The sequence below is a fragment of the Cygnus atratus genome, chromosome 7 (assembly GCF_013377495.2).
Source record: "Cygnus atratus isolate AKBS03 ecotype Queensland, Australia chromosome 7, CAtr_DNAZoo_HiC_assembly, whole genome shotgun sequence".
Classification (NCBI taxonomy): domain Eukaryota; kingdom Metazoa; phylum Chordata; class Aves; order Anseriformes; family Anatidae; genus Cygnus; species Cygnus atratus.
The window spans coordinates 1,889,521-1,961,609 of record NC_066368.1 but is presented as its reverse complement, the minus strand read 5'-3'; positions in this window follow the sequence as shown (position 1 = coordinate 1,961,609).

The window sequence follows — 72,089 nt, the reverse complement described above, 5'->3', positions numbered from 1 at the left end:
TAACCATAAACGTGCTATGTAGCTGATGGCTCAGGTAAACCATCCACCTCCAGCAACAGAGGTTTTCCTGGAGTAAATTGCAACAAAAGGTTTACTAAATTTAGGTCTTGAACACTTTTTCATTTTATGCAACACCATCAATAGGAGAAATATAATTGAGCTAAAAACAGTGGCAAATGTGTTTGTTTTGTTTACATTTCTTTGTCTCTAATGGAGCTATTTCATGGTAATGTGCTATGTTTCCTAGCATATTGCCACGGGCATTTAGTCTGATCTCTAAAGAGAAGATGAACTACTGTATAAGGGCATACTTCTTCAGTATTCAAACCTAACATTCAAATTAGATTGAAGTAGTACGGTGAGTACCAAATGGAGAAAGCTGAAAGGTCAGGGCACTTTCTTCCTTTGAATGGACTAAATCTTGATTTAAAATAAACCCACAGCAATTGTGGTAGTGCAATAAAATATTTTGCATGCCATTATACACACCATTAGTCCTACCCCAAATTATATCTGAGATTTTTAATAAGTGCTACCTTTGCTACCAAAATTAATTGCTATGAATCAGAGAAAATATTATATCAAGACATTCAAAAATGATGCAATAAATTTTAATTCCAAAATCTACAATACTAATTAATTCAGTTTTAGGAGCTTTTCAATAAGCAAAGCAGGTTAAATTTATATGATTTACAAACAGTGTTTACATTCATAGAGGGACAACTAATTGCTGCACGGCTTGACATCATTACAGAAAAATGCTGGGGGATGCAGACAGTTTAATTAGGGGTGGCTTTAGGTTCACAATATGACTGGTATCATAGTGCTTTGCTAATGTGCTTATATAGGATGATCATACAGTAGCACGATTATGGTTTTTTCTTTCTGTACGCTTTGTCTTTACAACAGAAAATACGATAATTTTGCATAGAGGCAAGCTGACACTATATATATTTCTCTCTCAATTTTATTCACTTGCTTTACTGACCATAAAGAAATGTTTCTTAACCTAACAAAATGCATACTCAATTGCAGATACATCTACTTTGCTGATATCTGAGCAAAATGCATATGAATGGTGTGCTCAATCTCTCCCAAATTCTCCTATTTAATGTTAAATGCCATAGGCTCCCACTGAAACTAACGAGGACTCAGCACTCCACAAACAGAGCTCATTGCTTATTGTTTGACTGGATCAAACCCTGTATGAAACACACACACACATCTAATGTGCTCTCACCTTTTTTTTTTTTTTTTTTTTTTTTTTGAGGAAAGAAGGAAACCACCTTGCAGGGAGCACCTGAACATCAGCAGACTTTCAAAAATATTCAATTAACGATATCAGTAGGAAAACGTCTTACAGGCAGCAAAGTCTGTGCATCTGCTAAGGGTTAGAGTAGAGGCAGCTGTTACCATTCAGCCTCATTGGTACTTTGCTCTTGATGTGGTAGGGGCAGATCAGCTGAGCATCCTCCTAATTTATTTTTTGTTTTTAAGGAAAAATTATGCTGAAATATTATCATCCTCTAATTATGAAGTATCTCCATCGCGTATTTGTACACTCATTTATCCATTGCTGGACAGGGGAATATAGCATGACTCCCCTGGAGCATGAGGGTAATGCAGTGCAGAATCCTGCTTCTCCCACTGTCCAGACTGGGACATATCCCTTTGGAAGATGATTGTTCACCCTTTCCAATGTCAGCACAGATGTTTGCTTTAGCTTTTGAATTTATTTTTTTTTTGAGTATCTTCACTCAAAATGGAGTAAAACCACCTTTGAAAACTATTTACAAGGCTAGAATTATATCAGAAACTAGTTTTGTGTAGGAAAAAAATGAAGCAAACAAATAAGGAAAATTACCTTTAAATTGAAAGTGCACAAGTACCTTAGACAAGAAGACCAGTGTCCCCACTGGAATGTGGCTGGGAGGGAGGCAGCGGACCCACCTCTGTGCTGAGTGCCACGGGATCTATGCAAGCCCCAAGGGGCGGGCCAGGGACCATGTCCCCAGCAGGGGACCCCAAGCCCTGCTAGCACGGTGCCTCTGTGGTGGCTGCACATGGCTGCAGGAGACAGGAATCAACAGCCTTCTCTGTACTTGGTTCCAAAATATCCAAAATATTCAAGACATGTCCCATCCAAGCAGGGATGAGATTACTTCCCCCAGGACACCTCCCCCCCCTCCATTTTTTTTTTTTTTTGATACCCACCATAGCTCCAAACTAACTATTTTCATGGTCTCTCATGTTAATGCTGACTCCAGATCCTGTGAACAACAGCTTCTCCCCAAGGAGCAGCATTTCTTGGTCTAACATCAGCAATGCCAGGCATAAGCTGACTGTGAGGTAGAGGATAGATATTGCCTTTATTCACCCATTCTGCATTCAGTCTTTATTTTATTTTATTTATTTTATTTTATTTTATTTTATTGTATTTACTTTATTTTATTTTATTTTATTTTATTTATTTTATTTTATTTTACAAACAAAGTCACCGGAAGAGTTATACAAGGAGCCTGAAAACTTTATATTTCCATTCTGTGGCATAAATTTATGTTTTAGACATGTGGAAAAAGCTTAACCTTTGAAGAAGGTATTGAGATCTGTACACATGCCACCAGACAGTGTCAGAAAGTTTTCTTCACTAGTTAGAAATTTAAATAATTTTCTGGCAATCCACTTTTTGATGCATAATTCCAAGTTACAACAACTGGCAATGGTAAAGTTGTTATAGACTATTATCTGAATTATTTTTTATACACCTATCGCTGTAGCATCTGGATTCAATACAAAGATTAAAGGTAGCAATGCATTAATTGAACTGTCTGTTGTGGAAAATGCAAAGTCTTACCATCCCCACCACACCCCAGCCAACCCGACTGCAGCTACAACATACAACAACCAGGGGCATGGACAAAGCCGAGATCCCTTGTACCTCATGCATGAGTTGAGCACACTTGGAATTCCCTTCCAGCCCAAACCGTTCTATGATTCTGTGAATCAGGTACCAAATAAAAGGTGTTTGAGGCATGAGGACCCTATGAGGCCTCTTCTTTGGAGCAGCCTACCTCCAAGTGTGCATTTCTGTTTGAGCTAGGAAGCTGCAGAGATGGTGAATGCATGACAAGATACAGCTGGGATCATGTTCAGAAAACCAGGACTACAAATATTTTCCACCATTCAGTAGCATGGAGTGGTGGGCAACCTAGCAACAGTTAAAAGAGGTACATTTTGTTCCTCTTTGTACATAGCTATTTATTGATTTCACATCCTACACCTTAAGAAAGTGCTGAGATCATTATGTGTCTTTTAATAGATTTTGACTCCGGAGACAAACAAGTTGAGAGCTGTCATCATCATGATGCCTGCTGTCATTGTGCCATCTTCTTAACCTAACGTAAGGAAATTCATATTTAGTGAACGAGGAAATTACTTTGGGTATGTATCATTCAAATCCTTAAGGATTATTGGCTAATTAGGAGCACAGTAATGTAAATTTGCCTTGTGTCAGGTTTTCAGGAACAGTAAAATAACATAATTAAGCAGTGAACAAAGTAGATCATTTAAGCTCCTCTTCACTGACAAATGTATATGATGTCTAAATATACCATGGGCTTCCAATGCTGGTAACTAATGAGAACTGACTGTACTTGCTGGAAAGTCTAAACCAATGGTTTAAAAGAATAATCGAGTATCTTAGTCCAGAGTAAATAGCTCAAAACTCATACATGGGGCGGCTAAGGAGAAGGTGGGTGATGTTCTCAGACCTCTCTGGCTCACGGGCGCACGTGCAGTGTGAGGCAGCACAGGCCTTCCTCCTCAGTTTAACTAGCAACCCAGGAATATGTGGGGCTGCAGCAAAGCCAGATGGAAATGCAGCACGAAACCATGCAAGCTGTTAGCATATGCAACTTCATATGTGTTTTGGGCCTTTATAACCTCATTCTTCTTATTTTCTGGTTTGTTTCTCCCCTGTTTGCTGGGTGGCGGCCTTGCACACTACACTCTATCCAGGCTGCTCAGTGCATGACCCTTGTTTTAGACCTCATTCTGCCCCAAATCGGTACATGCATGGTTCTGGGTTACACTGGGAGAGTGGCACAAAGTGGGGGGTGAAATGGCACAAATCGGTGGCAGACACCTGCAGAGGACCTCACCTCTCGGTGAGTTCAAAACTGAACACAAATGACACAGCCAAATTCTCCACATCCCCTCCATGGCAAGATTAGTGTTGGTTTTTTTTGTTTGTTTGTTTTGTTTTGTTTGTTTGTTTGTTTGTTTGTTTTGAACTGCAGGTGTTTTGGTGTAACTTCAGCATGGCAGCAGAGGATGGGTGGGTACCTGATGGTGGGAACATTTTCAGTGCTCCACCCAGAGGCATGTGCTGAACTTGTCCTCCCAGGTCTTGGAGCTGATTAGCCCTGTGCTGACCAGAGGTGAAATTAAAGATGGTGTGTCCATTCCCAAATGAGAGAGGGACAGCGGATCTCCTCTGGAAGCCTACAAACAAGAAGGGTTGCCTTCTGCTCTCCACCACCTAATATATTTCTCATGTTCTTAGACGTGAACGCATGTGTTGCATCTTGCTCAGTGTTTTGGATAGCTGTGTCCTGCAGACAGCTGCTGCACAACAAGTAGCTGAAGTGCTGGTGGAAAAACACCTCTGGAGGTTTCCCCTCAGTGGCAGCAGTTCACATGCGGAGCTTTCCTTCTTTCTCATACCAACACCTACATTTCTTAATTCTGCAAATTACCATGATTACAACATCCTGCTCACCCATAGCATGGACCAGTCATCTCCCATGTCTAATTCATTGTGAATTTTTTCATGATATGAAAATTGAGAATAATCTTCATACTCCAGAAAGCCATCGTTTTCAGAGCTCCATCTTGTGGCAAGGAAAACTGGCCAAGAGCAAACTGTGACAAGGTGGCAGAACAACAATACACCTTTTGCTACTCAACACCAGAGTCAGAAGTATTGTAGAAGATAAGGAACAGATGATTACCCTTGCAGCAGACGTTAAAAAAGACTGCAGAATTGCTGACGTGGTTCAAGGCACACTTTGCTAACACTGTTGTCCTAGTTCATTCCGATGGGCACCAACACACCTCCAAGAAAAGTCTAAATCTTAAATATTGTACCTCTGCTAACTTCAGAAAACTCTTACAATTAAAAGTATTTAAACTTACTATTCTTCAGATTGCAAAGGCATACAATTTACTTTTGGTTTCTATACCAGAGTTTGCAATTACGTTGAATAAGTCATTTACAACCGTCTTCTAATCAACGAGATAATACATAGAATAAAAGTGTTTCAGAGTAATTAAATCTTTTTTTCTGCCATTAACCAAAAAAAGGTTATTTTGCATGCTCTTTGTGCTGAAATGTAACAGCACATATATAGGGCTTTGTTATCAGTTTAAAAATTGAAACCTCTGTGCATCTTTTTTTTCCTTCTGGATTCAAGTTAAGTAAAATTGCCTTTCATGAGAAATGCTTGCAAATTATCAAAGACTTCTTTTTAAACTAGCTGAGAGACTACAGTAGCAAATGTTTTTCTTGCAAAGTAATTGGAATTTCTATCTAAATTATTCTTGGACAAATTAAAAGTGCCAAATATAAGCCATTTTTTATTGGTAAGAATTTCATTATATTTTGTAATAAAGGAAAACTAAAAAACATGCCACAAAATCCTTGGAAAAGTGGAAAGTATTTTAGGAAAAAGATGGAGGGCTCCCAGCCTCCTAGGATGCTGATTAAAAACTGCATTCAATGAGGTCATTAGGAAAAAAAAAAATGTCAAGTAAGCAGACAAAAAATTACTTTACAGACTTATCAGTGTATCATAGAATGAATTCTTTCTTCTTTTAGAGTTGATGGACATATCACCACAGACTATGACTATTGAAATTTTACACACTCTGGCTTTTAAATATTAATTTTCATGAAAAAAAAAAAAATGTAGCTAAAGCCTCCACCCTTGTTCCTGCATCCTAATTCAAGCAGAGAAAAGTGTAGTTGTCACCCCAAAATGAAGTCATTTTTAGCCCTCTGTGTCTAATCGCAGAGAGTGCCAGTAAAATAAATCAGCAAGGAGTAAAAGTAAAATTTGCAATAACCCGATACTACTGCCTCATCCTCCCACATCTCAGGACATAAAACTTACTGTCAGAAGAACTCACAGCATGAGAATTAATCAAGGAACTCTTAAAATACTCCAAGCACCTTCCTTCTGATGACTAATTTGCCTTTCCTATTGCAAACTACTAATTTTTTATCTCAATCGATATGTACAAATATACCTCCCCATCAATCACCGGGGGCAAGGACAAGCTTCCACTATTTATGTAATACTGACTGCAATATGAAACAAAAATTGACCACAGCTAACTCGGGGTTGGCTGCGGCAGGGAACAGGGAGCAAATGGAGGGCAGTGGAGGCGTTGGGGACCTGGGGGCTCGGGGAGGAGCAGGGAGCTGCTGGGAGCAGAAAGCTTCAACGGGCAGCATACAGCAAACAGAGGTGCAGGAAATCTGGGAGGTGGTAGAGATATGGAAAGAGCCAAAAAAATCTCCTAGAAATGACCAAAAACCAGCTGATGTCCAAGAGAAAGAAGTTACGAATGAGCAGGAAAAGAGGGGTGATAGAAAAATTTCCAAAATGTAAGAAAAATGCCCAGAATTGCTCTGTGGAGTGGGAAGAATCTGAAAGAAGAAAATGTACTGCTCAGATTAAACCTCAGTGACCGCAGCAGAATCCGGAAGGGAATATAAAAATATGAGAGATTTTCTCAATCCAGCTGGACACCTTAAAGATCAAGGCGAACCAAGGAGGAAACCCATGGACATATTTGAAGATGGACTGAAAGCAGGTTCAGCATTCACATGCAATGTGCACATGAGGATGCACACATCCAACCCACACGCATCTGACACATCTGCAGACAGCTAGCAGACATTTCCAAAATTTGAAGGCATGCAAAATATGTGTAAAGCTCATGTAGTGTTAGAGAAACCCTTTGCTTTGGTTGCCTCCAGGTCTGCTCACATCTGCTTTTAGGAACATGTAAAACTGCTTTTTAGTATATGGTTTGGTTTAAAACATGCACATCTTGGTTTATAAACTGCATGTGGACATTCCTACACAGTACACACAAAACCTCTGTGTTCTTATTGTGGTTGTGTTACTTCAAGGATGTGGAAGATAAATTCAAACACTGTTTCGTGTTAAATGGCTGCAAAGGAAACATACTGGAAAAAGGCAGAAGTGGTCAGTAAGTCTCAGGCTCCACTCCCTTGACACTGTCCCCAGAGGAAGCTTTTTCACTGGAAAGATAAGCAGAGCAAACAAGCACGAGTATTTCTAGTCCAACAGCACTTCTGCAGGGGCACCCTGCTTGGTTCTTCCACTTTCCACCCAGAAAACTCGCTTTGCTCAGGCCAGTCCTTCCCTGGAGCATGAAGATTTGCCCCCGCCTTGCTTACCAAGAAACAAAGTCATAGTAGCTATGGAGTCCAATATTTCAGGAAATTAAGCCCAGCAGAGAAAGAAATCAGAGAAGAAAATGGCAGCATGGACCACCAAAAACACATCTTATGAATTCCCGGTCACAGACATGGAGCAGAAAGATTTTGAAGTTTGGTTCTGCAATTTCTTCAGTGGTAGGGAGAATCCATATTTTAGCGACAAAAATAGACCAAGGTCATGATCACTAACCTAAAACCACTTTGGGTATAAGTTCCTCCACTCGTCATTCCAAGTCAACATACATCCTGCACAAAGCAAAGCAGCAGACAGAGAAGGACAGTTGATAGCCCAGAATAAGGAGATACAGGTGGCATGGATCTGCTCTGGCAAAGTGATTTGGATGTGCTTAGTTTTGAAGACAAAGTTAGGCTCATGGACTTCAGTAGGACTGCACATATGAGAGTCACATTATTAAGGTTATAGATGTGCTTAATTACCTTGATGAAATATGGTTCAATTTGTTAATTTAAGTGAGCGAAGTAGTAAATCATGTTAAACATTATGGCACCGTGGTACTGCTTCTGAGCAAACTTGATTTTATATAAAATGAAAAATTTAATTTCAGAGTGGAGGACTCTTACTCTCCCCCTTCTCTGACACTTCCACACATTTTTCTCCTCTGCAAAAAGCACATACAGCACAATAGAAAAATAATTAAAGACTTTTAAGGGGATAAACATTAACCCCAGTGAGACAGGACAGAGACATACTTGTATAGATCTACGCTAGTTTCAAAAACAGAAAACCTACACTAGTTTCAAAAACAGAAAATGCATTTCCCTAAACCTTCTGTTGCTCATCAATTCAGTTCATTAAACCCCAGCTAAGAATTTAGCATCAGTGATGAGTTTTCACGTTATTAAAAAAGCAACAACAATAACAACACATAACCAAGAAAACCCTCCCACTGCATCTCTTTGCCTCTCTATCACAAAAATGCCCAAGAGATTCTAAATTTGACTCCTGGTAATACTAGTCAGATCGGTTTTATTAATTAAGACAAGAAACTTATTGGAATTTACCTTGAAAGACCACACAAGGTACATTATTAGAATAATCTCCTTATAAAGAACAGAACCAAAAAAGAGAGAAGTGTAATGCAATTGAAGGTCTGTAGTGTTAGAGTAGGTTATTACACCCTGTACCGCTAACCTACAGACACCTCTAGCAAAACAAAGCACCCCTGCCTTGTCTTCTCAAGTTGAGGAATTTAATCAATGGAATTTAAAAAAAAAAAAAAGTGTAAATCCTCTAAAATTAATGGCAACGTAAAAAATGCTTCCATATTAAAATTATGTGAGTGATTATCATATGTTTCAGAAAAAAAAAGAAAAAAAACTCATTTCAGATCAGGTTGTACCTGAAAATACTGCCAGGAAAAGAGACAAGTAGCACTGTAACAGAACAACTGACGCTGTGGCCAAAAAGATTGTTGGATTAATTTATATTCGCAGTGCATCTTTTAAATTCTTTGTCAAATATATGAAGGGAACCTACAGCATTTAAAATAAACTAAGCAAAGAAAGGTGAAAACTGCTCAGAGAAAGCAATGCTCCAGCTTTTGTTGACACAGCTCCTGTGAATGCCCTTGTTTCTCTTTGTTTGGAGGCTGCACAGTGCACGAGCCCCTCGCCCCTCGCTGGAGTACGTCCTACCTGGTCGGAATACGCTCACTACCCTGAGCAGAAGGGGGACATATGGCAGGAAAGGAGTGCCTTTGGTCTAGAGGGTATTGCACAGCAGTTCAGGACAGTTTATATTTGAAATAAGCCTGGCTGGAATTTGCAGGCGGCTGTTTCTTGCTGTAACTCTCAATGTGCTGTAAATTTTGTTGTTACATCTGCTGTATTGTCCTCTCTTGCTGAGTGCTCTGACAACAAACACAAACCTAAATCAGCTCTTGGAAAAAACAAAGCTGAACCAGCATAACATTTAGAAAAGATGAGGAAGACCTACAAATTGAAGCATTGCCCACTTATTTAATACCCCGGTGAAAACCTGGTCACTTTTTAAATGCTCGGAAGGAGTAAAATTATTTTCAAAGGGAAATGTGCTACTTTGGAAAGTAGTACCTCGACTCAGTCTGAGCCGTAAGTGCCCTGCTCAAATTCTCATTCATGTACACAATATCAGACAGCATTGTGTCTTAAGATTATTAGGCTGTGTTGAATATTAATTTCACTCTGTGCTTACAAAATGACTAACTCAATCAGTGAATTTATTGGAGACATATTTAAGAAGGGGTATTTATGGATTAGGCACAGATTTTAGAAATGAAATGGGAGACAATCTAACAAATCTATCAGGAATAAGATCAACAACTTAAAGTTTAAACCAATCATCTTGAGTATATATTTGAACTTGGATATGCAGATGTGGTGCACAAGTCCCAATGGTTCAGCAATACACTCAAAGGATCAACAGCCCTATAGACAGCTAAATTACTCGGAAAGCCAGGGAATTTATCAAACATGAATTTCAAAGTGGATTCTAGCCTGCAGGAAAAAATGGAAGTGCCCATTAATGTACATACAAAATAAATGTTGTCTGCAAGCTCATTCAACTATTTATTTTTGACACAGAACTGGCTAAAGATTTTTAATTTACATAAAAAGGTACAAAGACTGTAACCCCTTTGATGGAAGAGATGGGAATAAATATCACGCAAAAAGTGTTTTTGTTTGTTTTTTAAAGATGCACTAACAACCTCACAGGTACAGCACAAAGGAATCATTTACGCTCCTTCACATCTATTAGTGCATTATTTATAACTAACTCCAATTTGAGAATGTTAGCATTAAATATGTTTCTCACATGTAGAGGAAATTCTTACAAACTGATCATATATTATGGATGAAAATTGTAACAGCTACACTGAAACTAGTTAAAGCAGACGTGTTTGAATTGAATGAACACTGAAGTATGCTCTAGCCCTTGCTAAGTTATGTGCTGCCTAGCTCCTAACCTAAGTACCTATTTTACTGACCAAAACAAACAACAACAGCAAAAAGTTAAATTCATGTATTGTTGACAGATCATTTATCAAAAAAAAAAAATGTTTTTAATAATGAAATATTTCACAGTCAAGATTCAAATAATAATAATAATAATAAAATTGAATCAGGCTTTCCAGAACCAAGACCTTGCTTTGACTATATTAAAGAAGGGGCTGAGCATCATTTAAATCAGAATATATTACACAAATTATATATTATAAATATGGATTTTTTTAAATAGAATATATATTTCATCCCGAAAGAAAATAATCTTAATCCTCCTATCAATTTTAAGATGTGGCCTATTGCCCAACATAAACTTGGCAAAATTGGCCTTCAGAAGAACATGTCCCTCTTTCAAGAGAAACTCGTTAACCATGTTGTTATTCATGGGATTTTTACCTTCAGTTTTGTGACTTCGGTAGTTTTTTGAAGTCTCAGACTACTTGAACCACGTTGCTATATCTATCTCTGAACTTTTACTAACGTTTAAATTAAGCTCTTAACACTCATAGCATCAGAAATAAAGATCACAAAAGCCTTAATATTTTTCAGAATCAGAAAACAGATTAAGATGTGCTTACCACTGTTAATAGTATCAGATTTCACTCCTCATTTTTGAAGATTTCTGACTCACAATATTGTGTTTCATAAGACTTGAATGGCCCATTAGCATTTTTATCCAAATCAAAAATACTCCTTCCATTCAAAATCCATTCAACTGGCAAAAAGCCACCTGAAGACTCTGTCATTGCATTCACTATCGCAACAGTCACGCATACACGTTAATAAAGAGAAATGTAAGACTTCATGAAACAGTATTTCAGCATTACTAAGCATTACTAAGCTGTTGAAATACTCCATTAGTATTAACAATTTGGCAATAATGCAAATAGTGTTGCATTTTAAAGCATGCCTGGGCAGCGCGATGGGTCAAGATATGGGAAACTCAAGGTAGAGGGGAGTGGAGGCAGAGAGACCATGTCAGCACAACCCCTCGTCTGAAAACTGAGACTTGTAGCACTAACTGCAGATGAAGTCATGCATAAGGAACAATTTGTCTTTTTCAGTTCAAAATTTAAACACTAATTCCAATTCTGCAACATGTGCATCACTAAATGAATGACAGCCCCATTCTCCAACTGCATTGAAACTGAGCAAAAGTAGAACCAAGGAGTAAATTATAGCAGCAATACCACAAAACAACCTGCATGTGAAAGCCCATATAGTGTGTGCAGACCACTGCAAGACTTTACAAACTGCAACCACCTTCATGCAAGGGAGATCATATCTGATTAAAAAAAAAAAAAAAAAAGGGAATCTCATGATTTATTCAATTTCCTTGTAAACAAGAGCATGTCTGCTTGCATGTTAAAGTTTTCACCATATTCAAATATATTTGTATATAGGACCTAAGACTGAGAAAAAATGTGTTACTTTATAATGCACCACACGTAATAAATATTTGTTTAACAAAGCCTGCATGAACTTCACGCACTAATCAAAACTGAACGTGGCATGATTTGTATGATTAACTCAAAAGTCATGTACCAAATGATAAATAAACTAATACTAACACTGTGTGTTCATTAATAATGCAAGTTATTGATAGTTCACAAACACAACTGATACAATTAATTGAAGGATCATATTTTTAAAATATTCTTCATTAGAGTTTCAGGGTTACATTCTTTCAAGACCCAAACTAACAAAAAGACCGTTCCAAAAGCTCTTCAGATTTGGGCCGATCACTTCTCTTCATGAGGATCATGATGTGCTTGTAGAACTTGGATATTCATGTCCAGAAAAAAACAGTCCATATACTTAAAACCAGTATGTTTTTTACCTAAGAAACATTGCAGAATCAAACTGAAAAACAATATCAATATTGTCCTTAGCATGACTTAGCACAGCTAACATTGGTCCTTACCACTATATATATTTTCTCCCCTTAAATAAAATAAATAAAATAATAAAATGAAATGAAATGAAATAAAATAAATAAAATAAAATAAAATAAAATAAAATAAAATAATAAAAATACATCTCTGGCATGCAGAGGGGCCAGAAGCAGTATGGCATTTCTGCCCACCAGTGCCCACCAAGGGGCCACAGACATGGACCGGGCTAGCTAGAGGAGCAGCCATGTAGCAGGGTGAAGGCTGGCTGGTGTTTAGGAAGGGGCTTCTGTTTTTATCATCAACAGCCAATAGTTATCCAGTTAGGAGAATTAATAACCCCGCAAACTTCTCTGAGACTGGATGGTAAACCTGTATCAATAGTGAACTGGGCCAGACTGCGAGGAGTGGCAAATTCTGTATTGTTTCCCCAGGCCTTGGAGGTGACCGCTGTTTCTGGTTGAGGACAGTCTCTGGGTTTTCCCTAGAAATATTCATTGATATATTTTAAATGAAAGCTTGTCTACCCACTGAAGTATGACTTGTTAAATAGTGTCAATAAACAATTTTGAAAAAAAAATAATTGTTTTTAAGCCAAACCCTCTGGTTATTCTGTTAGCCAAGCACATAGCTGGCTATGAGAGCTTGTGTGCAACCCATCATGAACCAGCGCCTGTGTGCTTGCAAGAAAAGTGTCAGCAAATCACGACTACAAATTCAAACATTCAGCATTCATTCTCCACAAAAGACACTGAATGTTTTCTTTGAGCTTTTTTTTTTCAATCAATACTCCTGACAATAAACTCTTTCATTAGAACATTGTTAGAAAAGAGAAAGAATATATATATATATTATAAAGAGAGAAAGCATGTTGCCAAAACAAATGAGTTTTAAAATCTGAGCAAATACCAATGGAAAGAGCTTTTGTGTCAGATGCCACCCAAGTTTTTATCTGTACACAGTTGGTATGTGCAGTTATATACATATTCATGGTATTTTCCACATACTCTGCATTTAACGCATTAGCTGTATGAAAGTTATCATACCCATCAGTATCCAGAATAGAGGCAGAAACACAAGAAAATGACATCCTTACTACACCATATTTTATGCCTTGTTTTTATTTCCTTTACTTGCCTTTCAGTGTAAACAGTAGATGTTGTTATAAGAGGTCAGTTTTATATGCTGGTGCACCACTGAACTGTTTAGGTTTAAAATGACACTACTGTTTAAGACCCAGTAATTTTCAGAACATATGATTTACTGCTCTGGCACTCTATAAGCCTCATTTCATACCTCCAAGAATGAACTAGTCAAACTGTTAAATAAACATGAAGTATAAGGCTTGTTTTCTTTCCAAAAGTGCAAGCACTGTATTACTCTAATGATTAAATATTGTTTAAATATACAACTGAGTGACTAGTTTCACAGTTGATTCTTTCCCTGTGCTTCATTTTATGTATTAATTATTTTGTGTTCAGACAAAGGCTTTAATTAAGAAGCACAAAGAGTTTCTGAAGAGTGAAGAAGTAATGGTTTTATCTGCATTAAACTGATTATCAACAGTTATGTTTCTGAAGAAAACAAAATACAAGAAAAAAGAAAGGAGTCAGGGAGAAAAAAAAAAATCTTAACTGGAAAAAAAAGTTGTTCAAGGGAACAGAGCACTAAACTAAGACCCATTATCCAACATATTTTCAAAAGCAATTTTAAGCAGATTAACAAAAGCTTTTACTGTAAACTACCAGATCACTGAATTCAGAGAGAGGTCCATGTCATAACAGCAATCTCTCACAGACATTTGCACAATCTGCAAAAAGAAAGCCCCAAGGAGGAAATGTGCCCAGGTGACACCTTCAGAGAAGCCCATCCTCTGGTGGACAGGTTTGAGGTTTGTGGTTGCCATGTTTATAAACACAGGTTTTGAGTAAATACATATTCTTTATGGCCAAGTCAAGTCGGGGGAAACGGAAACAAAGAAAAAGGCTGCTGACATGTCAAACAAGGTATCTTTTATTTTAAGGAGAATAAAGCATGTTGACTCTGGGTTTTGTCATTGCAGGCTTGATATCAAACTTAGTCAAGTTTGTTGGAAGTCATTCCACTGCCTATGAAGCACTTGGCATCATGGAGGGTTTCTGGAAATTAAAATTATGTATGTAAAGTCATAATACATTACAGAGCGATGTTAACAGTGACTTAAATTCCCTCATCTACAACCTGTTCCCAGATGCTTATGAATTTGCCAAACTTCATCTATCAGGCTGAAAACCTCCCTTCTGGACCTTGCCATAGTCAGGCTGAATTTTCCGAGGGTTTTGCTGAGCGGGGACGTCCCAGCCAGGCACGTGCATAGCACCAGTGATCTCCCTCTGCAGCCCAGCAGCCTCCAAACCAGGAGGATGATGAAGCTGTTCAATTGAAAAGTTTCCAGAGCAGAAAGTAGGACTTGAAATTTGGCAGAAATTTTGCCTTTCTGTCAGTAATTTGAATTTGGGCAAACTTACAAGGAAACGGTCAGGGTGGGGGGGAGGAGAAGCAGGGTTTAGTTTATTGGTAGCTCCTGCTGAGCACCTTTGTAAGCTTTAGGCCTGATGAAAGCTTTGTGTTGCAGACTGAGTGCAAGTTATTGTTGGCCTGCACCGTATTTGTGCAAGATGGGCATGCAAATACGGTACACAGGACTGAGCGTGTGATATAACATCTGCACAGGCAGGGCTGCAGCATTCACAGAGGTTCATCTTCATTAGTTTTCTTTGCAGCCTTAAACCAGACCCTTAACATCATTTGAATGTAGGCCTTTTCTGCAGTTGAGCACAGCTATACCTTTGCTATCCGTCACTTCCTCCAGTTCTGACACGACTGAAGATAGAAGATCTGCAGGGAAATGTAGAAGCAAGATCCATAAGACACTGGCTTACAGTTCATGAGAATTTGCAATTTAAGTATATAATGACTGAAAAAGATGTAGATGCGTTGTGAAATGCATCTTTTATCCAATCCATCCACAGGCTGCTTAATTAAAGCCACTAATATTCTGCAGAAAAGTGTGAAACAATCACCAAGTGGGTGCTTCTGAAAGTTAGTTAATGCTATTTGCACCCCACGCTATTCTCCAACCATTGAAAATAAATAAATATGTGAATAAATACATAAATAGAAAAATAGATAAGAAAAAGCGGAGATTTTTCTTTTTTCAGTAGCAAGTAATGGTGCGCCCGCAGCCCACAGCCCAGCCCGGAGAGCTCAGGCACAGGTTTTGGGGCTGAAACCTCCCTTTTATAAAACCCTGGGCTGTCAGCCTGAGGTGGTGGGATCTACATAGGTACAAAACACCTTTCCACATAAAAGTGCAGACAATTATGCGCAAGAAAAAAATAAAAAAATCAGATTAATAAGTTATTCGCTGTTCTCCATGATGTTGAAATTTCTCTATAAAATCACCAAGAAAAAATCAAAACAGTATTCACATCAAATCTTCCTTGTTTTTCTGGAAGGAGCATCTGAAAAATATATAGGAGAAAACTGCACCATAGGATGTAGAGTGATAGAAACATTATCGTGTGCTGGAAAAATATTGGAGGGAAGTTTTAAGTGCCCTACCTGATACAATAAAAATACCAATACAGTATGTCCTAAACTTTGTATTCTTCATTTAACAAAAGACACTGCCACAGATAAATATCAGAACAGATTTGTTAATGCTGCACTATTGGCAGCTAAAAACGGATCACTGTAGACTGGAAGACTGAAAAACTGCCAGCTGGTAATAAATGGATGGCTCAGCCTAAGGATTTACTGCCAATGAGGGGAAAAAGGAGAGCTATGTGAACAGAAATAAACTGAAAGAATTGAAGAAAACACAAAATTTCTTGCAGGCTTCCTTCAAAATACAAATTGGTTGGCAACAGGCAGGGAAAGAAGGAGGAACTCCTAATCACCTGAAGGTAATCACTGGGCTCCTCTGCCCCTGACCCCACAAACCCTAGTAGGAAAGATTTCCCAAATAGCAATAATAATTTTAAAATATTTTTTTCATATATTTATTTGTCTTGTGTGTGTCTGGTCCTTGCCACAACCATTCTGTCATACTCCTCCAACTCGGTGAGATGCCTACACCCTTGTTCCAGGCACGGGGCTGGGGTCTCCTCCTCGCCCCCCAGATTGTGCTGTGCTTGGCTGTGTTTGGGTTTAAGGGCTTCTGTAACTCCTCAGAAGGCTCCAGGTTTTTGTTGGCACTGAATGAGTCCCTTGGGATGCCCTGAGGTCCTCCCATTGCACGACAGCATCTTTTAAAAGGGGTTGAGATGCTATGTAAAGCAAGTCTGCTGGTCTTGTCTTAGCTGTTCTTGCCATTTCATGGCTCATTACTTTGTAATATAAATATTAAGGTTTGTATATAAACATATTGAATATGCATGTATACACATATGCATATGCATATACACATACACATATTAAGTAAATATACAGAAAGTGTGCTTGCACAAATATATGTCTGCATATGCAACACAGACATGCTAATTAGCAATCATTAATAAATGTATGCACGTACGTACGTATACATGGCACTGCCCCTCCCGGCATGCTGGGTCAAGTGCATGTGGGAATGGATGTTCCCAAAAAGATGGAAACTCAGACCAAAACCCCGGCTATGTCTGGAGCAAGCCTCCAAGAGCACGTTCTATAGACAAGGGTTACACTGCTGCAACAGATTCATGCAGGACACATAAAAATGACAGCGGTCTGTTTTTTCACCCATTCAGTGTAAATAAGGAAGATATTTTTTCATTTTTTTCATGCGGCAGCGTGGGACAAGGGCACTGAGGCTGGTGGGGAAGCTCTGCCATTGCCTTGCTGGCACCATGCTTTGCTCACGCGGCTCTGCCGGGCACAGTGAGGGGTTTGTCCCCAGCCAGGATGCCACTCAATGCTGTTCCTATTGCAAGATAGATTTGTGACATAAAAATACATGCCAACAGTATTTTTAATTATTATTTACAGAAATAATATCTGCAGCCCTGGGCCTGATTCTCAGCCCAAGGGCTGTGATTGGTACACAGGGCTGTGACTGTTTTTTTGATCAACAGGGGCATAAAATTGACACAAGGCATCTTATTTTCCTAGAGCCTTAACTAGTCCTAACAGGTACCCAAATTTCCATGGGGTACTTTGTTGATCTTGGAGTTTTAACACTTTCAAGGCATGGCAGATAGCTGTCTGTTAAAGTTAAAGAAAAAAAATGAATTAAAGTCCCACCGAAGAGGACCAGGCTGTATGGGGAAAAAAAAAAAAATCAAAAGGAAGAAAAAGTTACCCAGCAAACGGAAAGATATGAACTTGATAATTACTTGGAACCAAATTAATATCAGGATGGCTGCCATTATTCTCAGAGGACGGCCATTTCATCTATTGTGCAGGTGTGCTCTCCAAGAGTGGATCACGCTGATGAAAGACTGCAAGAATTTCAATGACACCTTGGGGGATCTTATGAATAAAATATCAAAAATGGACATCTCCTTTGTATAGGAAGATTTTAATGCAAAAATCGTAACAAGTTTATAAGGTATGCCAAGAAAATAAGGAAGGTTTATTCTACCTTTAGCTGAAGACAGACAGATATTGCCAAGTCCAAGTTTTTCACAAGCATGACAGACTTTTCTTTTAAAAGTCTGTATTACCTCTGTGCTGAACCTCCTCATTCCAGCTGGACTTTTATCTAAACAGATTGACTACACACTCATAAACCAACACAGATAAGTGACCCTTTCTCCTCCAAGGCCTGAAAATCAGAAAACTTGCATGAGCAGATTTGGGTGCGGTATCAACAAAATCTCTACTTTTTCACTGGGCACACACAGAAAAAGGCAACAAAGAGTAAAGCAAATCAAAAGTGGATTTAATTATATTTAAGGAGTAATAGCCTTGTTATCAAGGAAAGATAATGCAGGGATCAAGAGGAACAAACTGAGAAAAATCTACAGCCAGGTGAAACTAAAACCACCAACCTGCCCAAGTTAGACCTTTACCATGCCCTACATTTCATCTGTATGTTGTGGCAAGCTTGTTGCAACACACCTCACTTTGGAAATGCTGAAGTTTTGGGGCACCGAGGGCCTTCAGACACCCCACCATTTCCAGTCAGTGAACAAAGGTAAAATGATGGGATGTGCCAGTGGGTGCAGAACGTGTCCCATTGGAGAGGAAGGTGAGCAGATGCTGTCTGGGACAAGAGGAAGACAACTTCAGTGATTTTTTTTTTTTGGGGGGGGGGGGGAAGCACGGCCAGGATGGAGAGGATGGTTCAGGGCAGGACGTCAGCATGGTAAGGAGGGGTGCTTATTCACACAGGGCAACACTGTGTGAAGCCATGTGGCAGTGAAAACTCTGCCCCACTGAAATGACTGGAGATGTTTACCTATAAATTTAAAAGAGCCCTGATGCGCGATTCCCATCACATCTGTGAATTTATCATCTGCCACCACTCTCGAAGCACTGTGAGCTGGAGGTGCAAGAAAAGGGGAAGGAAGGGAGAGTTGGGGTGAGAGCGGAGGAACTCCTGCTGCAGCACGGCATGACATGGCATGGCACGGCCAGCAGGACACGCAGCCAGAGTCAGTGGTGGAAGGGAGCAACTGGAAGCAAGCACAGAGTGTATGGCTCTCAGAAATCGCATGGCAGGTGCCTGGGATGGGGGCAAGGAACAGGTGAGCTGGATAAGGGCATCCCTGGTGGGGATGAGGAGAGAAGAGGAAAAAAAGCAAGTGCTGGGAGTCAGCAGTGCGCAGGGACCCCCAGAATGGACAAGAAAAGGGGAAACAGCATGCCTGCTGTCATTCGGGCTTATTGCCTTTAATTTTGTTTCCATGAGTAAGACCACCTTTTCTTGATCCAGTTGGCTACACCCTAAACCCCCAGGTTCAGCATGGTGGGGCTGCACCCGCCGCGCTCCTCTGGCAGAGAACCATTACGCGGCGCGCTGCTGGGACTGGCGGCGTGGCCCGTGTATATGTTCGCCTGCTAATCTGCATCACAGCAGTTTACGTTGCGTAAGCTGTTTAGGTTCAAGGGTGTTTCACTAGCACAGCTTATTGGGGACTGCATTTTCTCCAGGGTACACGCCAAGCTCTACATCAAAGCCTGATTGAGCAGAAAATATGTGCTAATGTTCACAGCAGTACTCTATTATAGTATAAGTATGCTTGTAAATATTCACTACATGTTATTACGCCATTTGAACCAAGAATATTGCAGGGTTAAAGGTCGGCCCTAATGCTCTCTCAGGAGGCAGCAGTTTTGAATATAACCAAATGGGATAATGGTCAGGAATACCCAGAGGGGGCAATGTAGCACATCGTAAAGAATTGTGCTGCGAGTTTTAAGTTTTCAGGACAACAAAGATGCCAACGAGATGGCTCATAAGCAGTCATTATTAATGGAATGACAAGGGTAATGTTAAGCAGGATGTCTTTACTATAATAAATCTTGTCCCTGCGCCATTAGTAGTCCTTACAACTGCAAATAGCAGTTAGGTTATAACCTAACATGGCAGAATTTTATCCTCTCAATCTCTAATGTATTTTATAATGCTGTTAAAGTCAGGAATAGCAACTGTTTAAGCTCACTTAATCTGTGAGAAGTTTAAACACGAATTTTAAATGCGAAATCTGCTTTGATAGTAGTTTCTCTTAATTAAATAGATGAAGTAGCTCTTTTTAAGCATACACTGGGCTGTACTAGAGGGTCTGGGGAACACTGTTGAATTTAAAACATTAAATATTTTCCTTCAGATGTAACTCCTGCATTCTAAAGAAGAGACAGTTTTTATTTCAATTTTTAATTTTTTTTAGATTCATTTACAAAATTTTCTGTTGTTTCAGTACTATGATTTTCTGGCCTAAAAAGAAAATACTGTGGTATTGGGTGTATTATTTTTTTTTTCCCTTAAAAAAAACAACTCTTATGGGCAAATAGTATTTATTTTCTTTCTTTCTTTTTTTTTTTTTTTATTTTTCTTCTTTTTTAAGGCCCTCCTTTCAAAACCATGGACCAAATTCTACTCTCAACACAGGAAAGTAAATCAACAACTCTTTTCATAAAAATGGCATTATTCCAGATTGACATTTTATGATCATTCAGAATTTGATCCAAGGACAATATATTACTTTCAAAATATTTCCTCAAGTCCTAGGGAAAGTGGCAGCCCAATTTAAAAGAATAAATAAATAAATAAATAGAATGGCATTACAGAAGAGCAATTATTTATCTTAGTGTATCAAATTTGGGTATATTAAATGGATCTTAGCTAACTGTTTTATAAATATTTAAACAGCTTCACTGCTAGCTATCTATTTCACCTGCTTTGTTTTCCTTCTGCTGGTCTTCCAGCAGTAGCTATGGAAATCACCAGTTCAATCAACGCTGCGTAATACTGTGGCAGAGGCATCATCACACCATGATAGATTGGACCCGGAGTATTAATCAAGAGCCAGCTGAGTATTAGCTAATATGAACAGGGCCATCTCTAGCCAGTCTGGTGCTCAGCATCCTCTTTGACAGCCTTACTTTTCTGAAAGTTGTCAGAAAAGTAAGGCTGCACTTTCATTGAGAAGTGCCCATTGCACTTCTCACTGATATTTAAAAATTAGCAAAAGGAATCATGATGATTCTTGCATATCCCTTTAAAAATAAAAATAAAAAATAAAAAAATCCCCAAATTCCAATATTTTACCTAGTAAAACTACTGGGAAATTGCATAATGCTAAAATGTCTGATCCTCGCCTTGTTCAGATGGTTATTCTACCAGTCCTGCTGACACTTATGCACAGTCTGCCAGATCCTGCTTCCCAAAGGTGCCTTCTTTGCAAACACTCAAGACCCCTACAGCCACCTGGCAGTGGTGCTGTCTTTCTGTGCAGGAGAGCAATTGAATTTGGCTCTAATCCTTCAGAAACACTGACACTAACATACCATGCCTGAGCATTCCCAAGGACTCTTCTAGGAACTGTTTGACTTCATCATGTTTCTGTATCTTTTGAATTAAGGAGTTTTATGTTCTGTTGTTTCAGTTTAGCTTACATTAAAAAAAATAATAATTAAAAAAAAAATCAGCAATTCTAAATTCCTCTTAGAAATTCTAGTCCTGAAAGTTAAAGCTGATAATAGCTCCCTTCAATTTTATCATACCACATATCAAGAGCGAGTCTTGTAGCATCTTACAGATCCATCTTCTCAATGGGAAAATGAGATACGGATCATAGGTGACTTATCCCGTATCATTCAGTGGCAATATTGAAATGGGATCTCCAACGCACAAACCCACTGCTTTACTTGTTGGGACACCCTGCCAAATTGCACTTAGGGCTGTTGGGATGAATTCACCTATCCTTGCTGCAGATAGTGTCTGGGGGAAATGTATAAGACATGCCTAAACCAGGGTAGTCCAAGTTAGCTACCCATGCTTTAAAGACAAACCAATCTAGCTCAAATCTAGTGAGAAGACTAGATAATAATGGAGGGGAAAAAAAAAAAAAAGACTTTTTTTTAATATATTTTAGTTTATATATTAGATAAATATTTTATTTATCTTTTGTCTTCAATTGCATGAATGATAGTGGTGAAAAGACGTAAGAAATATTGAAGAAGCAAATAAAATTTTGAGATAAGCAGTTTTGAGCACTGTGGTTGTGGATGCCCCTACATACTCTGAAGCCCACTCTGCAGCTCCCTGCGAACAGCCAAGCAGCTGTGCACTCCCGCTTTGATGCTGGAGAGCTGCAGCAAGGCAGCCGTTCTTAGCTAGCAGTTCTGCAATATCTTCCAAAACAGGACAGTGTGTTATTGCTGTTTAATGCATTTCACCTTCATCTTTGCGAATCAGTGGGGACCCAAATGAACCTCCTAAACAAGCAGAGCGACATAGCTGGGCAGATGTCCTGATGTGCCCGGAGGACGGGGGCTCATCTCCAGTCTACCCAGGCTCAGCTCCGTCTCTATGACAAGACTGTGCGAACAGTCACCCTGCTGCCTCCGCAGAGTCAGTGCCAGCACTGTGACATGCACAGAAAGAGACTGTCCTTAAACACCAGAAGATTTTTGAACACAGTATAAATTTGAACCTCAGCTGCTGGGGTGGTGTTAGCAGGCTTTCTTGCTATCCAGGGTACTTGTGACACTGCCATGTGTGGGACAGTGTTAACCAGGGGGGGCAGAAACAAATTCTGCAGCAGGCGGCTGGTTCTGCTCTACCTTAAGCAAGCTACATATTTATTTTCTCCCATAGATACACTCCCATCACCTACAGTTAACACAAACCAGTGGAGCATATACATTGGCATCCACCGCATACATGAAGGGCGTCATTTCAGCAGCATGTAGGTGAGAGGAAAACGATGTCACCATTTTTGTGAAGCGGACGCCAAGGCCCAGCTATGCACACATCGTAAACTCAGTACCTGAAAAAAGCCCTGGTCCCAAAGCTCTTATTAAATATTTTGGCATGCAAAGGACTTTAAGTAGCCAAGTGCAATGCTTGAAAGCGGCCACATGGGCAAAGAAATAACTTAACCTAAAGGTTTCGATAACTCTAATGCCCGAGATGATCTCCTTTCTTCTGTGATCACTGTTTCAAGATTGTTTAATAATTTCCACTGTAAAAGACCTTCGGGATCATTATTTTTGCAATCTCAGAGAGCAGTGAGGCACTGAGTCCCACCTCTCCCCCCGTGTGCTTCGTGGGACACTTCTTCACCCAGCTCTTGGGTGCTTCATGGGGCACCCCCAGCCCATCTCCTGGGAACCAAAATGGCAGCCTGGGAACCCTGACCTGGCTGAGCAGCCTGGGCCCAACAGAGCAGCAGGAGCTGGCCCAGGCCCTGCCACATGAATCATAAAATGAGGGAATTTGGGTTGAAAGGGGCCTTACTGACTACCTGGTTCCAGCCCCCTGCCGTGGGCAGGACCCCTCCCACCAGGCCAGGCTGCTCTGCAGCAGGGGCTCACACACGGAGGCCAGGCCATCCCTGCCACCTGGCTCCGAGGGACCTCCCTCTGGTGACAATGAGCTCTCCTTTGCAGCAAAAGGAGGCCGAGTCGTTTTTGTGAACGTTTGGGGTTCAAACCCTGACAGTTTATCAGAAGGAATGTAATTTGTTGGCTGTTGCTTTTTTTAAGAAGGATACTCATCAGCTCAATGCCATTCTCGAGATGGCAAATCCAGGTCCCTACAAACCCTGTTCATTGCATAGGAACACTACAACAGTGCCTCAGAAAATTTGCTGAGAGCCGTGAAGGAAGGAATTCGGGCACCAGGGAAGTCCTTTCAGCCTACATCTCCCCAGGGTTTCCCCAGGCCGTCACCCTGCCCAGTGCCGTTCCCAGCAGCATGGGCCTGGGGCCAAGGGCACACGGTGGGAGCGGGCGGGCAGCCGGGGGAGGCAGGCGGCGGCACCGCACGCCCGCTTCTCCCACCCAAATGCAAAGCAGAGCGCCGCGCGCTCGAGAGGTCTGCTCTCTGGTGAGGTTCAACATTAAGATGTGACAAGCTCCTTATATACAAGAGGATAAATGATATGCAAAGTCCATACTCTTTGTTCTGACAAGTGTCCAGAGGGAGAATTCGTGAGATGAAGCTGTAGCTTTCCAAGGCACCAGGGTAGGGTGGGCAGAATGAAGATTTTATCAAAGAAGTTGAGCATTGAAACACTAAAAAATGCCACATTGCCTTCCCTCTGCACCTTCTCACCCTCCCCAGTGTGTTGGCCTCACCTCCCACCCAGCCTTTTGGCATCGCTGAACATCACCCTAACCCAGGGTTAGTATTTTTCTGAAACCCCAGGGAGGATTTTTTTTCTCTTTTTTTAATTTTTTTCATTGTTAAACATATATAGGAATAGACTGCCACAGAAAGAGTCATGTTCTTCCACTCTGAGGAAAGCCTCAGAGCCAGCATTTTAGCTGCTTGCCCTGGTCTCACGTGGAAAGACCACTCTGGTTTCTAAGCGGCGGGTGATGGGGCAGCTGCATCCCCGAAATCCCTGCAGTGAGACCCAGAGCTGGGCTCAACACCCACCAGTCCTCCCTATTCCTCATCCTCGCAGAAGTGAGAAAGGGGGGAATAGCCAATTTCAATGGCTAAATAGAGACCGAAGGTCTCTGTCTGGGTGCAGAAAACCAATTGGTGCAGCTTCTTAACCTGCTCTGCTTAACACCAGCAATAAGTGTGAAGAAGCATTTCCACGTGTGCTGTGAAGGCTGCAAGTCCCCACTGTGAAACTCTGGTAGCATCTATGGCCTCAAAAGGGAGCAGCTATCTTACTGAAGCAAATTTTGGCTTTTTTAAATTAAACACGGAGATCTGTAACACTTTCATCCTATTTGATATAAGATTTCTGTAGCAGGCAACAGATAAATCCAGACATAAAAGAGACAAACTGTTGATTAAAAGCTCAGTGTGGTTCTTATGTAAATACAACGTAAACATTAAAATTCACCCTTAACTATGTTTACCTCAAAACTGTAGAGCTCATCAATTATTAGACATTGTTTTAATGCACACAGTATGCCCCCATAATATGGCAATAAGTCCCAAAGTCTTATGTAAAATATCTCTTTTTTAATCATGTCTAGTTTCATAGACAAAAGTAATCACTAAAAAGCCAGTGGCTACAAAAACTGCAAACAAAATGAACCTTTAAAAGCTAATGACTTAAGGGTGGTTTTACAGACATATAAAGTATGTTAGGGGCTTACCCTATTTGTCATTAGCACATATTTTGAAAGCTTGGCTAATATAATGTGACACAAAATTAGTCAAACACAATTCATGCAATATTGTTTAATTTTACTCCTCATTTAACTTGGTTTTAAGCAAAATCATTATGTCACATGATAACATTCACTTGAACAAGAAATATTTTATAATGGTGTCTGCGTTTAGAAATGAGTTATTATGAGCTACATGCTGAACACATTCTTAACTATGAAAACTATAAAGCTAATAGCTTAATCATATTTTGACAACATCTACATACTTTATGCATTATTTACAAGAAAGATATAAAATGAAACTACTGAATATCTTGCACCATACTTCACCGTCATAGTTAACTGGTTAAAAATATAACACATTTATCTTCTGGTGGCTTTAGATTTGCATAGGAATATTTGCATACTATGTTGCAATGTGCTCTTAATGTAAAATTTAACCTTTGTACTTTCTCTCTGATGTGTAAGGTATACTCATTAAGTTAAAAATAATGGTAAAAATAAGTCTGCTGGTGATATACATTCCGCGAATGATTCCCTTGAGCAGTGAGGAAAGGTAAAATGTGGGTGGGAAAGCATTTAATTGAATTAACTCCTCATTTCCTATATTTTTATTCCAAATTTCACTGGCAGAGCAATTTGACTGCTATTTGTCAACCACGTGAACTGCACAAAGTTTCGCCTTCTCTAGTGAGGCTTTCAGGAACCACCGACCCCATGCCAAGGACGCATTTCTGCATGCAGGTGGCGGTCCTGGTGCTCGACGTCTTTCGAGGGCACGGCCACTCACCAGGGACTCAGCAAGGAGCATGAGCCCAGGCATGCAAGCGGGGTGCTGATCCTTGGGCAGAGTTTGTAGCTCTCAAATTTGCTCAGCTTTCCTACAAGTCAGAAGCTCAAAATGTCACTGCTTTTTCCTCTGCAAAGAGGGCTAGTTCTAACCAGCTCCTAAAGGATACAACTCTGGTTTTGACCACTTCTCACTTAGGCGATGCTTTTAAAGAAAAGACATCATCTTTCTGTACTCAGAGCATAATAATATTACAGACCAGAAAAGCATAAGATCCACCAGAGCTTCATTTTACACACTGAGAAAATGCAGGTGAATCTGCTGAGCCCTACACAGCAGCAGTTTTGCAGCTTAACTGCTCCAAAGCAATTAATGGCTGCACCTTCAATTTTCCTCTCCAAAAATGCATGTGTCTCTCTTCAACGCAAAGCCTGCTGCCGGCTGCTGGCTCCCTTCATATCCCCAAAATCCCCCTTTTGTGTGAAGAAATTCTGCATGACTTGCTTACGTGCGGTAATTGGGCCATTATTTTTTTTTCTTTTTAGGGCAGATCCCGCGTTGGCGTTTCTCCACGCTGACCCACCGACGACCTCCACCATTGACCTCAAAGGACTACTTTCTCTTTTGGTAAGAGATAATTCAGTCTCCCTGGTATGCCTCCTGGGCACAGTCAAAATTATGTCTGGTGATTCTGCGGTGTGGACCACTGTCTGCTCAGGACTGAGCTCACGCCGCGGCGTTCAATTAATTCAGGACCTCAGGATGGCCTTGAACTGCCATCCCCGGCGGGCCATGGCTCTCGCCCCGTCCCTGCGGAGCGCTCACCTCTAATAAACACCGCTGCTCCAGCGATCGGGGGATATGTAAATGCATTAATTTTTCATAAAGTGAGGTAGTCAGTGCCCGACACCTCCTCTGCTCTGCAGAGAGAGGGGCCGCCTGGATGCTGCACAGCGGTACCTGCCGCGAGGCAGGTGACCCAGCCGCAGAAAGTTTTAAATAAATCGCAATAGGCTAAAATTTCAGAAGAGAGCCAGGGCAGGAATTCCGTGTTGGACTTGCACTTATTTACTGCCTCAGCCGGACCTGTGCAGCGTGTGCTGGTGATTGTTCTTGTAAAGATGCTCAGCGAGGTAAATAAAACCACGCAGCCCCAGCAACTGGCTGTTATTACAGCACCGAGCGGAGGTGTACAGAGCGGGAAATAACTCTCCCAGGGATAAATTACATGTGATGAGGGCCAAAAGAATACAGCTCCTATTTCAGGAAGTCTTCCAGGCAAAAGCAGAGATTTGGCAGTTTTAGCGTTCCTTTCAAGACAATACACGTACACCAAAAACATTACTCTTCACAGAGTACCCCAGAGGCCTTTCCAATCATCTGGATGCTCGCAGTTATTCCATTCCCTCAAATTCAACACAGATCTTCTTTATTAATTTTAATTTGTCATCAATAACCTGACAGGCTCTCTTTCGGCAAGAAATACTGTATTAACTGTTTCACTCACTGTGGCAGCTATTAAAAATGTGATAATGATTAGCAGTAATGAGGTCAAATAGAATAATGTGAGTATAAGTTGCTACCAGCGAAATATATAACACAAGAGGATTTATTATGTTCACTTGCTGAAATGTAATTTAAAAACAGGATATTACCACCTGCTATGCCGGCTCATAGGGTTATCCAGATCATTTAAGCATTTCCTGCTAATATGTTTATTTGCTTCTGGCAGATATTGCCACTACTGTATTTCAAATAACTACACTTAAAACAAAGTTAATTGTTCCTATCTACTTAATATAAATATGATTATGTAAGCCAATCATTAGATGACTAGCTGGTAAACAAAATTATTCAAGCATCAGTATCATTTAGGAAAAAAAATGATGCAATAACACCGAGAGTTGTGGGCAATAAATCAGGTACACCAAAAGCAGATCTCCAGTGAAGAAACTTTTTGCGGGTACTAAGGGGAGCTGGGTAAGTGCTGCAAGACCAGTGCTGCAAGACCAGTGCTGCCGACTTGCGGCTTCTTGAGAAGAGAGAGCATTCAGGTTTTGCATATTTGGGCGAATTAAGTGAAATATTAAAACCTGATCAATAGGAGAAACCAATACACAATCTCATTACTCACTGCCTGTATTCTCTTAAAAGATTTCAGATTTTGACATCTTTGTACTATTTTCAATTTGTTGATCTAAATAGATTAATCCTCGGGTTTTAACTGCAGTGACACACAGCAATGTGATAGAGACCTGGGTGAAACTGCGGGCAGGCTTGATCTACAAAAGCTTTTTCAGATTGGGAAGATAAGAGTTTAATACAAAAAAAGCGCTCATTCTCATCTGGTTGAGCTTTAATTTTGAGTAAAGATTACAGAGGTAGGCCAAATTCTGCTTCTGCTTACACTGTTTTAAATCCCCTGAAATAAGCCAGAATTCAACCTTAAACCAGTGTGATGTAAAGCTATCAGCACTGAGATGCTTACACCCTGGGAAGATAAAGGAGATAGCAAAGGGATTACTTCTTCTGTGATATACATGATCTCCACGTGATCTCAGCAGCTAATCCCTCCATGAGCAGGTTGGAGGGCTTGATTTTTGGAAAATATTAGTCAGCAGTTTTACACCAGGCTATTAGTACCTCTTTTGTATTTGGCTTTTCCATGTAAATAACAAAATAGTGACAAATGAGCAAAGTAGTGGTAAAAAGGATCTGTACAAGAAGAATGGATGTTGCAAGTCAAGACAAAATACAAGTAACAAATAGACATTTTAGAAACAAAATACTATATGTGTGTATATTTATTTATCCTATTTAAAGGCTGTGTGTTTTTTCATGTTATCCTACATGCACCTGTTGAACAAATCCATATATAAAGTGAGATTTCTTGAGATTTACATAACCTTTACTTTGCAAAAAGCTAGCTTCAATGGATAGTGCTTTATGCCTAGTGAAGAAAGAGCAGGCTGGAGTTTGAAGGCAACTGAGAACATGGAGATGTAGTTTATTGTAAGGTAAAGGCTTTTTCCAGCTGCTTTTTTCCAAACACCAACAATGGTGCCACTCTTCACCTTCATTGAGAAAATGAAACAGGTAAGATTATGAAGAAGAAACACTATATTTTTACACCAATAAAATGGCAGTATGATGCAGGAAAAAGAGGTGGGATTGGAATATCTTCATAAAGTTCTCATCCCAGAGCATAGGAGCTTTGTCTGCTGTTTTCAGCATCTTCTTTCCAACAGCAGCAATGAAAGCACAGGGGTCCTGAGCTTCAGCAATGACTGGGGAAAGCACTGGGAACCACCATGTCTGGTCCTGGCAGGATCACTTCCATGCAATGGCAATGCAAAACTCCCACAACATATGATTTCTGCCCTGTAACCTACACAGAGACCCTCAGTTGTTGTGCGCAAACCATTATTGGTTGGCATAATTGAGCTGCTGGAGGACTTTGTCAATGCGAAATCAGCATGAAGAGATTAACACCAACCTTGCACCACCTCCTTCCTGAGATAGATTTTGCACTTCCCAGGAAAAGAAAGAAAAAAGGGGGGGAAATGCAAAGTAACAAGCAAGAGAGACAGGTAGACAGATCAAGGCTGTTCAGAAGTCAAGTGGTGGATAACGTGGCGTGGGGAAGGGCAGAGGGACAAATCAGGCAGCGAGCGCCAAGCGCCCCATGTGCCATATGGTGGGGTGTGAATCCAAGAGCTGCTTTCTCCTGCTGCAGAAGTCATTAGGGGCCGCCCGGCTCCTGCAGCCATGCCCAGGTACCCGTCAGCCTCCTGCACACGTGCTGCTCGGCTGAGGCAACCGCACCACAGCCTTTACATATCAGCTAAATTTGAATTGATGATAGGTACAGTGTTTGTAATCCTACATCAAGCAGCGCTTGTGTCTGGCATTTATTTGTGCTATTGCTTTGGCAGCTTCTTCCAGGGACTTCTCTCATCTGACATGTCAGGTCTACAATCAAAGAGGAATAGTGAATTCACTTTTACAGTTAGGCAAGCTGAATGCTATTACCCATGTATTTGTCACCAACCTGCAGATCCCAGCCTCTAATCTGCCATCTGGATGGATGCTACAAAGTTAAGAGCCAGGGACATGCATTTCTCAGTAACTACCTGCTGTCAGCTATTATTTTAAGGATCCTGTGATTTTCTTTTATTTTGACTAGAAAAACAAGGCAGCTGCAGTAATAAAAAGGCATATCAACTAGTCACTTTCTGGCAGATTTGTCACTGGTGTGGATACAGTAGTGGTATTTTTTGTTAGCAAATGTATACAGTGGAATATAATATTGTAAATCTGTAGTGCGTTCTCCACAAAGAAAAAAAAATCCTTTTTAGAACCTTGTATACCAGTCAACAAAATAAAAAATGAAAACATATTTGTTTTCACCTTATTGAACACATGTATTATATTTTTCTTTTACAGTATTGTCCATTGTGTGCAACATACTTTGTAAACACTGTGATTGCTTTTAAAAATTGCTACTGTCCTCCAATTTTAGTGCAGATCCTACAGCTGCATATTCAGTTACTGTCCAAGTCCTGCGTTGTAAATATTTGCTGAGAAGAATGAGGGGTGTTATGTTTGGAGAATCTGCAGAATAAGATTAACTTTTCAATTAACGATTGAACAATTAACAATTTTCAAATTAATTTATTATAATAATGCTTTGAAAAAACAGGCAAGAAATGCAATGATGGAAAACTATACTGGACCAAATTAATCCCTCGTGTGACTCTATTTCAGTCAATGTAGTTATATCAGGATAAAATGATAATTAATTGTTATTAACATGAGTATGAAGCAACTGATGAGGATGGTGTAAGAGTGCAAGAAAAATGTACATTCAGTTCAGCTTTTGTGACTGTACACAAGAAAAATTTGTTCTACTTCCAAACTGCTGCAGAAGATAAAGCAATTGTTTTTCTTTTGTATTGTCTTTTTTAAAAGTTCTTTGATAAAGATGCTGCCTGTAGTTCTGTCTACGGTTAGATTAAATAGTAAAACAATTTTTGTGTGATGTCTTTAGGACACAGACGAGTTCCAGGGGCCCAGGAATTGGGTTTCCATGCTCTAAAGACATCACACGTGAAAGTACCAGCAGACTCACACACTGATAGCCCATTTAAGCCGTGTTCTTACCTCTTGTGATTTTCCCTAAAACACATTTTCATTTGGTGAATGCTAAGTCCCAGAGACTCCTGGCAAGGGGAAGGAGAGGATGTGGGAATGGGTCTCTCAGGGACCCTCATTCCTGGTCAGCATGTCTCCATGGAACTGGTGGTGGGTTCAGAACCTGCCTCTGTGTTGGTTAAGGTAAATTTTTGCTTCTTGCTTCTCTTTTTTATCTGAAGAGATGTATTTTGATGAACTCAGGTGGAGGATCTGCTTTTTCGCTTATGGTTGATGAGTTCTCACTAATGATCAGAGCGCACCACATACTTCGGGATTTGATTTCGGTAAGCGCTCATGATTTAGATGGTTACTCAAAATATTCAGATCTCATCAGTCTCCATGAAGGTTATGAGAGCTACAAAAAAGGGGAAAAGTTGTTAATTGTTGGCGAGCAATCAGGATGTAAAACATTTAAGGAATTAAATTTTAGCAGTAATTTCAGATGATTCAGAGCCATCCAGTTTAGATCTCAGACAGCATATGGCATTATCTGATGGCTGTTGATCTTGTCTGCTTTGTCTTCTTCCATTTCACTTGCTTTGTCTAGTTTTAAATCAGACAGCAAGCTCTCAAGATCTGGTACCATATCCTGTAAAATTGTATGTAACTTCTTGCATTTTTTATGTAAATCAGAACAACCAAGTGCTGTCACCAAGTATACAAAAATATAGATATATATTTTAATTTATATAATTTATACATTTATATATATATATAACGTTTATATATAATATTATATATATATATACACACTCGGGAAGAATTGATGTCTTTTTTTTAAGTCTAAAAGAGGCATATTGAAAGACTTATGAGATTCCTTGCACTTACATTTTCATGCCATAATCAATAAAAATAATCTGAAACTATTAAATGCAAGTTCTTCTGTGAAAAGGAACTATAAAAGTAGCACCGTGATGCTCCATGCTCCTGGATGGCAGACCAAATCTTCTCTGTTCACAAATAAATGTTTTTTATTTCTAAACATCAGCCCTGCAAATGCAAAGCCCAGAGCTGAACCCAGTGCTGGTGGCTTGTGCAGCACGTGCCACCGGCAGCAGCGGGTGAAGGGCCAGCCCCGGCCAACCTCCACCCTAACAACACATCTCAGGCGTGTTTAACAAGCAAACATCAAAGCAAAACATATAATCAGGCTATCCCCTCATCTTCATCACACATCTCGCCCATCCCTGAAGCCACTTCAGAGGCAGCTAAAATTTACATAGAGAAAACACACTTTGGTGACAATAAAAGGAAAATCCCCTTTTCTCTCTCTTGCTTATACAAGTCACAAGTGACTCTCCAACTATATTTCAGCAACTAAATGAAAAATAAGGTTTAAACTGAATTCTGATAGCAATAGGATTACAGCTGAAACACCAAGAGAACTATGTAAACATTCCTGGTAGTGTCTGTAAATCCAAGTGCTCTATAAGTCAATCTTCACTCAAATGTGCTCAGTTCAGTTTCAGTTAATATGAACTCAACCTTGAAGTCTTGTCAGACATATAGACCTGAGTGTACTGGATTTGCAGATGTGTAACCAAAGCCAAATGTTGGTCCCCCTGACACTCAGAGTATCCAAAGTGTGTGAGCATACAATCGCCAACAGAGCCGGTCAGAGAGCTTCAAAAGGTGCCTGTGACAGAAAGTGGCTTTCCTACAAAAGAGATTTTTCCCCCTTGCGCAAAGAGTGTACACTGAAAAAAAATGCCTCTGCTTATTTTGAAATTTCTTGGAGAAGCATACATTTTTCTTGATTCATAACATTTTGCATTTTTCAGAAAACTTTGCAATCAAAATCTCTAAAACAAGCACATATTTTTATCAAAAAGTTAATAGGTCTATATTTTAATACTCTTTTCTGCTACCTAGGGAGCAGACCTGCTTGACCTCTTACTCCAAGTAGGAAATACGTTGAGCATCAGGGAGGGAGCTCATATGCTCACGTTTGAGTACACAGTTTTGGTAAAAGATTGCAGTCAGCAAAGTTCTTGCTGGGTCATTTCCCCTTACAGAATATTTAGGTGTAAATGTGAGGGCGCATCAGGTTGCAGGAGAAGGTTGCTGCCAGTCCGTGCACCCTGAGAAAAGCCAGCTGTGGGGAGCAGCGGTGAGCTCGGGTCTCCGAAACTGGCCGGTGGTTTACAGCCCTGAACAAGGCGCAGCATTGGTGCCACCACTGGGCTTCCAAGACTGCAGCATTTCCTCTCAGAAGAAAAGAGCAATATGCATGCTTTATTTATTCTTTTCTGAGCTGTCAAAAGATCACTCCTTTAGAGGGGGCGTAAGGGTTCATATCCTTGAATAGAAAGTTAATCTTCAAAATGAAGGGAAATCTAGGATTAGTTAGTACGAAATTCTGCTAATAGATTAAAAGAGCCTCTCACAACCTTTTAAGGTTATTTATTAGTAATTTATTAATACTGGTAGAACAAAAACGACTGTTTTCAGAATTCATTTTTCAGGCTGCAGACTTATACCAGATGACACTCGGGCTCCGGCTCTTTGGGAATACACATCAAACTCTGGTTCATAATTTATGTAATGACATATACTTGGACACTGATTAGCTACCTTATCAGCCCTGTAATAAAGGAAGCATAACCCCTAGTTTATCATTCATTTATCTGAAGTCATTTTGAATAATATCACAAGATTGTAATGTAATCATTATGCTGTACGGCATGTGTGGGCCAGTACACTACACTGTCAGTGTCAGAGGACTGTCATAGTTCATACTACTTAATTTGCTCACTTCGTACACATTTATGAAATTGGAGTCAACAGTCTGGTGTAGCAGTAATATTCCGGGCAAGAGACTTACTCAAATTGTTAATAGGGTGTTCAACAGGAGTGTGAAGAAGGACAAGATGAGACGGAAACAGATTTCGTGACCAAATTGCAAGGAAATGCGGCCAGGTGGCCAGCAAGCAAATTGAATTTGCTCTGACATCTGCTGTGAAAAGTACCCCTCGACTTTGTGGACACTCCCTCTGGATGTGAGAACGAAGTTTCCCATTAGAGAGCTTAAAAACCCTCTGCAAGGCAATGAGGTTTCCTCGCTGTCTCACTGTCAGGCTGGGTGGGTTCCTGAACAAACCGCGGAGCTCACAGTGGGGTGTGCGTGCAGGGCACACCAGTGCCGGGCAGAGGGGGAGAGGGCAGAAAGCAGGGGCGGCAGCCTGAAGCACAGCCTTGCCCTCCCCAGGGCTGCTCACAAGTTTATCACCAGCTTCACACACGTGGTGCTTCTGTTTGGCGTCAGAGTTTTTGGAATGGTACCGGTTCAGGGTTTCAGCTCTCACTTTGGGAAGAGGGGGCTAGTCCTCGTGGGCTGGGAGAGCTTTGGAGCTTTGGGAATGTGACCTGGTAGTGTCCAGAGGAACTGGGGAAAAAAATTTTAAAAAATATATATATTATATGTGTTAGCATGTGTTTATGCTGGTGTCACAGAATCTAGTGCCCACCCTTACACCACTTTCAATATCTGAGGCATACGAGAACTGTAAGACTATAGCATGATACATGTGCCTAGCAAGTCTTACCCAGAACAGATGAAGAAGTGAAGAGTCTGGAAAACCAGCTGTGTCTAGAGGATGGACCAACGCTACATAAGCAAAAGTGCTAGAAATCTGATAGCTTAAAATCTGATCACTAGAAATCTGAAGTCGCTTAAAAGTGGAGCTTCCAAAAAGAGAATCGTCACGTCCTCTCCACAGTCAATGATATGGCACTAGGCACAGAGTCCGCAGCAGAGTATCTGGAGTGTGAGGGCAGAATTGAACCTCCTGGTGGACAGTTCAGCGAAGGATCCTTGGTGCTGCTGGCTGCCTGGCCCTGCAAGGCTCTCTCCCACCCCTGTGACATCCCAGCCTTAATTTCATGGACCTGGCCTGATCGCTGTTCTGTGGCAGGGCGCGAAGTGACAACGTAAGGGATGAGCAGAACAAGCACCAGGTTAGCACCCAAGAATGACAAAGCTGGCGTTGGAAGATTTGGGGGATTTCTGCCCCAGCTGCAGACCCGCAACTCTGACAGATGAGTGGGGCTGATGGATGGAAAAGTCAGTGACAAGTGGCACTGAGATAATGATCACTGGGCAGCAGGAGCCATTAGGGTGTCATGGAAAAACCCCAAGATTAATGAACAGAGCATGTTGGATAAGTAATGAAAAAAAGGGAAGGAGCAGAAAGAATAGCATAATGTTTATTTTAAGATAGTTAATCAAAAGAAGAGAATAATTAAAGCTGCAGTTATTTCCTGACATCAGTTTAATGAAATCATAAGGGCAAAGAATAAAGGAAAGCCAAGCCGTGCTGAGCTCCGCTCTGCCAGCGGCAGCAGAAGTGCCCGGCCAGCCCCACCGGGCATGCGTGGGGGACATGAGATGGCTCCTCCTTCTGCGACTGCCAGCACACTTCTATGCTTTAAAGTGCGCAGTTCATCCACCAAATATAAATAATTGCTTCACAAAGAAAGATTAAATGTTTACTGTAAAAACAATTACATTCGTTTCTAGTATTTTTTAATGTACGCCAGTAAAAGCAAATGACTTAATCATTAATCTTCCATCCAACGACTATTCACAAGAAATCTAATTCTATTTAAAATTTTATTTCTATCAGAATAAAAACATATTCCACAACATCACGTTTCTCCACAAATTTCTTGGAAAACAGAAACTCTTCAATAAATTTTGGCACTTGAGTTCAAGGCTGATGCAAAAAGAAGTGATGCTCAGCACAGAAAGCAGCGATTTATCTTTGGGTAGTGGATAGGGGCTGGGGCCAGAGGGGAGCAGTGGGGGACTGGGGCCTGGCAAGGTGCTACTACGCTCTAATTCCTGCAGTTATCACACCATGAGCATTCTCTTCATGAGTATGAGATGCATGATGAAGATCAGATCATATTAAATGACCTTGATTACATCAAACACGGTCTGAAGCAGATGTGGTAAAAAATACAAGGAGTGCGTGATGCCCTGAACAGCTGGAATGGCTGAGCCAGGTAACTGCATGCAACATGGGGATAAACCTGAAACAGGGATCATCAGCTGAGAAACACATGGTACGTAAAGCAAGCCAGGCCACATCTGAAAGGCTGAAAATTTAGATGTGAATAAAATTTATGAAATTCTGCTCAGTAAAAAAAAAAAAATAATAATAATAATCAAATAATTAAATAAATAGATAAGTCTTAGTATTGCAAGAAGCAATTCATACTTAAAATGGATTTTATTACATCCTGAAAATAACTAATGTGTCAAATAAAAATGAGCAAAAGACAAAGGCAGCAATATGTGCAAAGCTGTCATAAACTCATTCAAAATACTGCAAGAAACCACATCACTACAACTAACAAATGAAATACGTCTAAACTATAATGCAAACAAGAGGGATTTGCAAATTTCAAAGCAGAAAGGAAAGCCAAAATTCGGATAAAAATGCTCCTTTCTGATTTCTGCAATGGTTTACACAGATGTAAAGTTTTTCTTCCCAAGATAAAAAAAGTCACTGAAAATTCTTGCTATAGAAATTAGTTAACAATATCTGGTGCCACTGTTGTGCTTCTGGTGTCACAGCTACTTCACTTAAAACACTAAACAAAGTGAGGTTTTTCACAACCTGCTACCAAACCAAGTCCTTAACGGGAGAAGAGTTTAGCTTCCCTTCAGAGGGCATTTATTCACTCAAAATAGAAAAACAGAGCAGAAAAACATGGTCTGGATGGTTAAAAAGTCTAAAGTCCTGTTCAAACACAGCTAAATAGATTAGAAAATTTGTTGAATATTTCTGTATCAGATATTTTCATTATATTGCTCTTGAAGCACTTAAATAATGATGTGGGTTTTTTTTCAGATACTTGTAAAAAGTAATTTTTCAAGCACTTATACACGACCATATTCTCTTTATTGCAAAGTAAATAATTTAATATATGGTATAAATGTAGAAAGATGCTGAATCTATATAACATGCTATTTAGGCAAGGAAAAGAAATTAGACCCCGTAGTTTCAACATTTTTTTCCCAAAGAGCATTGAAAATGTCGTCATTACTTTCTTCCTGCGAGATATACGTGCTGCAAAGTGCATCTGCCTTCAGGTTGAACCTGCACCACCTTTGCCTATAACGTGCAGATAAAGTTGGAATGATCTGATGTAATTTCAGGTGCTAATTTAAGTAGCTCATCTCACACTGAGATAGCTAGCGAATGATGCTGTTACCTAGCCTTAGATGAGAGCTCGTTGAAGAAGTTCCTGTTGGCATCCACACACCCAGCCCGCCTGGGCCAGCACGAGGAAGGGCTCCTTCGACTGTAGTCCCTCACTAGGCTCTCATCGCCTTCCTTCTCCCACGTGTATTCTACCATCTTTCACATTTAATACTGAATTTAAATTTATAATTTCAATGGGGCTGAGCACCTGAGTTTTCAAACAGAATATAAAACAGATGTGAAATAATAATGACACAGCATTCTTCCATGGGACTGAAGACACGCCCCTGGCACCCATTACTCTAATTTTACTCCCTTCTGAGGTCATCCTTTAATTTCAGAGTACTCTCTCCTTTCTGAAGAGTTTCTGACAAACAGGGGAAAAAATAAAACAAACAAATAAATAAATAAAAAGCTAAGGTTCTCCAGGCTCCATTCATGGGCATATGGCACTCAGAGGGAAGGGAGGCAGGCACCTGCTTCCCCAGCACAGCAGTGTAAAAGGTATTGCAAAACTGGTTTGCAAAGAGTAGGAGGGTGGAAACGGCAAGTGATAGAAGCAGACTTTGGTTGCAATTAGTCTTTACATGGACGCTGTTGAGTCCTGGAGATTTTAGCTATCATAAAGTCAAATCTTCTGTTATGAGGTGTTCTGGCTGTACAGCGTTTTGCTAAGAGTTACACTCCTCAGGTTCTGCTAATTACAAAATACACCAAATATTCCAAAACTTTCATTCAACTCCCCAGCACCAATAAAGCTGTACTTCTGCAATAGCAGCCTCCACCCTGTTTTCGCTTACCTTTCTTATCTGCAGCCTCGCCAGTGTCCCCCTTCTGCCCGCATCACTTTCATGGGCACCACCACACAGCCCAGCACTGAGCACAAGACCATGTCTCGCCCTGTACCGATTCGGAGAAGCTGCTCAAGCACACCAGCAGCCATGGTACCACCTGGGACTGCTGTTTTTCTTCCCCCGTGCTCCCCACGCCAGCTCTTTATTCTGTTCTTGAGTGCCCAGCTTCAATGCTGTCTCAGGAAAGTGTCCCAAGAGCAGACCTGACACAACGCCAAGGCTGGCACTTGAAGCATGGAAACAACATTTCCCCTAGATCTGAAGAAATTGCACAGGTCAGAATTAGTCCCTCTACTCCAGCTGACCTTAGAAAAAGCATCGCCTGGCCCCAACCTACACCAATCTGTGCATCGCAGGGATGGCTCATCCAGACAGTCCCCTGACAGTGTATTTGGCTGATAAACCTATTTTTCATGATGAGAACTGCTTCCATTAAAATTTTTATGTTCATATAAATTGCAATCTTCATGAGATTCTGATACTAAGTAATTTTGGGGCACCAGATACGTCCATCTCTCCTACTAGCGTTATTTTTCAGTAGCTGTTCAACAGTTTTTAAAAAATAGCCTTCCTCTGTTGACTTTCCTTCACAATTGTTTGTTTGCCCTCAGTGATGTCCATCAAGCTCCTTGCAGGGAGCTTGGTGTGCTCCTCCTGAACGTGGTGAAAATCCAAATATGTTTTGGAAGCAGACAAGGTGGCACTGCAGTAAAACTAGTAACTAGTCAGGTTTGAACAAGAACGAGTTATTTATTTATTATTATATTATTTATTATTCATTATTATTATTATTATTATTATTTATTATTAGTTTTTTAACACATGATGCAGTGTGGTTGCAGACCCATGAAGGAGCCTATGTATGATGGCACTTTCTTAGCTAAGTGGACACTTCACTGGTAACGCTCATTGAAACTGAAAACTTTTCCTGCCACCAAAACCAGAAGAGGATCACAGGTATTCTGCAGCCTGACTTGCAGATGATATTATTCCATCTGCACCAGCACAATGCGGAAAACGCTTACATTGTGCTACATCTATCACATAATTAATCCCAATATTACTACATGAAATCTCATGTGTGATAATATTTTCCAGAAATGTTATGTTACAATAAGGTCAAATATCATATAATTTTTCTGCTGGATCCTCCTCCACGCCGTGTTTACCCTACAATATGAGGTTCCAGGAGGTGAGAGGCACACCAGGGCTCGGCAGCTGCTCACACAGCCACAGCCACGCAGCCGCAGCCACACGTGCTCTGCTGGGCTCGTGGTTCTCTGACATGCACGAGAAGGGGGCTCTAGGCATGCAGCAGCTATACATTTATGTATTATGGCCACAAAACAGCCTTTGTCTCTATTATGGTGTGCTTTAGTAAGAGAGCTGCCCTAAGAGCAGGAGTATGTCATTGTGCATTTCTGCATTTCACTCATCTCTTATCTTCTGATCATTGCGTCTTGGTAATGCTGAGCTTTGCCATCACTTTAGGCTGGGATCTGCATTTCAAAGGGGCTCAGCACTGGAATTTCAGAGGAGGAAAATATGCTTAAGAGATATCACTATCTGCTTCTTATTTTTAATTCACTAGTAAGAACTAATTCACCATGCTGCGTAATACTTGGATTTAATTCCTGTTCAAAAAAAAAACCACCTGTTTCATGACGGTCTTCTCCAAGTAAAAGCCAAAGCCAGCTTGGGATGACAATGAACCTTATCGGAATTACTCAATATCCTGCTCTCACCAGCTTGTTCTCCCTGTGAGAACAGAGGCATGGAGTAATTCCTTTCACTGAGAACCTCCCCATGATGGGCTTAATCAGCTGTTCCCATTCATTCATCTCTTAAAGCAATAAATAAAACATACTGAACCAGAACTATCCCTTAATTTTCCTGATGATACACCCCCATGACCTCACCCATGGATTTATATATTATTAATTTTACCAGGACCTGCCATATTATTTGTGAGCATCACAAGGAGATCCACAGGAGAGCTAAGGCCCGCAGCAGGTTGGGCAGCAATTTCTGCCCCATCTCAGCCAGGAGATCACAGCACAACGCGTGAGCAGGACCAGAGCTGGCAGTGATGGCAGGTGCTGTGGGCTCCCGCATCGTCTGCCAGAGCAGCATCCTCTGCTCAGGCTACCTCGTTGCATGGACGGGTCCAAACCTACTGAAAACACCAGGAGCACACTGAATTTTGCATGGCCTCTTGCCCAGGTGCTGCACATCAGGACCTGAAATGAAACACTACCTACTTATGTGCAAAGATGAAAATAGTGTCGAACCGTGAACAAACGGTCCTTTCATTTCGTTACTGGTTAGTCCTTATTGAACACACACAGCTCTGCTAACTCTGGCTTTGTTTCTTTTCGTTTTGTTCAGTTTTACTTCTTTCATGACTTCAAGTGCCTTTGACTAATTTTCACTTTGCTTACCTCAATCATCTACTGATAAAGTCCAAACCGAGACGCTGGGTCCTTCAAAAGAACCTGTGGGTTTTATTCTTTAAAAAGTGCTACTGCCCATATTTACTCTGAACCATCTGTTACACATCTAATTAAAATATATTTGTAATGAGCTTATTAGTGCACGGAATATGTCCTGAACAGGATGTCAGTCAAGAACCAATTGCTTCAGTAGAAAAGATACCTTAAACTCCTATTAGTTTAACAAAACCCTGCATTGGTATTTTCATCCTGCATAAAAGTGAACTGAGAGAGGGCAGGCATTCGCATACATTTTGTAATAATTTCCTCTTCAAATATGTTGCTGTTCCTTTCTAATATAGAGTCAGATGGCCTCTTATAATTGCAGTATCAAATCTTTGCCTCAGTTTTCAACTGCAGGTGATTTCAAATGATTAAAGATGCACAACAGGGAATAAACAAAAATGCTTACATGCAATTATTTTTAATTAGTATTTGGCTATAAAGTGTGTGCCTTCATAAAAAAGTCTGTTATTCACATAAACATCTGTTACCATACACACAAGGAAACACACTGTAAGTCTGTCATCACATCACCAAAACAGAAAATACTAAGGAAGGCTGGACAGGAAAGTCAACACTTTGAGTTTTTAAACAAAAGATACAAGCATAACTGCCAAAACAGACACTGCACCACACCTTTCAATTAGCGTAGCTCACAATCAAAGGAAGAGCTGTTACCAATGGAATTATACTTGAAAATGTTAAAATAGATGGAATTATTCTTTGAAAACAATGGAATCTGTAAGCACAAGACGATTTCAAACTCTTTACTAATTTTGCACCAGCAAACATAATCAAAACGCTTCCTGTTTGCACAGTATCTCTGGGTACTCTTCTGACAACTTTTTTAAATCTTATTTTTGTTCATTATTTAAGCACTCTCAAAAAAAAAAAACCCTCTGCTGTGGTGTTAGCACATAAATCAACCTGCAACAGTCAGTCCTGGCCTCATTTTACAGCAACCTACTCAGGGACGTTGACATATTTTAAGTAAGCATGCAGCAAACTGCAAAGTAAGGGAGAGATACAGAGTGATATAAATTAATACTACAATAATTGATAGGTGGAGATAAGGTTGCTCGGCGGAATACTGAGAATAAAATGAAGAGGAGGTGTGAGAGCACCTTGCACATGAATTACTGAGTCTGGGAATTGCCGAGCTCTGCTGCGAGGGAGCTCGTGGAAATGCCTTGCTGCCATAGCATCCCCAGCCACCAAACTTGACACAGGACTTCCACAAACAGAGAAATCATGGCATTAACCCCACGACTAAAGAGCTGAAGTAACATAGCATAATATGCATGAAAATACAAGCAATTGTTTAATTAACAAGCACAGGTGACGGTATCCACCCATCGTGCCTCAGCATTATCTACATTCGGATCTGAGGTGGAAAAAAATGCCTGCACCTCAGTTGTGGCTCTGCCGGGACCAATAACTAATCATTACAGCAAAGCCAACCTGGGGGTGCTGATCATCAGACGCATGGATGGAGGCACCACATGTAATCCTGACCCAGCACCTTGACCCATTAATTGCGCGCACAAATCTTTCTGCATATCCTGAGAGAGCTCATGTCTCTTAAAATCCTTCCTTCATGAGCTGTTAATGAGTGTCCTCTGGGTCCGGCTTCCTATTCTGACCAGTACGTCTTGGCCCAGAGAGAAGTCAAAAGTACCCTCAGAGTTTGTAATGGCAAAGATGACCCTCTGCTACAAAGCAGATCAGAATCTCTTCCAACTCCCTTTGATTTACAAGCCTTCTCCTGCATATCAGCATTTCATATATCTTCCAAAGTGTCAGAAATATGAAAGTCATACATTATATGCAAAGAATGGCCCAGTTCATTACTATCATTTTATTTATTTAACAAATACGGTATTTAATCAGAAGAAACTGACAGCCACAATTGTTTATTGCAATCATACAACACAACAATAAATAAACATTGCACATTAAGTAGTAGGTGGAAGGATAACTGGAAACATCCCATATAAAAAATTCTTCCTAAGAATTCCTCACTAACAGACAGTATTTGTAAATCTATTGACAAAGAGCTCAAAAAAGATGCGGCAGTAAATAAAAAACGTGAGACCAGACAAGGTAGATTTTGTATTCAGACAAGGAAATTAATTTGGGGGTTGACTCCAGGAGTGAACTACGCTACTTCCCGTCGGCTTTCTGCTAATGCACTGACAGGTTAGACAGCCACTCGTAAATAACACGAGCCACATGAAAGACTAATCTGCTTTTTAGCGATAACCAGTTTAACCAGCATAAAGGCAAACCACCGCTCCCAGCTCACAGAGGTGACGTGGGGTGGGGGGCACTGACACCAGCCCTCACCAGCCCCCGCGGTAGCAGGGTGCGCTCCCCAGAGGAGCTGCAATGTGCCATGGCCTGCAGCCCGCCAGCTCTTCTCTCCTCCCTTCTCAGTCCTTAAACGATGTTCTGCTCCCAGCTTTGTGTGCCCTGACCTAATTGCAAAAACATAAAGAAAATGCACTTCCATTTTAAAATCTTCACTTTTCAAGTTTCCCCTCCCCTGCTTTCTGCAAGCACCGGGCAAGCTGGTGGAGCTTTAAGGCCCCTCTGCTTTCCTAACTTCAGTGCAAGTTTCACAGGAGTTTGTGGCGCAGGAGTGGATCTCAGTAACTGTGACAGGTGGCTGGGCCTGACAGAAGAAATAACCATTGTCCTCCTGAAACCTGCTGCAGTGCCATAGCTGGAGATGTTACCCCTTCACCGTATAGGACTCCCCAGGTTGAGAATAAAGCCAGCACTTTTCTTTATTTCTCTCCTTGTTTGCTCTTCCCTCTCGTTTAAAAGCAACTATCATCCAACTTTGAACGCTAATGTTGAGGGAAGAAGTGTTAATTCCTTTGCTACAAAAGTTGAAATAACTCACAGTATGGAGTGGTAGTAAATGTGTCCTGATGCATATTTAATCTATGAGGCCACAGGCTTTACACTGAAATCACTTAAGGTGTGAACAAACACATCTCTAAGTTTGAAGTAACCAATAGATAAGGAGAAAAAAGTCAGATCGAACTACACGGGGTAAAAGGGGCAAAGAGAACTCTTCTGGAAGACTTGTCCCTGTGTGAGAACACTAATGGCCACCAAAAGCAAAATGCTAAGGCTCTGTAATCTCTTTATGAAGCTTAATTATGAAGGGATCTTTTTATTCATCCAGCATTTTTTTTATTTTTTTTTATTTTTTTACAAAATTATTCAAGCAGTGTATCCAAGGAAATTAAACCTATAGACGCTTTACATTCAGTAGGAATTCAGTGTCTTTTGTGAATGAGATGCTTCCAAAGCATTTATTAGTACTAATAATGCAAGTTTTTAATGCAAGTTTGGCACATAAACCAAGCAGCGTGTACCAATTGTGCCTGCAAACATGTGAGTTTACTGTGAGGACCTGGAGCAAGTATCACAGCTTTGAAGGAGGAATCTTAGTTCTTCACTTTATAAGTTAATACATCTCCAGAAGCCTATTATTCCTCCTACACACAACTTGAAAACAGGATGTATTTGAGACTTGCCCATTGAGGGAAGCTTGAAATAATGCTACAACACTTGGTGTCCAGTATTGTGCCAAGAAATCCAGCGTATCTTTCTGAAAGTTAACTCAGAACCAGCTGATTCCCTGAGACTCTCAAATGCCATTTCAACAACAGGCATTATCTAATTTCCATGACCATAGAGAAAAATGACAATCCCAAAGCAGGCTTACACCCCAGAAGGTATACACAAAGAATTCAAATTTTGTGTGTTCATGAGTTTGTTTGTTTGTTTGTTTGTTGTTGTTGTTGTTTTAAATCTCAGGTTTACAAAACCAGCTTGATGTCTCTCAGGGCAACCCCTGCAGCCAGGATTTGATTTGGATGGACACAGGATTGTGCCTGAGAAACACACTTCTAAAATACAGCAGGGAAAAACCAAGTGCCTTTATCAACCACTTTGTTAATTATATGCATCACTTGGCTTTATTTTAAACTTTATCCAAAGCTTTGCATTGGGCTCTCCCAGGTGCTAGCTAACGTGGGCACTCACAAGCAGCACACACACTAGGGAAAGAATAATAAAAGCGCAACTTTTACTTGCTATGGAAATACTATGGGAATACAATTGATTTCTGGAGGAATGATGAGGAAATGCAGAACTTATGCTCCTGAAAGAATAAGGAATACTGACATGGGGAGTGCAGGGCACTGTCAGTGTGTCAGAGATCTCGTACATGGCAGCTGTTTTCCTTTTTTTCTGTTATTTTAACCAGTCAGAACAACGACTGTGCTGGTCACAGAGCTCTGATTCATTTGAACAGTGCAGGTTTTGCATTTTTCTTAGAACTCAGGGAATCTGAAAGAATGACACTTTCTGTTCCCATTTTTCTGACTACCTGCCTTAACATTTCCCAGAATTAGGCAGGCGCTCTGCTACGACTCGTGGCTAGCAGGGGACAGAGGATTTCTTCCTTTTCCAGCACGGGCTGTCACATCAGAACCTCTAAGAACAGTTTTATTTAAATGTTTCAGCAAGACGACTTGCTGCCGAGCCTATTTTTTTCCTGCAGCTTCTATCTCAGCGTCCCTGGTTTCCTGTTTCCTTCTGCTGGCTCTGCTCCACGCGGAGATGACACATCCCTGCTGCACTAACGCCACGGAGCCCAAAAATCATTCCCTGCCCATTCGGATGCACCTTGTTGTGGTTCTTGCAATATGAAATGGTGACATCGATCATAATTTATGAACTCATTTTTTATGTATTCATGCTGTTTTTCTGCTAATTTCTGATTAGCAAGAGTAGCCGGCCAAGATGCTCTCCTTTGCACAAGCTGGACCGTTTGCAGGGGTAGGGACTGGTCCTCACAGTTTTCTTTGAAGAGTTCATGCTAAATTACAAGGAAAACCACTAAATTACCACTGTGCTGAGAATAATAAATCATTAACAGCCAAAATCTCTGCTCCGTTCTGGCAAACAGAAATATTTATATGGATGCCTAAGTAGTACAGGAACCATCTGCACCCCAGGGGGGCATGTTTGCTCTGTCTCAGACAGAACGGGGTTTGGAAATGTTTGGTAATTTCCTTACTCTGCTGCTACATACTACGCTCACATACATCTGCCATAGGCATAGTAAGATAAGTGTTTACATTTCTACTCATGCTTTTTTTTTTTTTTTTGGCTATTTTTAATCCCTTTCTGTATCATTTTCAATGCAAACCACAGTAATATATGTATTTTTTTCTTTTTTTTTTCTTTCTTTCTTTCTTTCTTTCTTTCTTTCTTTCTTTCTTTCTTTTCTTTTTGAGGTTTAAAGGTTCATCGTTATCAGGTTTTACATAACCCTATTATAGCTGTGAATATTTTCTCTGCAAAGCTGAGAAGAATGTGGTAGAAAGTACTCATGGCTACTGAGGAGCTTCTTCTTATGGAGAAGAGATCCATGAACTTCACCCCTCTATCGTCACAGGCTCGAAATAAATATGCTTTTATCCATCCCCTTTGTGCCTCAACCTTTCAGCACCCTTGCCACTTATCACATTTTTCAAGGTCACCCACTAACACCGTCTCCCCAGTTGCCAAATCGATACAAGCAACATCACACTTCCCATAAAAACAGCTCTGCTTGCACTGAAGCACCATAGAAAGAACACAAAAACCTTACCCTGCAAGAACTCAGTCTCCTTAGTAAGAACCACTGGGCCCAGTTTGTATTCCCTTGAAATTAATGGGTTTGTGCCATTAACTTTGGGTGGGCATCAGAAGGGGCACTCAAGACATCACCCTGCAAACCAGCCACGTATACAGGTTACGTTTAAGCACAATTAGTAAGCCCATGCCTAAAGACCTATGCTCAAGCCATTTGATGACTGGATTTAGCTCCGCTCAGCAAGTGGAAGGCAGATGGAGGCTGGCACAGGAGGCGTGGAGCTCTGCCTGGGCCAGGACAGTGTGATTCAGTTCCCAGAAAAGGGAATTCCTACACGTAATGTAAATTGTTTTCAATGTGTTCACAAAAGCTTTTGTGTGTCAGATTTAACTACCACAGATGAACCCTAGTCCTCCTCAGGCTTCTCAAGCACATGCAGATAGGAGTCCTTCAGGGTTATGTGGCTCCGAGCACCCCCAGCTCTCACCCCACGTCCCCCTCGGGGTGCCACAACTCGGTTATGGCACAGGCCCTGCCCAACGCAGGAAGCACCAGTGTGTAGGAAGGTGACTCTCCTTTCGGGAGAAGGCCATGGACAATTCTGTGTTTGTCTGACACGATCCTCAAATTCACTACTTCCTAGCTGTATGGGGAGATGTCTATACTTGTGAACTGAGAACATTTTATAGGGGGAAGAAATATCTGTCTGTACTATGCTTCAGCTGCGCGCTTGTGCCATGGAGCCGGCGCTGCCCATTCTCTGACCACTGTTCCCTTCCGGAGCTGCAAGTCCCAGAACCAGAAGTCTCCGAAAGTTATTCAGAACTAAATCAAGTGTTGTTTACTTATAATAAACTTCTCCTGAATGTCAGCCTGCCCAAAAGGATTCTTTACTGAAGTCTCATTATTTTGCGTGGTTATGCTGCGCATTGTCATAAGAAGCATTTTGATTGCACCACATTAGTTACTGTCATAACATAACTCCTACAAAGGAAGGAGACAGGAAAAAACACCTACTACCTAGAAACTGGAAACTGGATTCAGGAGCCATGTTTATTCTCAGATCTCGGTTTGGCTCACCACATGGCCTGCGGCAAGCCACTTACCTATTTACGCTTTGCTTTGTGGAGAAGCTAATCCAGTGATGCTTCTGCATCTCTACAAGCACCATTTATGCTACCGGGTGGTGACGGCTGGCAGCCTCTCCTGCAGCCCTGTGGCAGTGCCCACCACTTCTCCCGGCTCTCCTCCATGCCCCATCTCAGCACCATCCCCTGGGAGTGGAGCTGGGCAGCGCGGCCAGGAGCTGCGGTGGTGATGCTGGCAGAGACACCGCAACAGCAGAGGGAAACATCCCAGGAATGCTGCAGCTGGACCACGCGGTCCTCGTCCTTCAAGGGCTGCCACACAGCAGGAGCCCCCCTCGCTCCCACCACACCAGCGTCTCCTCCCCGGCCTGGGAGCAGCTTTCGGCCCAGGGACCGCAGCCGTGCCCGCAGCCCAGCAGCTCCGCATGCCACCCAGCATCAGCGGATGTTTATCTTTTACTGTGCTAATAATTCTAAACTTTGTGAAATACTTCTGGCTAGTTAAACTATTCCCCTGTAAAATTCAGATGCCCCCTTATGGGCAGCAGCTGTTGAAATAACTGCTTTACAATGTGATCCTCTTGTTCGATGATTTTTGCCTTCCAATGCTGCAATTTACATTTTTGCCAAGGCCTCAAACTGGCACTTAAGTATGAGAACAGCTCGGGATCTTGCCTTCGTCTCCAGCCAACTGATATCCTAAGCCTTGCTATGACATTATATAAATATTCAAAAAATGCTTGTGAATACCATAATTTCTCCAGGTCTCAATAATGAGGAATTATCCAAGTAATGGATTATGAATGGAGTAGTAATGTATGGAAACATTACCCACCCAAAATGTATTAGAGCTCCCAAGGACTCCACATGAAACAAAATGTGAGAGCCCCAGCACTAACAAAATAAAGCTGTCTCCTGGGATTCGTATTCCTGCAGGAGACTCCAGAAAGGTGAACATTCACACAGATTCTGTTTATTTCTAAATATTACTAGAAGCTGTAAAGTGCACTTGGAAGATCAGATTATGCAAAAGACCTGCTAACCCAACTGAGTTTTGCAAATTTAAACCGATATCTTGAAGTCTGATATCAATGCATGCTTTCAGACAATCGGTGCATTTTGCAAGGTGCACCTCCCTCCTCACTACCCCATGATCCCAAATCACATTTATATCTTGCCTCTGCAAACTAGATACATTTTAAAAATACGTTAACACGGTTAATCCGGTTATTTCTGAAGGAAAGTGTTTGAACAAAATGAAAGGTGTTGGCTAGGTGCCTACTAAGCCCAGGGTCACTGCTGTGCCCACGTCTAAAATCTCTGTGAAAGATGTTCACGCAAAGCTTACAGAGACGCTGAAGGTCGCTTTCAAAAGCCATTGCTCAATTCGTTCCTCCGCCGCGGTCAGGATGCCAGACCCTTCAACTATTTCTTACTTAAGTATCCCTTACTCATGTGAGTGGGACAGAAGTAAGGATTACTCATCCGAGAAGGAGTTGCAAAACTGCATCTGAAGGCTGCTGCTCTGGAGCCAGCCATTGTATCGGGGCTGAGTGCAGGAGGAGGGACTGTGCCCAGGAGCCAGCCTATCTTCTGGGAAAGAGCATTCTAAGAATTATTTTTTAAACTAATTTGAAAAGTTAGGAGTTTGCTTTTTTTTTTTTTTTTTTTTTTTTAAGTTGCAAACAATCAAATAAAGACTGGAACAACAATGGGTTTCTTTTGTAGCATATCTTTAAATTATAGGAAACTTGCTTCGTGGCCAAACTGGGCTGGCTTGGAGCCAGAATGGATGTCTCCATTCTCATCCTTTCCCGTATTCTTTCAATGAGCAAAATGAAAATGTTTATTTTTTTTAAGTGAAGCAAAGCAGAGGCTCAGATGGACAGATTCCTAATTGCATTGTTCCTGACAGGCCTCCTTCATAAACAAAAGTTTACGAAACCCATGGAAAGAAATAGAAAGGCTCTCATTGTCTTCAATAGGCCCTGGTTTAGGCTCTTGCAGCTTAAGCTTAATCAATTACAAATGTTCCGAGGATTATATTTTCTTTGACTTTATTAAAAATTGCAAGATTGGAAGGGCAAGAGTCATTCAGTGTCAGTGGGAAAACAGAAAGAGGGGAGGTAAGGCTACCATAGGAAGAAGTACTCTGGATGCTTACAAAATGCAGTATTGCTGCGGTCACCTAATATAATGAAAACAAAATAAAATGGAGGCATTAATGTTATTCTCCAACTGGAATCTTATTAATCAAATATTTCCTGGCTGACTGAGGCGCAGGATTACTCTACAGTGAATCAGACGGCAAGCTTCCTACAACTCCACAAGTCTCCTGCTGGCTCCTGGCCTTCTTGTGGTGCCGGAGGAGCTGGAGGAGCCCAGGCTCGGGGACGGGGCTGGAGGGGTATGGGGGGGGAGATGCATTCCCCTTTTGGCCTTCCCAGCGCTGGGGTGCATCCTGCAGGGCCCGTCCTGCCCCAGCAGCCACCAGCAGCTCGGTGCACACGTATGCATGGAGTTTTTCCCCAGCGTCTGGAATCAGGAGGTAAATACCTGAGCCTTGCCCAGCTTTGTGTGGAATTCTCCATCGGTCTATTCCCCGGCATTTAAAACCAAAAAGCAAGTCAAAATAGTCTGCGTGCCCTAAATCTAAAATAAAAATCTAAAATAAGTCTTAGACTTATTTTGATGAAATACATCGGGCTCATGCAAATGTATGCAACAACGAGAACCACAGCCTTGGGAGCAGGCAAAGCTGTTATTCCTCTCCCATGGGAGCACCCGCTCCCCCGAGCACTCTGCTGCGCTCAGCGCGCGCCTTTGGGCCCCCAGACCCGTGCCAGAGTTTGTCTGAGATTTGCAACCGACTTTAATGGGAACAAGGCTCGGTCCTTTAAATAGGTGCTATATTTATGGAGCAATGAGTAGCCAAAACGTAGGGAAAAATGCAGCCAACCTCTTTGCTATTTTTTGATGACACAACAAAGTCTGACTTTCATTAACTTTTGCACGTATATATCAGGGGTCCTCCTAGGGACTAGGGAATGAATGCACTTTGTTTGAACTCTGTAGCCATTATATACTACTTTTTATTGATTTTTTTTTGCCTGTAATTCTCAATATAGTTCTATTGTGTTCATGGAAAAATATTTATTTTTAGTCCCACAATTTCCCAATATATTTGTTTTCATCATAATTGTTTTAGTTCTGTTACAAATGCTTGGTGATTATAGGTTACATCTTCCCAGTTTTCTAAAAAAAAAAAAAAATACAAAAATTTAGCATCTTAGATTAATGATTTTAGTCATCCAAAAAGGCGAAAAGAAAACAAAGCATGGGCAAGCATACATAGCATGCTCTCAGATGTATATTTATAGTTTCCATCGGTGCCCTGCCCACATTTCTGGAAGCACAACTTGCCTACGAAGTAAATATACAACCCAGAGAAAAGTTAGCCTTTCTGTTTCAAAATGTTTGCATTAGGAAAATAAACGAGGGGAGCAGCTCGTCTCCCGGCATTCCCGGGGAGTGTGCGGCCTCAGCAGGTCTCTTCCCGAGGAGCCAGGTGGGGCTGGCCTCCGTGCTGGTCTCCTGGGGGTCCCAGAGCCCCACGGGCCCCAAATGATCTCCTCCCAGCCCCATCCGAGCTGTGGGCTCGGTTCTGCTCCTGCCGAGCCTCCTGGGGAGCGAGCAGGAGCCGCGCGGGATGGGAAGCCGTGGCGGCGCTGGGAGGAGCGCGGGGCCATCGGGGAGCCATCTGGGAGAAATCATTTTATTTATAACTTAAGTAATAGCACAAGCCACACAGCAAATCGATTTGCTTTTGGATTCCAGCTATTGTCTGATTGCCCAGACAAACAGCATCCAGTTTAAGTGGAGTCCACGGCAGTAATAACAAAGAAGGAACACAAATTTTAATTATGTTTCTTGAAGTCTGTATAAGTATTGGAGAACCACATAAAAATGATTTTTTTGACTAACTTGCAGTTGAAAATGTGTCATTAAAAGCTATGAGTCTGATTTTCTGCTCTGCTGGTCAAGATATTAACCAAAATGATAAAGTATTCATTCTTTGAGGGGAGAAAAAGTAGAGGGAAATAACTGCTGAAGGTCTCACGCTGGAGATATGATGAGAATGACACTAAAACCAGAGAGTTCATCGCTCCCCACTTGTTGGTCTCATTATGCCACAAGCAAGTACTGGAGTCAGAAGCAAGAAGAAATCCCGCATGAAGCAAATCGGGCAAAAATAAATAATGAACCCCAGCACGAACGTGAAACCCTCCGCCAGTCCACTGGCAGCACGACTGACACTTTTTCCAGACTTTCTTCTTCTAACTTTGGCAGGAACAGGATGTCAGCCTCCGACACTGCTCACGGTGTATGCGTTTGACAAGGAGTGTCAGAACGTGGTCTTTCATATCACCAATGATTCAAATTAATTTCTGCTCCTCTTCGCTTGCGTCTTCCCTAATTCTGCAAGCTTGACTTCATACCCACTGAAACTTACATTTATTTGTAATCTTGCTGCTTACACTCCACTGAACAATAAAAGAACAATAAACTTAATAAAAAGCCCAAGTGATTGGAAATAGCTCTGGGAATGGCAGTCCAGTATGAAAGCTATAAATTTACTTGTATACTCATGACATTGTCAGCTAATTTTTATGAAAAGCCCATCACAGAACATTGCACCAAAACACTGTGATCACTCGTATGTCACCCATCATACTTCCCCTGATAACAAAACAGAAAATGCATCATAAAATGATACTTCAAACTACAAATTCATCATGAAATGCTCACTGTATACAGTAACAATTCTTTCCTGACCTTGTCTTGCACCTGAACCTTAAATTAATCATTTTTCTTCTATAACATTAAAGAATACCCAGTGGTACTTTTTATTGATTTTAAAAGCTAAAACTTCAACTAATAATATCATTACTGTTTTGGTTAATATTTCCCTATTCAAATCTGCATAGAGTTCAAGAAGTTGTGCAGTGTAAAATAAGTAATATGGCTTTTGGAAATATGATTTTAACATATTTTTCTGTACTTGTGTCAGAAAGTATTGACTGACATACAGAGGCTGAATCAAAGCCCACCGAAGTCAAAGGAAAACACCTATTGATTTTAAACGGTTTGGGATCAAGCCCTTAAGACCTAATCCTGGAAAATGCTGAGTGTATTAAAGCTACGTAGGAGCTAAGCATATCAAGAATTCACAGGACTAAATCCTGTTAAATATATAGTGTTATCCTGACTTAGACTAAGGTACTCAATTGGACTAATTAGGGAAAGTCTTCCAAGAGATGCCCAGTACTATCACTGCACCTTGCCATCACTCTTGCAGTGGCCATACTGTTGATGTAAGGGATGGAGCACTTAATGCCCTGATTTCCACAGGCCTATGGCATATGCACGTATACTAAAAGCACACATTTACATGTGTCCACCCAATAGTTTTTAATGAATCAGATTTTCTCCCGTGAACTACTCATAGCTTTGCAGACACAAAGCTGAGTGGTTCCAGCAGTGGCATGAGGGCACACCTTAACCACAAACACAAGGTTCTCCTGAACCTGGGGATGCTCTTAGGGCAAAGAGGTGAGCGACCCTTCAGCTCGCCCCTGGGGCTGCTTGGGCAGCTGTAGTTCAGCCTTCAGTTCTTAATCTTTCCGCTAACCACACATGGGAGGACATGAACACAGATAAATCCCCTGCCTTTCTGTTTCCTTCTGAGCACCAGCAGAAGCTTTGACTCCCCCGTGCCGCAGCGGAGGCGCGGGCAGTGGCCACTCAGCCTCCAAATCCCCCCGGCCCCTGGGGGCACCCCATGGTCCTGTGCTTCACACACTGCTGAAGTTTAAAAGTACAAAAGTACAGCTTCGGCAGAAGTGTGAATGTCTTTTTTTTTTTTTTTTGAGCAACAAGAATGAAGTTGATTATAGCTATGTGAAAAAATTGTCTTTTTTTTTTTTCTTAATTGATCATCACTTCAGGATAAGCGTAACACATCCTTTGTTTTCAACTGTTGCAGAGAGTAAAGCAACTACCAGGAATAACGGTGCAGGAAATGTGTGTTCAGGTTGTCAGCCTTCCAATTTAATTCCTCTCCTGCCCTTGCCAAAATGAGGAAGGATGAAGTAGTAAAGCCTCCACCCTATTACTGAATGCCTCAGCTGCGGCTCGCTCCCACCCAGGCGGTCCCGCTCCCTCCTGATGGACGACCAGGAGCCCCCAGGTTTTATTACCCGGCCTGCATAACATCCAGCTTCCCCAGATTAACTTCTGCATGAAATACTGCAGTGGAAACCTCCGATGCAAATGGAGTCACGAGCAGACTAAAATAAAGAGAATTCAATACAAAACGAAGCACAGTTTATATCTGGAGAGGACTAACTCTCTGGAAAGAGAGTAAGGAGGAAGGGGCTTCTCAGAACAGCACAGCAATGTCTCATGCTGCCCATTGAGCAGCTGCTTTGCTTAGGACAAAATTCAAGTATTTGGTGACAAGCAGGTCGCAAAAGGTTGTCCCTGCTGCAAAGGCTTGAGACAGCCCCTCGCAGCCCCAAGAGGACCTCTCCTTGCACCTTCTGCCGAGAAGCGCCCTGCCTGTAAAGGTCTGCCAGCCCCCGCAGGTGGGACACAGCTCAGAGCCCCGGGGGGCATCGGGCTGGAGGTGCTTCAAGCAAGGCTTTCCTGCTCAGCACCTGCGACGTGCGCCCTCCTTTTCCAGAAACGTGGCCAAAAGACATCTCTGGAGATGCCAATATCTTCTCTCTGCCTACAGAGGGAATTTACAGCAAGGATCTTGGACTAGATATATCACTTTGATATGACTGCAGAGAGATGAGATGAATTTGGGTCATATCTTGCCGCTTTTAATTACTTTATGACTGACATAAGACTCACATAGAGCACAACGATGATTTCTGCTGGACTCCATCAGCCGTGCAGCAACGTGTTGGAGGGACAGTGCCAAAGTCAAAGAGGAATCCGGATCTGAAATACGGGACTTTTATGAAAGGCAGAACCCGGAGTGAGAAAAGGTGACAATTTGACTCTGAATTAATAAGTGCCATTTTATTTATCAGAAAATATCACATCTGACAGAGCTGCCAAAGACAAGCGCAAGTCAATTCTGTAAGAGCAGGTTTTATTGTTCTGGTAACAGAGGAGAAAAAACAATGTTTTACAAAGAAAAGAAACTTGACATGGTATTGAGGATGTTTATTTCTTTTATCATATTATGTATGAATCTTTTATAAGTTTTCAGTGAACTATATTAATTAAAAATTAGTTCTGGGAATATTTTGCTTGTAGCCTAATAAGCTATTACGTCAATACAGATTTTCGTAGACTATTTTAAATTTGAAATAAAGGGGTCTCCTGAGTATGCGCAGTGGAACAAAATTGTAACAAAAAAAAAAAATAGAATGCTTAACACTTTTTACTTGTACAAGTTAAGGATCAGAGTGCAGGTCTTACTTGTCTTTCTAAGTAATTTTTATAAGTTCCATTCAAAACAGTTAATTATTAAAAGTTTGGTGGATTCAAACTGTGTAAGGAACCTGATTAGACCCGTTTTTTTTTTATTTTTTTTTCATTTTAGCTTTCATTGCAACCCATCCAAATGCTATTATACAACAAAGCAAGGCTTTTCCACCAGTGGCCATTTGGACACCATGCGAGGAGAGCACTGCAGTGCCCATCCGTAGGGAAAGCATAGAGAAGGCAATAGAAAAGGTGCGGGGAAGGCTCCCACCTATCTGTGATTACACGGATTTATTGCCTCTGGTGCTAAACCAGTAGAGCAGCCTTCCCTCCCTGTGTGCACCAGCATCACCAGCACGAAGGGTGTCTGCAGTCAGGGTTTGTGTCTGGAGCTGCTCCCAGGCAGCGCAGCCCCACGCTGGGAATGGAGCAGGGGTAGGAATGACCTAAAAGTGTTTCAGTGGACAATTTTACACAATTAAATATTTTCATTTTCATTTTTGTGATTGCAATGAAACAGGAACTATGAAATAAGTCCGGTCAACGGAACTAAGTGACGCAGGCTCCCCAGGACAGTCAGGGCATCAAGCTAGCTGAGTCCAGGAATGTATGGTTCAATTTTTAGGTGGTCTTATGTGGAGACAGAGTTGGACTTGATGATCATTGTGGGACCCTTCCAGCTTGGGATGTTCTGTGGTTCTATAATTCTGTGATTATGGAACAATAGCAACACAACCCATCGTGTCCCACTGCAGCATCAAGGCCTGAATTTCTGGCAGTTCTCAGTACATTCAGTATTTATTTAAACACAAATGTCACTGGAAGGTTTTAAGACAATCCCTATACCTACTTGTGAATTTAAAATTTTCCCGATGAATAACCAACCAACTAACAAAAGCCAGGTTACCAGAGGCACCAGCCCCTCGAACAATGCCTGCAGTTCACAGGTGAGTGTTAGTTTTGTGGCCAGAGAGTGAAACCACAAAAGGGGCTCTGTCTTCTGGAAAATTAACCCTAATTTGATAAATGTGGGCAAGTTAATGTTCCTTTGAGGGCCATAAATTCAGTGTTTGCTGGTTAATTTTTCAATTTCATTTTTAAGGGTTTTTGCTCATTTAGCTTTTTTCACATAGCAGCTTCCCGGAACTCCATCAAGCAGCACCCTACGCCATGCAAACGCTTCACCCACGGGATGCCATCCTTCACCCACTGCCCCAAAGGGGAGGAAGGCACTACGGATGTCCCTTTTCCTCCCGATGGGGCAGCCACACAGCCGGGTGAAGCATTTCCACCAAACAGCCCAGCTTGGCACTGGTCTCCCCAAATCCAAGCCCCAGGTCACCGCTTCAGCGCTTCCCATCACTCCAGGCATCTCGTGATGTCAATCTAAACCAGGATAATTAATTAAAATTATTTAGCCTCAAACTAAGTGAAGTATTACACCGTCCGTTGATTTAACCTGATTCAGTAACCAAAGTAAACAGCAGTTAATTGATTTGCTCAGTTTCACATCCGAAGTATATGACACGGAGCTGAATGAGAAGGAGGCCTCCTGGTTCCCAGCTCAGTGCTCTATCCCCAGACTCCCTCTACTGCATTAGTTCATATTTTTAAAAAGCAAAGATCTACCAAAGGAAAATAAACATCACATATCATTGTGTTGTTTAGTCTGCAGGTTGAGACATGCTCTTCATATTCATATTAATGAGCTGCTTCTCATGAGGCAACCCATTAAATTTAATAGGAGAGCTAACATAAACCTCACATGAAATGAAATAGTTGCAGTTACGTTTACATTTCCTCGAACAGTATACTTTGCATTCCTGTATTATGAACAAGCTCGTACATTTTATTTAATGATAAACAGGTTTAATGACTCTTTTTAGCTTTTTTTGCCACCTTTCTCTTTTCTCCTAGCTGAATACAAAAACCATCCTCAGCTGACCACTGGCCACAGACACTGCCTCGTGACAGGTAACTGGAGCATTCTAAGGAATTGTTTCTCGTTGTAGTTTTTCAACACTTTTTACAACATCTATTACTAATTGACTGAATTTTTTAGTTTGTATGGTGATGAACAAAGAACCCACTGAAAATGTTTGCTTCTGTGTTTGCTTGGGGTTGACCTGGGGACCAGGGCACCCGTTGCTTTTCCTTTTCCAAAAGCCCACAGTGTTGTTTCAAAAGACAATAAGAAATCTAAGCTCTTTGGCATAAAAATGATTTCTTCCCTACCTGATGCTGCAAAAACTTCATCTTTGTCAACAGTATCTCACGAGTATTAAATTCTTATTATGCTTTTTAGATGTCAAGGAAGATCACCTACAGCCAGATTGCCCTTCCAAGCAAAATTTAGCACAATGTTGGTGTACAACGTATGGCTCCACATGATATCCTCAGGTCACATAAAAGGCAAAACTGGCAGCAAAAATTGTCCCAGACCCCTTCTCATGCCAATCAGAGCAATAGTAATTTAGAAATGCTAGAGCAGATAAACTGCTCGAATTGACTCCTGACCTGCAGACTCCCCATACCGTGTTCAGATATAAGACCCTCCTCTCTGTCTTTCCCCCTGCTGACTGCTGGGCTCGTATCACGAATTCTGTAGCCCCAGTACCTGAACAAATTTCAGACAGTAAATGTAGCTGTCACAGTGTCGTGCCTCAAAACAAGAAAGTCTGTGATAAAGACAGAAGTAAGCCTAAGTCTCCGGTGTTTTCAATAATTTTGCCATAAAACCTGTTTGTTTTTTTCCCCGATCTCCAATTCTTTCTCCAGTTCTATCCAACCAGAAGACGACCACCACTAGTGGTGATGCTCAGATCAGATTTTCCAGGGCTCCCAAGCCGCACGTCAGCGTGGCGCGTTCGGCCGAGCAACGCTGACCCAGCTTGTTAATCACCGCCGCCTCTGGACCACGTCTCTGCAGAGGGCGAACATCATTATGTGCAATAGGCCGACAAAAACATTATGGCAGTTAAGATTGCATAATGAGGGTGAACTGGAGCTTAAGTCATGTGGCTTTCCTCCAAATGCTAAAAATTAAAATAAATGTTTGTTCGACCAGGAAGAAAGCTATACCTAGGAAGCCACCGCTTTATTCTCTTTTTAATTTTCCTGTCATCATTACAGGGACATTGTTTCCCAGTTTTATTCTTCCTGCTGCAGGATTGCGTATCTCCCAGCCTATTTAATTTTGATTCCTCTGACCACACTTCATTTTTCGTTCGGCAGGGCTGGAGTCCATAGTACCACCAGAGTGCCCCGGCCCTCCAGCTGTGCACACCTGAAAGCCTTGCAAGTGAAATGATGAAGGATATTCATTTTCACATTTCTTTTTCCTACCTGTTCCACGCCTGTGCGTACTTAGTCATATTAATATTTTTATACTTGCTGTAAAAATGTCTGGTTCAGAGAAGCAAGGGAACTCAAATCAGAATTTAGAAAAATGAAGTCACCAACAAGCTCATTTTGACCCTGAACATATGAAGGAGTCGTTGGCTATCCAACAGCCATCAGGGCACATTTCCTGGGAAGCCCATCAAGGAGCAGGCTGATGGAGCCGACCTCACACGGCCCGATCTAATGAGGTGTGCTGCATGTGCCCGGCTGCGGGTCGGGGCTGCCAGGCGGACGGAGTACACAGCCAGGAGGGAGGAAATGGGCTAAACCAGAAAGGCTTTGAGAGCAGGCAGGGTGCTGGCAGCTCCTGCAGGTCTGCACCTCTGGCAGGGCACTCCTGCTCCTGCTCCTGCTCCCACTCTTGTTCCTACTCCCGCTCCTGCTCCCGCTTCTGTTCCTGCTCTGCCATTATCCAGGTGCAGGTGCCTGTCACAAACATCCCACAAGGAAAACGGGAAAGAACTAAGAAAGCGGGAGAGGAGCTTGCTTCTTCAAAACAGAAGAGGAAATCGTTGTTTCAAGGATTCGCAGAGTGTCTTTTAGGAACATTGGAACAGTACTCGCATCAAAGCATCCTGGTGTTCAGAACAGGTGGCATACAAAGCCTTTTTTCTCTGTAATTTCCTTATGAAAGCCGCATTATTTATCTTTCAAACCCATGTGAAAATTACAAAAAGAAAATAAAACAAGTAGGAAACGTGTTTATAGGAAGAGTTACAGTCCCGAGGAATATTCTCCAAGGGAAATGAATGTTTAATTACACATACAAGCAGTGCTTACCCAATCGAGAGACTCTTCTCAAGTCCTGACGGCTGTTTCCTGGCATGCATTGCTTTGGAGGATCCGTAAGTGACTTGTTTGCTCGGGTAACGCACGCTTCCATGGCACGCTGCGGAGGTAACAGCACACAGAGAGGTGAGGTAATAGTTAAAGTCCTGCAATAAGCGCTACTGTACGGTAACTTCCATAGCATCTTTCAGTTTCTCATCGAAGACAGGAATAAATTAAATCAAATTGCACAGGGATGCTTTATCTGCATTCAGCACTACTGCTGTTGATGCTGATCATGTGGAAAACTTGTGATTGTTTTTTTTTTTCAGGTTGTCTGTGAATGCATCTAACAAACAATGAAAGGAATCGATGAAATATCTAATGGTTTTGTAAACTCAAGAATGGAATTAGCAGATTTGTTAACGAAAACTTATTTGGGTACAGAAATGTCCCCGTTAGAGTGAGTGCTCTTTATTCAACCTTTCAATGTCAGTTATCATTTTTAGAACAGCTTGACCTGGAAGCATACAGTTAAAATTGTGGTGACTGTTAATGACAGTTTTATTGGACACTATGCTTATAGTTCACATTTTGAGGTCTGTATGTAATTGATCTTTCTACCCTACATGAGAAACACTGCAATAAGTTGGTTGCAGCACCACATTATAGATATAGAGAAATAATAATGATGTCACCTTGAGATTCAAAGATCGTGGAATAGTAATAGTCTCCTAGCTCATTCTCCCAACTGTGATGACCTCTCCAGTACTAAATCTTAACAGTCTCAGCATTATTTTTGAATTATTCATGCTAGCCTTTTCCCTCACTACAAAATCAAGGAAAATGAATGCATCATGCTCTGTCAGCTCCACAGGTATTTTGGTAAAAATATAAAATGTTATTTGGTTTCAAAAAAATCTGTGCAGCAATACAGGTCACTTGCTAGCCTGAACAAAAACAAAAATTCATATGCAGAAGACATGGGACACATTCATTGTAAGTCTGAATGAGGCGTTTGGAATCACTGGAAGTTCTGAAACCTGCATTTTGATTAATTGCATCTTCATCTGTAGAAATAAAATAAGAATTAAACAAGCATCAATACACACAAACCATTTTTCAGTTGCTTTGACAGTGCAACATTGCCATTATTTCAGGGATTGAGCAGGATGACAAAATGCGGAGAATTACAGATTAGGAACAGAGAAACACTTTTTTAACGCTGTATTTGCTACTGAAATTAGTGGAGATGCTCGAGCCAAGCAGTGAAGGAAACAGAGATTTCTTGAACTGCACACCACCGAACTGCAGCTGCACTGAAGACAACTAGTCTGTTCTTAAAGGCAGCAGGTTGATAACTCTTCTAGTTTATCAAACCTGGATAATAAGAGAGAGCTACAGTTTTATTCCAGTGATGGATCTCATAAAAAGTGCACATGGGAATAAAATAAAATGCATGTAAATGTAAACTCAAGCAGGTATCCTGATTCATCTGTAGCTGGTGACCTTTAAGTTCATGATGAAAAACAAATGTCAAGCTTTCAAAAGACAGGAGTATCCCTGGCTTTGCTGGGGATTTTGTATGCTATCGCACAGACTGTATTAATTTAGTCTGGCATCAATAACCTTGAAATCAGGATTTTGCACTAAAAATCTAGTTTTATGTTTATTCAGAAAGCAAAGATAAAAGGCGACTTTATTTTAAGGGACCCTGCAGTGGCTACAGGGCAAACGTAATGTAACATTACTGATTTTGCCTACCTTGCTATTCAATGCCAGCTCCCATGGCAACAGATTTTATATGAATACAAAGAGTGTGATGAAGATCTCCCTTTATTTTGCACGGAGTTTAATTATGGAAAAGTCTCCCGACTGTGGAGTTATCCGGCATTCCTGACAGAGAAAGCGCTCCCGGAAAGCCCTGCTCAGAACGAGCCGCAGGTCCCCGAGGCTGACCAGAGAAGAAGGCAAGGACCTCGTTTGTCTACTTTTGAAAACAGCAAAGATGTTGGGTGTTTATACCGACACAATAGTTTTAACAGATTAACAGGGGAATATCGCATAATTGCTAAAGAAACAGCATATGATCAATTAATTACTTCTCTAACAAAAAAATTCCTTTATGCTACCGTTCTCTCCTCAATTAGTTGATAAGCTGAAAGACAGTCACTGAACATTTCACCTAAACACAGAAAGAAGAATACACCATTTTAATTGTTTTTTTCTCCTTTGTTTTTTTCTCCTTTTTTTTTTTTTTGGAGCTATGCTGAAAGACTTACCAGTTTCCTCTATATCCTCTTTGTTCCAGCTTATAAAGGAACGCTCTTACTGTGATGAATTTCATGCCACATTTTTAAAGAAATGAAAAACCACCCACATGTCAAAAAGAACAACAAAAGCATTAAAAAAAATCACTGCTTTTAATCTAATTGAACATCAGCCAGGACTGTCCCTGCTGCAATTGTGGTGCTGTTAACACGCATAGCAAAGTGTCCCAGCAGGTGAAAAAAAAATATTACAGACCGACGGGTAGTCACAGTTACATCTAGCGATAGCAAGAAATTGAAGACAATTAGGAAGCACACCTTCCCTCCATGCAGCAACTTTGTCGCTGCAAACTAAGTCAATTACAATTACAAATAACCTATTTTTTTTTCTCTTAGCCCATAATTCATGCATATTGAAATCAAAGAAAGCTTTGCCATTGACTTCACTGAGAAAGAGATTATTCCCTTAGTTTGGCTATTTACATTAATTTTCTACTAAAAATATCAGGTTTAGATCACTTTATAATAGTAGCTACTAGATTTCTATTTTTCACTTGGCACGAAGCTATTCCATATTTAAACATTATGCCAAAAGTATATTCTATACTTTAAGTGCTTGCGTATTCATTTGGTGCTTGGCTAAAAGTAGCTTCCACACTGCAGGAATGAGCCATGCCTTTCTGTTCTTGTCGTTAAATTCTTTGATGCACGGACATGCAATATCTTTTGAAACTGTGCAGGGTCGTCCAGTTACAATGGTGGAGTCATTCCACCCGTGCGTTGGATTTTCCTTTTCTGATGGCCCATGGACATGAAAGAGAATCTTATCTGCCTGCAAGCGCAAACACCGAGTTGGGTCCAACGAGAGCCGTCCAAAGATACCACCAGGGCTCCTCTCCGACAAAGGATGCTGTCACGAGGTGAGAGCCAGCTCCATCCCGGGAGCAGGAGCACTGGTGGCAATGGCTCCATGACCTGACAGCACTTTTCATCTCTGACTTTGGTTATATGATAGCCAGAGTTTATGGCCTCGGTGATCAGAGGGGATTTCAAAGCAGAGTTTCCTACTGAACGGTGACAAATGACATGCAACCTGGAAAAATTCAACAGAATATATCTAGGAAAAAATAATCTTAAACAAAGGTACTCAGAGGCAAAAGGAAATCTGGACAGAAGTAAAAGCAAAAGGAATGTAATAGTGATAATAACAGATTGCATACGAGTTCTTGCTGGAACGCACACAAATGTTTTCAGAATTGCTTGTGGACTTGCAAAGATGCAGCAGACACCGTGCCACACCAGGGGAGGCTGGCTAGGTCTCACTGCCAGGCTGCACGCCAGCCCGAGCACCTTTACTCACAAGTCACTGACATTCACCGAATTCCCAGCTTCAAATCCTCATGGCTGGTAGGAGCACGTGCATCAAAATTTAGAAAAATTCAGGTCCTCGCTCTTGGATGTTAATCTGAAAAATGGTTTTGTAGCATGTTTATCAGCTCTTTTTAAATTCCTTTCCCTTTAGTTCCATCAGTGTCTATTTTAAGCTCTTGATATAAAACCTGATGAATATTTGTGGCTAATTCCTGTACCTCTGCTTAGTCTTGTAAGCCCAGAGGAAAATACAGCAGTAGGCCTAGATTCCCATTGTTAGCCTCCAACTTTTACTCTAACACTGAACTTCCACTGATTTGTTAACATAAAGGCATATAACTGTCATTATGGATGTGATCCATAGTAACTCCGCTGGTTAAATATCCTGTTAATTTTTCTTAATACACTTATCTCTTCCAAGATGTGATTGTTCTTATTCTTCTTTTTTCATGGGTGCATATATATATTTGTACACATGCAATGGCTAAAAAATTTTAAAAGCACTTCATTCAAAATAAAAAAGAACACACAGAAATCCATTTAGGGGTGCATTCTCTTCTTTGAAAAAAAAAAAAAAAAGCCCTCTTCTTTGGAAAAAAAAAAAAGGTGAATTCTTGGTTCCAGTGAAGTCAATGTTAAGTCATCCCAATGACTCTCAAGACTGCAATATAATATTTTGTGTCATTCTGCAAATTCTGTCTGCATTTTGATGCTACCCTCTATTTGCCGTTACTGCTTTTCAGATTTTGCTGTGATTTGGGTCTTTTTACCACTGCAATGAGACAAGATTTTGGATTATTCCATTCATAAAATTGAATATTTTCAAGTGAAGTTGCATTTTGTTTTTCTGTACCCATACTTCTAAAGTGAGTAGAGCCTGGGATTTTTCTTAATGTAGAATATATTATTTTATATGAGGCACAGTGATGATTTTATTCTAGCATAAATGTCATTCCCACATAGTAATTTCATTTGGACTAGTAGAAGTGACTTTTTTTAAGGTGTTTGCACCTAATATTAATGTTAAAATTTAGAATATTTCATGGAAGGATAATGACAGAGCCAATTAACTGGCACTGCAGGATTTACTAGTTTCCATTGGAAATACAAGGTCCCTCCTACTGTTGCCATACAGCTAGCTAACGTTTTAGAACAAAATAATGTGTTTTTTTATTATTATTTATTTATTATTATTATTTGAAAATGTCTACAAATATGCATGAGAAAGTGAAGAAACATGACCATTTCCCTTTAACTATTTACCTACACACACTGTCAGATAAATGCCACTCAGTATCTGAGGTCAGCTTAGTTTTGAATAGAGCTCCGCATTCCTGAACTCCTTCCCAAATCTTGGGAAGGCAAAGAGAGGAAAACAAATAGCAGATGTGGGAATTGGGAAAAGGAAATGGTCATTTTTCCAGCGTGGGTCATGGAGAATAGATTAGTAAGTCCAGGATAGTTTAAACATGCTGGCACAAGCAATAGATGCTGGCCTTTGCCCAGTACAAACAGTGCCAAATTCGTGAGAGTATGGAGCTTTGTGCATGAGGCTGATCACATGCTGCCAATTTCGAGTGGTTATCCACATGCCATTTAAATGCCCTTGGCTTTCGTCCACATGACTTCAACGTTTCCTGATTGCACGTCAGGGCTGCTGCAGCAGCAGCCCCGGCTCCTGGGCAGGGCTGGGAGTCGCTCCCAACGCCACCGGAGGAGCTGCATGGAGCAAACGGGCCCTGCTGCGAACACGCACGCTTCTAGCACGAAGGTGCAATTCTAGGATTGCAGCCAGAATTGTCCTCTTTATCCTTATGGGCAGCACAAGTCATAGGCTGATGGCATGAAACCCAGTTCGGGAGAGCAAGGGCATGCTGGAAAGCACCGGGTGAATTCCGGGTAGAGACCTGATTTCATTTGTATGTTTTATTGATACTGTAGCATGTGATGCCACTTTAGCTTGTGATAAATCTAGGGGGTAATAATTTAGTTCAGTAACTGAACCGAACAGTAGTAGTTACTCCACAGTACCCTCTTGGACTGGTGCAATATTAGAGCCACATTCCTAACAAGGGCAGATGCGGCTGGACTAATGCTCTGAAAGGGAAAATACAGCTTTGGACACCGGAAAAGTGGGGTAGTTCCAGTGGAAGCAGAGACCACCCAGCCACAACACGACGAATGAGATGTCATCAATTGCATCCCACAGCTCAGGATGTTATTCTTGTGCAGTCCGCAATCAATTATGTCTGTACAAAATGACTACACTCACTTTTTTGGGTCTCCGGGAAATCTTTGTTCAAATTGAAGATGGTTTTCTAACAGGCTCTGCTCTTTACCCAATTTTCCAGCTGAGTTGACTGAGGCACAGGCAGGTCAAAAGGCTTACCCAAGGTCAGGGAGTGAATCAATGAGTTAGGTCAGATTAGATCTCAGCCTGTTCTTAGCTTTTCATGCTTTACTGTTACTGCCAGATCACCATTAGAACCAGGTTAACAAAAATGTCATGGATGTGCTTTATAAATATATATTTTTAAACTTGTTATCCCAATAAGAATTAAGTTCTTTAGATAGCACACTGTACACGATTAGGTTTCAAGAGGTTAGGCCTTTACTGCAAGGAATTCAATATACAGTACAATGTAAAATTACCAGCAGGAGAAATATTTTTACTACTGTACAAAAATAATAAAAATGTGGAAAAGTAAAATTTAAGGATCAAATACTGAAGTTTTCACTCGGTTGAAGTTCTGCCTGACTTTAATTGTATTTTGCCTTGGGAAAAGGCTTCAGATCTGGCCATAAATTATTATGCTGATTCCATGGCATGAATGGTGTTTTATTTACTTATTCCCTGAAATATGCTGTAGAATTCAAACAGCAGTCAAACTAAAAAAGATCACTCATCCAAATCTGAAGGAACTATGGTATTTTGAGAATAATGTTGGGCTACCTTTTCCAACCAACCACTATATCATATGAATTGACCAAAAAAGCCCATTTCCCCTCATGGGACTGGTGTGTGTCTGGAGGTAAGGCACAGAGAGGCACCCAAAGCACTGGATTTTCAGATAAATTTCTTCCCCAGGAGGGCTGTGGAGCAGAGGGAGAGGTTGCCCATGGAGCCTGTCCCCATCCTTGGAGGCTTCAGGCCCAGGCAGGATGAAAGCTGACTCTGGAGATGGGCCTGCCTGGGGCAGGCGGTGGACCACAAACCCCTTCCAGTCCAGCCTGGATTATTTGACGGCATTATAGCATAACTGTATGTTCTTCTCTTCCAGGCAATCTTTTAAGACCACCACAGGGAGAATTTGTGTAGCCCCCAGCTATGCCTCCGTGCTGCAAGCTCCTCCCTCGCCAGGTCCCCAGGCACATGACGATGTGGTGCAGGGAAAGAGAAATACAATTTTTTTCACAGCAATTATAACATAAATAAAACAAGTTCATAGAATTATGTTCTGTTTTCTCCATTCACCTTTATGCTAGTAAAACAGAGACTTCTTGTTCTGGGCTTTTTGCCTTACAGGCAATGGGAAAAGATTTCTCTGGAAAGTCTTGTCAGGATTTTTATTTACCCAGTTCTAGGGTTCTGACGGGCTTGATCACAGATGCTCCTGGAACTCTTGGCAAGGTCCAGCAATAAGGAAACTGCATCTCATCAGTTCTCATCTGCAGATCAAAGCAATTCAGTGGCAACATGAAAAGGCTGTATTTAAAAACTGACAGGATACCCTTAAAAAAATTAAAAGAACTACCTTTAAGGTTCTGGGAAGATCGCATTCTGAGTCTCAAGGAAAATAAAACAACATCTAAAAGGCAGTATTAAAAATATCCTTAGACTCAGGAGAAGCATTTGTATTTATCCAGTGTTGAAAAAATATACTAATCTAAATGTTCTCTACTCCATCTTCCATTTTGGTATAAAACTATTTAACCATTATACTGTGTTAAATTATGCTGATTTTCCTCTTGCACTTCTATGAAGGCCAGTTAAAGCTAAGAGCAACCAACAAATGGCAGGGATTTGAAGGAGGCCGCCTGAGAGCAGAACAAAACGTAGGAACTTTTATCAAGATTTGCAAGTATAGGACAAAGAGCAGTTGTTCATTGGCTCCTTCTGATTCTTGGTACCTTATAGTGTTATTAGAAATATAAATGTTACCTCTCTTTTGACTAGCACACCTCCTTCCCTGTTCCTCAGGCTTGCTCTGGAGTTGCCTTTGCCTCCGTCTCATTTTTGTCAGAAGTGGGAGCACAATGCGGTATCAGCATATGCCTGACCTTTTCAGGGTGTGCGCTTTTACCTTTACCATCCAGGGACTTGCTTATGCTTGAAATCTGCTGCAGGTTAACTTGAATTACTTCATGCTAAGGTGCTTAATGTCACACCCTTTTTTCTTCTCCTGTTGCAGGTCAGCTGGCACTTTAATGTGCACTGTTAAGCCAACTTGGGAAGCTGAACACGGAATCACAGAATTGTAGGGGTTGGAAGGGACCTCCAGAGATCATCGGGTCCAACCCTCTGCCAAAGCAGGTTCCCTAGAGCAGGTTGCCCAGGAAGGCGGGCGTCCAGACAGGCCTTGAATATCTCCAGAGAAGGAGACTCCACAACCTCCCTGGGCAGCCTGTTCCAGTGCTCCGTCAGTGAAAACTCAGTGCTCACCGTGAAGAAGTTCTTTCTCATATTGGTGCGGAACTTCCTGTGCTCCATTTTGTGGCCATTGCCCCTTGTCCTGTCCCCACAGACCACTGAAAAGAGGTTGGCCAAATCCCTCTGTCTCCCACACTTAAGATATTTGTAAACATCAATAAGATCCCCTCTCAGTCTTCTTTTCTCAAGGCTGAACAGGCCCAGGTCTCTCAGCCTCTCCTCACAGGGGAGATTCTCCAGGTCCCATATCATCTTTGTGGCCCTCCACTGGACTCTTTCCAGGAGATCCCTGTCTTTTTTGTACCGGGGATCCCAGAACTGGACTCAGTATTCCAGGTGAGGCCTGACCAGGGCAGAGCAGAGGGGGACAATCACCTCCCTTGACCTGCTGGCCATGCTCCTTTTTATGCACACCAGGATCCCCTTGGCCTTCTTGGCCACCAGGGCACACTGCTGGCTCATGGCCAACCCGTCATCCACCAGGACCCCCAGGTCATTCTCCGCAGAGCTGCTCTCCACAAACAGCTTTGCCCATCTCGGTGTAGCCATGGAAGCACCCCATGTCAGCGCCACATCAGTCGGCATGGCACACGGCTTGGTGGCCGGGGAGCAGCCTCTGTGCTCCCCTCATCCTTCATCAGATGCCTTTGAACTACAACAGGAGGGTGGGCATTTGCACTACAACAGGAGGTGTACTACAACAGGAGGTGTACTACAACAGGAGGTGTACTACAGCAGGAGGTGTACTACAACAGGAGGCGGTGCGGCCCCGCACATGCTCACTGGGCACCAAGGCAGGGCCGGAGGCAGGGCTCACAGGCACTTAAAAGGAAAAAGAGGATAAACATTTTCACACCCCTTTAGATTACTGTAGAATCCTATTTACCTAACAGAGTACATTATATTTTTATACGAATGTTAACAAAAGATGCAAGAATTAAAGGCAGTGCCCTAATTTAGCACTCAAGTGGCACATCAATGGAGCTTTTTCCTGTGGCTGAATCGGGTTCCTGCTTCTAGCTGGTAGTGCTACTTGGCAGAGCTGCCAATCCTCCTGCCTTCCCCTTTGCCTTTCTGATCCCTCAGAGAAACACCCTTTAAATAGGCGTTCTTAATGGAGGTATGTACGGAGCTACTAGCCTGTCTTTTCTAACCTGCCTGACTACCAGTAGTTCATTTACATCCCTAACTAGGATTATTAACCACTTCTTCGACTTGTCAAAACGGCAATTCTTTGTCCCTCTCCTTTCACTCCAAAACCAAATTTGGGACATTTTATTTTTGCTAAAATGGATACTGCATTTGGACAACAAATTCATTGGTCTCCAGCTCCTTTCTCAATAAGATAATTAGAAGCAGGACTGAACACTAACTACAGAACTGTGCAAAATATGTTGGAAAAGAGGATGCTCAAGAAAGGTAAAAAACATAGAAAAAGAAGGCAGCAAAGAGTGATCAGGGGAACAGAGAAAAAGACAGGGGCAGAGTCTCACAAGCATAACTGATAAGAACACTGTAGCAGCAAACAACTCTCCTGCAGAACATACTGCTGCTGGATCGCATCAGTTTCCTAGCAAGTACTTCTGCACTCTGAAACCATCTTCAAAGCAGTATTTCCCAGAAAGAGATAATTTTCCCAACACTCAGGGAGACTAGACAAAAAAGAAAATCGGTGCCATTCTCTTTTCTGCCTCTTCAGCAAAGAAAAATGTATTCTGTCGCATTATAGTTCATTATACAGCTAGCATCTACCATGTACATAAGTTCACAACATGTTAGCACCAAAATGACCTGCATGTGATTTTTTTTGTTTGTTTGTTTATGGCCTTCCTGGATTTTGCATGGCACTCAGTATGCTCTTAGATTTGACTGTTCAAAATCCAAGGATGAGTATCATTTTGCTCTCACAGGTCCCTGTTGTTGCTGACACATCTGCATCTTCCTTTTCTTGCACCATATTGCTTCCCCAAAGTTCATGATTTTGTAGGAGAGGAAAAAAAAAAAAGCCTTTTTAATCTGGGAACAGCAATTCATCTTCATAAAATTGATCTTTTATGATCTAATGACATGACATCAAGCTCAGTGAAATCAGTGAGAGTCTTCTTATCAGCTTCAAAACACATTTTATGTAGCCAGTGATTTCCTCTGAAGAAAACTGTGACTCCTCAAGCTCCATATGCATGACTATTCCTGTGTTAACCACCAGGACAGTGGCCCCTGTTCACCCGGCCATACCACACCTACCTACCCACAGGATTCATCAGCAACGACTCTTACTTTCTGGGTTGGGACTGAGCAGTTTCATCAGCACAAGACACCACGGCTCGGACCCCAGGCTGGGTCACCAGTCACCTTGGCAAGAGAGGTTCAAGGGTCTGACTTTGCAGCCTCCTAGAGGGCTCTTTTCTTTCCCTCAGCTGCCCAAGCACACAACTGCTTGCCATCAGGTTTGCATGAAAGCACAAGGACAATGTGAAAATGCAAGTGAGCAACAAGTACAACTGGTCTGTGCTGCATGCCTATTTTTCTGCTGTGTGTCCATTTCCATTGTGTTGATTGCACTGCTGCCATCCATTTCTGCTACACCAACGTTAACACATACAGGCGATCCAGGGGAACCGGACCCCTCTAATGCAGACTCTCCATAACAAAACAGGCACATTTCTACCTGTACCGAGTAATTCAATATTAACATTTTTGACTGCTCTTCAGCAGCTGCGTGATGAGGTTTGCTAGCACTCTGAAGATTACACAAGGCTAGAGTTATACACACAGTTTATAAAATCACGCAGAAGTCATGCATTTTACATAGACAGACTCCCTAAAGTGTCACACCATATTTTAGCATCTGAACTTACTGTGATTCAGTAAAAGAATCCTGCTGCTCTGCAATGGATCTTAGGCTCTGCAACCTCCTACACATGCATATATCATCATTGACTTCCAAAAGAGTATTGTTGGCTTGAGGGACAGAGGTGTACCTCCTATAATGGTATATACTACATTCTGCAGCAACCTTTCTTCTCATATTTCAGAGTTGAAAAAGGCCTGTCAAAAAGGGGCTATTATGAAAGGGAATTTGAAGACATTCATAAACATCTAGACAGAAAATTGCATTTTCAATATGAGAACCTCAATAGTTAAGGCTACATTTGGGAGATCACTATGGCCCTCTTATTTTCTGCTTACGCTGTCAAAGTTTGAATTCATGTTGGGTTTTTGAGCAATTCAAACAAAGGATACTTTCATAAACATCCATTTCATAAACTACAGCATATCTAATTCTTTGGGTTCTGAAGGCTGAGCTGAATGTAGTGTTTGTAGTCTACTGAGAATATGTCTGGAAAACATAAAACAATCTACTAGGTAAGTTACAAAGCTGTTGACATAGGGAATGAAAATGGAAATTCTGTAGTAGTCTCCTACATCCACAGTTTTACACTATACTTTGCCTGATGTTAGTTGATTGGTGCAGTGTATCTTGATGTTAGTATCCCATTTCAGAAATGTTCTGACATTATCTATTTGGCAGTTTGAAAAATAGTATCAAACTCCCAATGCATTTGAGCGCACGTTTCAACACAGCAATCATAATATCCATTTCCATTGATGCAAGAGGCAAGTTAGTATCAACTTCAAGTGGATCCATTTCTAAGACTACACTACATGATTCTACAAAACACACACACAACCCTACACATGCAGACACAGCTTGGCTAGAAAGACCAAAAGGAATTAACATGATTTAATTTCCCGTGCCTCCCTGTAAACACACAGGTTCATTTGGGAGCAAGTCTGCCCCTACAAAGTAATTGATGCAGCGAGTTCTGTGAACGCAATGGCACAGATAATTGTGGGCAACCTCCCCTACCCATGGCATAGGAAGGAATGTGAGGAGGAATTTTCATTCAAGGCAAAATTATTAAGAACGTTTTTCAAAATATTTATGATGATTGCAAAGATGGGCGTATCTCCAAGCAGGCTACAATAACCCGATCACTTGAAGGATGTGTTCTATTGCAAATATGTTTAGTATGTCAATAGGAAAAAAATACATGCTGTAAATTCTGCTGTAATAATTATTGGAAATGCTTGAGCCTCGCTGGAATTTGGCAATAGCTGCAAAAACTCCATTAAATATAGGACTCCAGGCACACTTAATTTAACAGGAGATTTATCAGTGGCCTTATTGACCAAAAATTCTTCTTATTTAACATTTATAAGCCTTTTTACCACACAAATTTCTCCGCAGCATAACAGATAAAAGTTTTACTGGTTAGCTTCACCAATACTGTCAAAGCATTTTCCAGCAAATTCTGGAATAAGGCAGCCAGGAGATACCTAAACCAACTGAAGTAGGGCATATGAAACACCATAACTTTTTATGGTTTTGCCCTAAAGAAAATGAAGCCAATCTCTGCTAATATCCCTTTCATTTACACGGTTTGCTACTAGATTTCCCTAAAGGCATTAGTGGCTGGCAAACAACTCCCAGCACCTTGATTACAGGAAATCATATTTTTCCCAATGCCAAGCTTCTTCATAAGCACTGAAAACGGTTTGCCTACTAAAATACATTTTCTTAACTTACCAGTAATTCTATACTTCAAGCCACCCAATTTCCTTCCTCTCC